At 43.1% G+C, this 72,089-nt stretch overlaps 1 protein-coding gene across 1 annotated transcript; it reads right to left on the reverse strand.

The window, feature by feature from the left end:
• Positions 1 to 1,528: 1,528 nt before the first annotated feature.
• Positions 1,529 to 19,594, reverse strand: LOC125518891. Its single transcript, XM_048683783.1, has 6 exons — positions 19,411 to 19,594; positions 19,156 to 19,322; positions 6,100 to 6,522; positions 5,665 to 5,736; positions 4,405 to 4,536; positions 1,529 to 4,285 (listed from the first exon to the last, which is right to left on the reverse strand). The coding sequence occupies exons 1-6, from the start codon at positions 19,592 to 19,594 to the stop codon at positions 4,178 to 4,180; spliced, it is 1,086 nt and encodes a 361-aa protein (XP_048539740.1). The 3' UTR covers positions 1,529 to 4,177.
• Positions 19,595 to 72,089: the final 52,495 nt, after the last annotated feature.

Genomic DNA, 72,089 nt, shown 5'->3' on the forward strand with positions numbered 1-72,089 from the left:
ATTAGTTGGCATCGTGGAGATCAACGAGGTGGCCAGCATGTCCGCGGCCGCCGCCGACATCAAGGAAAAGTAGATCATGGGAGGCTGCCGCCGCTTGGGTCCCACGAAGGGCCTGTCGGCGTGTCTTGCCCTCTTCGCAGGTCACTGTCCTCACCCACCCCAAAAACCACCCTGATCCATGCTTCACGAAAGTGGAGGCCACTCCGATGAGTGGTTGCAAGACATAGGGAAGGTACGGGAGAAGCGGGGGCATTCTTTCCCTCTAGCTGAATCCCTCGAGGGCATCCGGCAGTCCGACGAGTGGGCTGTCGGACATGGGGAAGACATGTCAGCGGAGGGGCTGCGGTAGGTTGTGAAGGGGACGAGGCTTCATTTTTCGGGGCTCATGGCCGGCCGGAGATGGGAAACGGGCGCTGGCGGTCATTTTAGTCTAGGTTTAGAGTCCGGTCTAGTAGAAAAATGTCTAGATGTAAAGAATTTGCTCCATTTTGATGAAAAGCATACTTTTTATGTTAAAAATGCCAGGCTTGTTTAGGTTTGAATCAAATTTGTTCATTTTTATTGAATTTCATTTGAAATGTTTAGGTTTGAATCAAATTTGTTCATTTTTACTGAATTTCATTTGAAATGTAACTGGTCATATGCGGATAACTTTAGATGGCCGGCTCTCGTATCTATGTCCGCGGACTAGTGCCCTTGTCCGCAGATGGATGCGGGAACAAATTTATAGATTAACAGGAAAAATACACCTCCTAGCTCCTAGGTATGTATCATCATTGTGGCACATCAGATTAGATCAACCGATCTACCAGCCTACGTCCCTCTGGATTCCCAACGAAGAACTCGGCAAAGACAAGAATTGTAATTAAGAGAAGACAGAGTACAACAACTTCGCATATAGCTGCCCCGACGAGCACGGCGATTGTTATCCATCCCGTCGTTGAGTGGGATTCATAGACCTGGATCAGGGCCATGAAGAAACCCATAAACATCACACTGGCACACGCCAGAAGGCACATGAAGATACACCTGCTGTGCTGTTGGGGCTCGGCCTCCAAGGCTTCGAGATCAGTGGCAACGCCGCCGCCGCCGCCGTCGGGGTATAGGTCGTCATTGTCAAAGTATAGTCTTAGCCTGTCTACCCAGGCCTCAAATCTATGCCGAGAGGGCTCCGCCGCGACGAGGTTTTCCTCCAGGTCCGGGTTCTCGAGGTCGACCATCGAGGATCGAGGGGCGCGGGATCTTTTCTCCTCGGCAAGGATTCCGCGGTTTCTTTCGTGACGAGCAGTTCGTATACCAGGCCAAATCAGCAGAGATACCCTTATTCCTTATTATATTTACTAGTAAACATACACATGCAACACACGTTTCAATTGTCATCAAATAATTATCAATAAATAGTTGTCCAATATTTACACGTTTCAATTGTCATCAAATAATTATCAATAAATAGTTGTCCAATGTTTACATAATTTTTCATCCGCACATGTCTTTATTACTGATTTATAATGTTTTTCGGATGGAAGCAAAACTAAATGACGGACAAATAAAGAATGTGCAAATTAGTTCAAGATCAATCAATTTATGTAACTTATGTTGCTAGTACAGACACCCTAGTAGTCACTAAATGAGGGAGTACTTCTTAGCCATATCATCCCCATTCTACCCTCCTCTGTCCCATGAAAGAAATTGACACATAACACATGGCTGCAACAGTCTCAACATGATGAAGAGCCAAATCAGTTGCCTCTTCTGTCTCACACATGACCTTGTTTCCTGTCATGTCACAAAAGAAGAAAACAATCCCTTTCTCTGTAAGATTGAACAGAGTCAAGCCATATAAGAAAATGGACAAGCTGATTTTCATCATGAAATTTTGTGTTTTGAAATATGTCCTAAAGATATATGTTTAGTCCAGCAGCCAAATGATTATACCCCAGAGTTGTTTACATCATTGCTTCACTCATGGTTCAATGCAATGATGGCATAAAAGATATCTTAGAAAAAGCCGGATACATAGTAATGCCTAATTAACACATGGTCAAAGCAATTATCAAAAACATGAAGAGCAGATTAACCATTGTTACATCCCAAATCTGTGAGAATATCTGTAAACAATTATCCGTAATCTGGGGTGTTTAGAGTACACCGGCTTTGGTTGTAATGGGGTGTGGCCGAGAGTGGATGTTCGCATCCATTTCGAGGCTTCTTGTACATTGTCTTTGCTCTCTTCTATAAAAGTATGATACGCCTCTGGCATACTCTCGAGAAACTAAATTGTAGAAGAAAAAGGCGCAGCTATCAAAAGAAAACAAAGCTTTTAACCTTGATGCAGTAAAAACAAAAAGGTAACTTATCCTTACAGTCTAATAACAAAACAACACATGAATAAACAACTTGCTGTTTTCTGTAAAGGATGAATTTCATTGGCAGCATGTCTGAACTATCATAAGAAAATTAGTCATACCTCCTAAAATTTGTTACTCAAGAAACTATCTGCAGGTCCCTGAAATTTTGCTATGCATTTTTGGAAGAGAAGAGGACCATTTCAAATTCACAATACTGCATGATAGTTTGTTTCTCGAGCCTAAACAAAAGCAAAACTTCCTCTAAACACTTGCTTAATGTAAGAGCGGAATAAACTTCCATAATTTCAAAATGAAGATTTCGAAGTCATATAGATGGCAGATAATTCATACTTAAGGAGGAAATTAGTTTGCCTCCAAATCCAACAACAATCAACAAAAATACACATGGAAAATGGCATTTAATAGTACACTGTAAACAGAACACTGAATGGATAATGATACTAAAATGTGTTTACAAAGGAACCAACCTGGACATGATGATAGATACACTAAGAATTTAAATTGTGAATGAAGTGTACTACCATCTTCATCAAGATCCGGTATTTCTTGTATATATCAGCAGTTGAGCACATCAAGTGCTTCTGAGATTGAACAGCATGTTAAATTAAACCAACATTCCTTTCATCCAAGAAATGGAATGGTAAGTAGTGGGCAGATCAAGAGTAAGCTTGAATCACCACGGTATATCAGAGATGCAGGTCCTGAATTAGTTGGACTTGAGGGCGAGGAATTTCTTCCACCTGAGTGCAAGGAGATGTACCCCTAAATTCATGACACCACCATAGACCTGCACGTGTGTAACATCATGGCAGCAAATTACAGTTTTCTAAAATATTGGCAATGTAACATCATGGCTGCAAATTTAGCTGAAAGGTCTATGCTAACAATATAAGCATTAATTTAGATAATAGCCGAATGGCCATGCGTTGTAGCAGTTTAAAAAGCATATTACTATAGCATGTCGACCTGCACACGCTGCCCAACTTGATATACTTGGTCCATGACATGCCCTTGGCTCTGCTGCGTAACAAACTGAGCTTTACCTCAACACCACAAACAGACATGCTCATGTTCAGCCTACAACAATTAAATTTTGGAATTAAGAAATGTGACAGTTTAGGGCAAAAATATCATAGCCTACCAAACATAAACTACAATGTAGCATATCAACATCATATGCCTCCCAGAAGCATTTAAAAGCAACTCAAATTGAATTTGGGTGTTGGATCTGATTACCTGAGATCATCTGCAACGACACGGTACGTAATCAAGAAAGATGGCAATGTAAAATAAATTATTATCGAATCTGACTTGAGATAGTAGACTAACTTGGTGGCATTTCATCAAGGACTATCATTATCACAAAAAAAGAAGAGGGCCAATTGTCTATTAGAATGCACATGGGAGAATATATTGAGGTAGAAATAGAATATATGGCTGCATGTCTCAGTACAAAATATAATGTTGAAACAATATATAAACTATGAACTTATCATAATGTAGAAAATATGGAACATAGCATTACATGAGGTATTTTCATGGAGAAAATGGGTACCCATGTGATAATTCTAACTGACACGATACTTTGAAATTTCTAGCATATACTTGTTCGCATGAGCGTGGGAATCAGAGCATGTAAATGTGGTGAACCACAAATGATAGGTTGTCTATGTGAAATGGTAAAAATTCAGATTGTATGACCAAAAAAGTTTATATGCCGAAACCGGAAGCACGGCTTCCGGTTTATATGCTGTAGACACTGAACTTTGTATCTACTACCCCTGACAAAGTTGCATCCTTTCTATGATTCAGAAAAAATAGCTTCCTTTTTTAGTAGAAAAAAAGCATAAATTCTTCCAATTCCATGAGCCAGGGCAGCTGCACTCTTCCAATTTGTCTCTACAAAACTGTTCCAGCTGGAGCGGGCCACCATATCAAAAATGGATTTAGAAGAGTTATAACAATGGCAATACAATCAGTGCAGAGCAGAACAACACACAAGTCAAGATTTGGTGGAGAGGGGAAGGGACCGTACCATGAAAACCAGAGGGAGGCCGAGGTCCGGCGTCTCGTCGAGGCCTAGGTCCAGCAGCTCGTCAAGGCGGAGGTCCTGCTGCTCGGCCACGACGTCCCAGTACAAATTGCCTTCGTCTCCGCCGCCGACGTCCTGGGCGGCGCGACCATTGGATCTAGGAAAATTCATGTGATAGTTCATATGCTAGAAAATTCTAAAAAATAGAAGACATGATTATGGAGAAACACCGAACAACAATATGAAATTGTAAAGCACACCACCAACTAAAATTGCCTCTTCAAGTTTCCTGTTACAAGCCTAAAATTATCACAGGAAGATAATAATGGTGAGTGTGTGCATCTTTTTCTGCTTTCAAGCTTGGTGGTGTTTTTCTAAGCCTGCTTCCAATTTCTGCATGCTAAACAGTCCGGTCAAGTAACTGAATTGTCCTAATTCCTTAGCATAATGGGCCAGTTTGCTTAGATGGTCAGACAACACATCCTGGATACCAATAAAGATCTTAAGTGCCTTTTGTTTATTCAGTTGATCTATGGATGCAGCGAGGTTACTGTAGATGATATCCAACTCTGAAGGAAGGTCGGCTCTAAAAGGGTTCACCACCGGCCTATATGCAACACCTAGCTTTATCTCCTGCTATTTCTGAATACAGTGTAGTATTATCACGGCTACAGTTTACCAATTCTGGGCACAGAGCACAAGCTAGGTGTGTAAATAATGCATTGAGATATTGTTCGAACTAACAGAAAGTGCTACTGTGGGGATGGAAAATGAGGTAAAAAACTGAACCTTCTTTTAACTGCTGGTCAATAATGAACTCTTTCTCCTTCAGGTTATAGCACAAACTTTAAAGCCTGGAACAAATGGCCTACTTTCTAGAAACAGAGAAACACAATAAGGGGATATAGAAGTGATAAAAGGTAAACACCCAACACCAGCGAACATTTTGTACAAACTCGTTGTATAATCAGTACCACTGATAGCTCATCCTTAGATCCAAAACCTTCTCGAAAAAAACTCAAATTCCAGAGAAGAATGTTGTATCTGGGTAAATATTTATGGTGGAATTCCTATTAAATGTTGCTCTGCTCCAGTAAAGCTAATGGTAGCTACACCAGAACATCATGCACTAAAATGACCTCTCTGAGGTATAAACTATACGGTGCCACGGAAAGAAATGAATGCAGCAGCTAGCTAGAAAGAAAGTGAGCAAAACTCTACATGCACTAAAAGGACTTTATGTGAGGGAGAACATTACTTAACTGTGTATGTGAGATTCAAGAATGCAACACCGATGCTTGTGATCCCTGCCAGCTCACCTAAAATTGAAGTAGCCTGCTCAAAAGAAAAGTTGGAAAGTCAACATACATATAATCAAGACCATAGTTGTCCTGCCCAAGTGAGACTTTCCAAAAATCCCAACCAATTCATGAAACCAGGAGAAGATCTTTACATATACACCGATTTTGCAATCACAAGCATGAACTTCTCTTGTGTGCAAGCATCATATCTCAGGCAATAGCATCAATTTCGAAAATTATTGAACTATTTTGCCCTCTTTGGAGTGGAGTCTGGACACAACCACATCTTTCTCCCTCGTGCTTCATCGGTCCATCCAATTGACGGTTCATCAGACTCTAAGGTCGGTTAGTTTGCAGATTAGGAATGGTTGAGCTTCAGAGCGCAAGGCAAACTTACTTGCTTGAGGACCGGGGACGGCGGGGCGGAGGCCAAGCTGAGTGGGGGCGCGACGGGCGGCTCCGGCGGCGACCAGCGGCGAGCGAATCCAGGGGCGGGGCGGCTCCGGCGGCGACCAACGGCGAGCGGATCCAGGGGAGGGGCGGCTCCGGCGGCGACCCGCGGCGAAGGGCGACACGCGGCGGCTCCCGCTGCTTCTCCCGTGGCGGCTGCAGCGGCGAGCGGCTCCCGCAGCTGCTCCCGCGGAGGCTTCCGCGGGCGACGGCTCCAGCGGCGAAGGGCGGCTAACGGAGTTTGCGGGGTGGCGAACGACGCGGGAGGAGGAGGAGGGGGAGGTCGTGCGCGCAGGGGCGAGAGTCGTGCGACCGGTTTTGTCTTTTTTTTACGGCGGTGCTGGGTTATCGATCGATGGCTTGTTAGTGGCTTAATGCGTAGTTTGCAGTGTTAAACACTGAAGAATTAAGGATCATTGAATTTTGCTGATGAATGGGTTAGATTGTTTGGATCTGCTCTTCTCTTCCTCCTTTTACAGTGGTAATAGATTAGAGGGAGACCGACCGGGCCTGAGTAGGAAACGGGCCCTGAAGCTGCTACGCGAATCACACGGCTTTGCGTAGGGAGCTCCTAAGCAGCGCTTTTGGCGCTGCTAACAGGTACTGGCGCCCGCGCGCTGCCCACCTGGGCCTGACCTAACAAAGTCGATGCGCCCGGTTGCCATAATCTGAACGAGCGAAAAAGCGCAAAAAAAGTCACCCTGTCCAGGATTCGAGCTCGAGACGTTAACTTCACGTACTAGCGCACATAACCAGTAGACCTACTTGACTCTAGTTGATGAGGAAAGTATCAATAATATAAGGACATGCGGCCATGCTATTTAATGCACTTAGTTTTTTGAATTATTTAAAATAACCGTGAACTTGAATAAGTTCATCACTTTAGAAAAAGTAAACATTTTTGAAGAAAAGTTCACAAATCTAGAAAAGGTTCATCGATTTGTAAAAAAGTTCATCGGATTTGAAAAGAAAAATCACAGATTTTGAAAAAAATCATTCAATTAGAAAAAGAGTTCACAGATTTTCAAAAAGGGTTCATAAAATCGAAAGAAGTTCAATTTTTTTGAAAGAAAAGTTCACCAATTGTGAAAAAAGTTCATCAAGATTGAAAAAAAGTTCATCGATTTGAAAAAGAGTTAACGGGTTTTCAAAAAAGGGTTCATGAATTCAAAAAAAGTTCAATTTTTTGAAAAAAAGTTCATAAAGTTGGAAAAGGTTCATTGATTTTGAAAAAAAGGTCATCGATTTGAAAAAGAGTTCACGGATTTTCAAAAAGGGTTCACGAATTCGAAAAAAGTTTACCAATCATGAAAAAAGTTCATCAAAAAATGGAAAAAGGTTCATCGATTTTGGAAAAAAGTTCACGAATATCTTTTTGTAACTTAAAAAACAGTTCATCGAAGTTTTTTAAAAAGTTCATCAAGTTTGAAAAAAAGTTCACTAATTTTGAGAAATGTTCACCAAATTTGAAAAATGTCTGAATTCGAAAAAATTGCATCGAATTTGGAAAATTCATATAATTTGAAAAAAAGACATTGAATTTGAAAAAGTTCATCAAATTCAAAAAACATTCATTGAATTTGAAAAAGTTCATCAGATTCGAAAAAAGTTCACGAATGTTAAAAAATGTATTTTAAAAAAGTTTAGCAAAAAAAAACGAAAAAGGAAATAAAATAGAAAAATAAAAATACCCAAACGAAAGCATTCCAGGAAAAAAAGAAAAATAACGAAGAGTATAAAAAGGAAAAAGCTTTGAGTAAACAAGTCAATGAGGGTGGCTTGTTGGTTGTGACAACGAACACTATGCCAGAAGATTGGGAGTTCGAGTCACGTTGCACACACTCTCTTTTTGCGCCTCTAAGACAGAAAAGGAGTAACGTGGGCCAGCCCAGGGCGATGCGTGGGGTGTGCGCCCTGTATGGTTAAGCCTATAACGGACGCTACGGGCGCCGTTTAGGAAATGCCCTTTGCGTAACATTTTTGGTCAGGCCGTGCCGCCAGCCAGAAAAAACCGGCCTGCCAATCACAAAGTTCACGCAAATCTTGGTTCAGACAAAAAAGTTCACGCAAATCTTCTTCCACCGAAGCTGGATGAATCATCGTGGGTTTCCATCTCTGGCAGGAGGCCGTCTCGGCGGCTCGCATCGATCCATGCGGCATCTCCTTTTTTCGATTGCTTCAGTACACTACTTTAAATTCTAGATCTGTTTTATGTCACATCTAAGCAGATTTTTACTTTGTTTGTAGTTTATTTTTTTATCCTAGTTTTTCTTGTTTCTGGTTGCTGCATTATATATTTATGGGAGCTTAGAGCAACTCCAACGGGCTGACCCAAACGAACGGTGATTCCGTCTGTTTTTTGTCCGTTTGGGTCGGCCGTCCGCTCGGCGTCCGTCTTCTTTTAGATTTGGGTTGCAATGTGCCCAACACGCCGACCCATATGTGCCGGCTTGGCCGGCTGGCCGCTCAATATTACATTAATTTGCATTCAAACATATTGTTAAATAACATAGTTTACCGAATAAAATATTATAGTTTTACAAGACGGATACAAATAAAAATGTTTCACATAGTTTTACAAACGAATAAAAGAAGATACATCTATTGGTTGCCAACATGGGCCCATATATACTCAACCAAATCATTTTGCAGCTGCACATGAGTATCCCAATCACGCATGTCTTCATGAAATTAGGTGAACTGTTCAAATGTTGCCGCTACTCCATGCTCAGGCACAACATTCTCACCCGAAAACTGAAACCCTTGATCGTACAGACGTTCCGGGCGCTCGTCTTCTATGATTATATTGTGCATGATCACACAAGTAGTCATCACCTCCCATAATTTCTGTGTGCTCCAGGTATTAGCAGGATACCGAACGATGACCCATCGAGATTGCAAAACATCAAAGGCACGCTCGACATAATTCCTAGCACTCTCTTGCTCTTGGGCAAATCTTTTCCTCTTCTCTCCGACATGGTTGGGTATTTTCTTGACAATAGTAGTCCACTGAGGATAGATACCGTCACCCAGATAGTATCCTTTGTCGTAGTTGTGTCCGTTGATAGTAAAGTTCACCGGTGGGTTGTTGCCTTCGGCAAGCCTAGCAAACACCGGCGAGCGTTGAAGTGATACGTCTCCGTCGCATCTACTTTTCCAAACACTTTTGCCCTTGTTTTGGACTCTAACTTGTATGATTTGAATGGAACTAACCTGGAATGATGCTATTTTCAGCAGAATTACCATGGTGTTGTTTTATGTGCAGAAAACAAATATTCTCGGAATGACCTGAAACTCCACGGAACATCTTAGAAAAAATAATAAAAAATCCTCGCCAAAGATGAAGACCAGGGGGCCCACACCCTTCTCACGAGGGTGGGGGGTGCGCCCCCCTAGGGCGCGCCCCCCTACCTCATGGGCCCCCTGTTGCGTCTCTGACTCTAACTTCACCTCCATATATTGAGTTTCGATGAGAAAAAAACCGGGAAGAAGAAATCATCGCGTTTTAATACGGAGCCGCCACCAAGCCCTAAAACCTCTTGGGAGGGCTGATCTAGAGTCCGTTCGGGGCTCCGGAGAGGGGGATTCGTTGCCGTCGTCATCATCAACCATCCTCCATCACCAATTTCATGATGCTCACCGCCGTGCGTGAGTAATTGCATCGTAGGCTTGCTGGACGGTGATGGGTTGGATGAGATTTATCATATAATCGAGTTAGTTTTATTAGGGTTTGATCCCTAGTATCCATTATGTTCTGAGATTGATGTTGCTATGACTTTGCTATGCTTAATGCTTGTCACTAGGCCCCGAGTGCCATGATTTCAGATCTGAAACTATTAAGTTTTCATGAATATATGTGAGTTCTTGATCCTATCTTGCAAGTCTATAGTCACCTACTATGTGTTATGATCCAGCAACCCCGAAGTGACAATAATCGGGACCACTCCCGGTGATGACCATAGTTTGAGGAGTTCATGTATTCACTATGTGCTAATGCTTTGTTCCGGTTCTCTATTAAAAGGAGGCATTAATATCCCTTAGTTTCCAATAAGACCCCGCTGCCACGGGAGGGTAGGACAAAAGATGTCATGCAAGTTCTTTTCCATAAGCACATATGACTATATACGGAATACGTGCCTACATTACATTGATGAATTGGAGCAAGTTCTGTGTCACCCTATGTTATGACTGTTACATGATGAACCGCATCCGGCATAATTATCCACCATTGATCCGATGCCTATGAGTTTTCCATATACTGGTTTACGCTTATTTACTTTCCCGCTGCTACTGTTACAATCACTACAAAATACCAAAAACATTACTTTTGCTGTCTTTACTTTTGTTGCTGCTACCACCACTATCATATTACTGTGCTACTAAACACTTTGCTGCAGATACTAAGTTTCCAGGTGTGGTTGAATTGACAACTCAACTGCAAATACTTGAGAATATTCTTTGGCTCCCCTTGTGTCGAATCAATAAATTTGGGTTGAATACTCTACCCTCGAAAGCTGTTGCGATCCCCTATACTTGTGGGTTATCAAGACCTTTTTCTGGCGCCGTTGCTGGGGAGCATAGCTCTATTCTTTGAGTCACTTGGGATTTATATCTGCTGGACACTATGAAGAACTTGAGAGATCCAAAAACCAAGATCTATCCCTCAACTACGAGGGGAGGTAAGGAACTGCCATCTAGCTCTGCACTTGATTCACCTTATGTTATGAGTAAGTTTGCGACACCTACATCTACTTCTGCTATTCGTTCTGATATGTCGCATGTTATTGATGATGCCACTTCTGATATGCATGATACTTCTGATGAAACTGCTTCTATGCCAGATACTACTATGCCCCTTAGTGAATTTCTTGATGAACAAATTGCTAGGGCTAGAGAAAAAGAAATTATTGAATCTGAATACGATGATGATAGTGATGATGAAAATATGCCTGTTATTTCTGAAGGTTATCTTTTTGATATGGAATCTTCTGCCGCTATTTTTGCTTGCAAAGATAGATATGAGCTTAGGTTATTAATTAAATGGAACAAAGAATCACTTAGAGATAAAATGAGACCTGACCCTGCTTTTGCTACTTCACCTATATGTGTTCCTGATAAGGATTATGAATTCTCTGTTGATCCTGATATAATTACTTTGGTTGAATCTGATCCGTTTTATGGCTATGAATCTGAAACTGTTGTGGCACATCTTACTAAGTTAAATGATATAGCTGCCCTGTTCACTAATGATGAGAGATCGCGTTACCTCTATATACTCAAAATATTTCCGTTCTCATTAAGGGGTGATGCTAAGATATGGTTTAATTCTCTTGACCCTGGTTGTGTGCGTAGTCCCCAGGATATGATTTATTACTTCTCTGCTAAATATTTCCCTGCTCATAAGAAACAAGCTGCTTTGAGGGAAATATACAACTTTGTGCAAATTAAAGAAGAGAGTCTCCCACAAGCTTGGGGGAGGCTTCTCAAGTTACTTAATGCTCTGCCTGATCATCCTCTTAAGAAACCTTGAAATACTTGATATCTTTTATAATGGACTAATCGATGCTTTCAGAGATTACCTGGATAGTTGTGGTGGTTCTCTTTTCAGGGAAAGAACACCGGATGAAGCTGAAATTCTATTGAATAATATGTTGACAAATGAAAATAATTGGGCACCTCCTGAGCCTATTCCTAAACCAACTCCGAAGAAGAGAGGTGTTTTATTTATCAGTCCCGAAGATATGCAAGAGGCAAAGAAATCTATGAAAGAAAAAGGTATTAAAGCTGAAGACGTTAAGAATTTACCTCCTACTGAAGAAATATATGGTCTTAATTCATCGCGTGTTGAAGAAACTTATGATCCCAATTATTTATTTGTTGAAGAACCTCCTGATCCCGATATCCCAACACAGGTAGTAAAGATAAATTCTCTCTATAGATATGATAAAGCTGAAGTCCCTCCTACTAAAATTGCTAGTCAATGCTTGGATGAGTTTGATAACTTTATGTATAAGCAAGATGACTTCAATGCTTATTTTGGTAGACAATTAAAAGAAAATGCTTATATGATTAGACGCTTGGGTGATTATATGGCTAATATTAAAGGTGAACTTAAACTTGTTAGCAAACATGCTTCTATGGTTACCACTCAAGTAGAACAAGTACTTAAAACTCAAAAAGAAGTGCTTGATGAAATGAATAGAAAGAAAAATGATTATGCTGTTAGAGTGGCTACTAGAATTGGTAGAATGACTCAGGAACCTTTGTATCCTGAAGGCCATCCTAAGAGAATCAAGCAAGATTCTCAAAGAAAAAATATTGATGTTCCTAGTTCTTCTAAAAAGAAGAAGAAGAAAAATGATAAAACTGTGGAAACTTCTAGTGAACCTATTGCTGAACCACCTGATAATCCAAATGATATTTCTATGTCTGATGCTGAAACACAATCTGGTAATGAATATGAACTTAGTAAAAATATTAATGATGATGTTCATGATGATGCTCAACCTAGTAATGATAATGATGTAGAAATTGAACCTGCTGTTGATCTTGATAACCCACAATCAAAGAATCAACATTATGATAAAAGAGACTTTGTTGCTAGGAAACATGGTAAAGAAAGGGAACCTTGGGTCCAGAAACCCATGTCTTTTCCTCCAAAACCATCCAAGAAAAAGGATGACGAGAATTTTGAGCGCTTTGCTGAAATGATTAGGCCTATCTTTTTGCGTATGAGATTAACTGATGTGCTCAAAACGAATCCTTATGCTAAATATATGAAGGATATCATTACTAATAAAAGAAAGATACCAGAAGCTGAAGTTTCCACCATGCTTGCTAATTATACTTTTAAGGGTGGAATACCAAAGAAACTTGGAGACCCCGGAGTACCTATTATACCTTGCTCCATTAAAAGAAATTATATTAAAACTGCTTTATGTGATCTTGGAGCTGGTGTTAGTGTCATGCCTCTCTCTTTATATCGTAGACTTGACTTGAATAAGCTGACATCTATTGAAATATCTTTGCAAATGGCTGATAAATCAACTGCTATACCTGTCGGCATCTGTGAGGATGTGCCTGTTGTGGTTGCAAACGTTACTATTTTAACGGATTTTGTTATACTTGATATTCCCGAGGATGATAGTATGTCTATTATTCTTGGAAGACCTTTTCTTAATACTGCAGGGGCTGTTATTGATTGCAACAAAGGCAATGTCACTTTTCATGTTAATGGTAATGAGCATACGGTACACTTTCCGAGGAAACAACCTCAACTTCATAGTATCAACTCTATTGGAAAAATTCCATCGATTATATTTGGAGGTTTTGAATTTCCTCTTCCTACTGTCAAGAAGAAATATGATATTCTTATTATTGGGGATGTGCATATCCCCGTTGAGGTAACTTAATGTTATTCGAAATTTCTTTGGTTTCATGATTATCGGAATGAGTTTGTTAACAAGACTTGATCAACCTTGTTAGTGGATTCTTTTTGATGAGCATGAGATGGATGAAACTAGAAGCACAAACTTCTGTACCCTCTCTATATTTTCTGTTATTTATATTAAATAAAGTAAAAATAGTATTTTCTGTCTGTTTCCTGACTTATCTGTGCAATATAAAAATATCCCGAAAATAAAAGTCCTCAGAATGCCATGCCAATTTAATATGATTTTTTCGGGAATATTTGAGAATTTACTGTGCAAAAATTACCGCGGGAGGAGCTGTCACCTGGCCACGAGGGTGGTGGGCGCGCCCCCCCTATAGAGCGCGCCCCCTGCCTCGTGGGCCCACGGTGGCCCTCCTCCACTTATCCCAACACCCATCTTCTTCCACTATCTCACACAAACCCGAAAAACCAACTCAAGAACGAGTTCCAGCCACTTTTGCTGCGATTTTCGATCTCCTTGCTCAAAGCACCTCTCTCAAAACTGCTTGGGGAGATTGTTCCTTGGTATGTGACTCCTCCATTGGTCCAATTAGTTTTTGTTCTAGTGCTTTATTCTTTGCAAATTTGTGCTGCATAGGTGATCATGTTCTTGAGCTTGCATGTCAAATTTATATGGTTCCAAGTAGTTCTAATGCTTGATATAGGCTCTAGGCACTTGTAGGAGTAGTTGCTATCAGTTTTATTGAATTTGGTTTACTTTTATTTTTAAGTTACTAAAAATTTTAGAATTTTTCAAAGAAAAACAATATGTTTAGAAAGATGTTCCAAGGTGGTTCCTCTAAGAAGCAAGGACCCAGAATTGCTATGCGCGATGCTGACAAGGATCCACCAAGAGACACTCCAGTACGGCCTTGCGAATGGCCGTCGGAAAATTTTATGGACCGTGCAGGAATTAAAGAAGAATTCAAATCATATTTGCGCAATGCCGGTCTTGAGGATTTTGAGGCTAACAAATGCCCCTAGTATCATGATCTCACAAGTTCATTTGTGGGGAGGTTTGAGTATTCATCTTCGCGTAATTCTCCTTCAGTCATGTTTGATCTTTATGACAAATCTTATACCATGGACCTAGAGGATTTCACTTCTGCTTGCGAACTTCCATCATGGGGCAGTATTAGGGATCCCCCTAAATCTGAATTTAGAAACTTTCTTGCTAGTATAACTGTGGGGGAATCCATAGATATAACGCAAGCTACCATAGGGAGCATTCACTTTCCCGCTATACATTATTTTGCTCTTTTCATGAGTAGATGCATAAATGCTAAGGATGAAGCATGTCACATGTGTGTCCCTGATCTCAGCATTCTTAGGAGTGCTGTGTTAGGAGACCAATCTTATCATATGGGAGCCATTGTAGCTCGTAGGTTGCATCATAATAGACATAATGGAGATTTCTTTGGAGGAATTTATGCAACCCGCTTAGCTCATTTTCTTGAAATAGACATTCGTGAGGGTAATATGGAGTTGCCTCCTGCATATTTAGATTATAACTCTATGGCTTCACACCAGTTTGTCGAGAGGCCTGAATCACCTCTCCTATATCGCTTAATTTTTGATAAACGACGTGTTTTCTGTATTACTCTCCCTACTCCTGCCTTCTTTGATTCACAGACAAAAAGAAGATATGTTATTACCAGAGAGGAGGCAGAAGAGTACGAGAGGAGAGCGGAGGCAGCCCGACTCCACGCTGCAGCACATCAGTATGATCCCAACTATCATTCCTCATCGCAGTACGACCCCAACAACTATTATTATGGATATCCGCCAGGCCAGCCGTGGCCATATACCAACTTAGGCCAAAAGCCTAAGCTTGGGGGAGTACGTATTTCTCACCGACATTGCATTTATGTTCACACACACTCATTGCTAGATGTCGGTGCTCATACTTTTTCACTGTAATATCCATGCTAGTTCATTTTCCTTTTGCTGCTTTCTTCTTGTGTGTTTGTTAGACCTTAAGAAAAACCAAAAAATTAGGAGTAGTTTTTTTTTCTGCTGTAGTAGTAATAATTAAAAAGAAAACCCAAAAATATTTCCCGTTCTTCTTTTGCTTGTTGGGAGCTTTCCCGTGTAAATAGTTTTATTTCTTTTCTTCTATTTAGGGGTCAGTAGGAGAAGACCATAATTAAATTGTTGAAGTGGCTCTTATATGCATTATTGTTGATTTAACCAAGAGTCCATATTGCCTTGTCTTCTCCTGTTTATTGAATGCTCGCAGATTCCAGCTTAGTCCAATGCACGTGCACTCTTATTATTATTCACACCGTTCGGTCGTGCAAGTGAAAGGCAATAATGATGATATATGATGGACTGAATGAGATGAGAAAAGCTGGTATGAACTCGACCTCTTTTGTTTTTGTAAATATGATGAGTCCCGCGTTCTTGATTCAGCTTATTATGAATAAACATGTTTGCAATGACAATTAGAGATCAGAGTTGCTTATGCCATGCTTGATTAGCTATGAGTTATAATGATTTACCTTGTGTGCCAACATGCTATTAAGATGGTTATGATGTGGTATGATGGGGTGGTATCCTCCTTTGAATGATTTAAGTGACTTGACTTGGCACATGTTCACGCATGTAGTTGAAACAAATCAACATAGCCTTCACAATATTTATGTTCATGGTGGATTATATCCTACTCATGCTTGCATCCAATGTTTATTAATTTTAATGCATGTACATGGCCGTTGTCGCTCTCTAGTTGGTCGCTTCCCAGTCTTTTGCTAGCCTTCACTTGTACTAAGCGGGAATACTACTTGTGCATCCAATCCCTTAAACCCCAAAGTTATTCCAGATGAGTCCACCATACCTTCCTATATGCGGTATCTACCTGCCGTTCCAAGTAAATTTGTATGTGCCAAACTCTAAACCTTCAAATAAACATTCTGTTTTGTATGCTCGAATAGCTCATGTATCAACAAAGGTTGTCCTTATCTTCCGTGTTAGGTGGGTTATTCTCAAGAGGAGTGGACTCCGCTCCTCACTCACGAGAAAATGGCTGGGCACCGGGATGCCCAGTCCCATGCTTTATGCAAACTAAATCAAAATTAATTGCAAACAAAACTCCCCCTGGGACCTGATGTATGTTGGAGGCACTCGTTGTTTCAAGCAAGCCATGGATTGATGCTTGTTGGTGGAGGGGGAGTATAAACTTTACCATTCTGTTTGGGAACCACCTATAATGTGTTTAGCATGGAAGATATCGCCATCTCTTAGTTGTTACGTTGACAATGAAAGTATACCGCTCAAAATACAATTTATCTCTATTTCAAAACCGAGCTCTGGCACCTCTACAAATCCCTGCTTCCCTCTACGAAGGGCCTATCCATTTACTTTTATGTTGAGTCATCACCCTCTTATTAAAAAGCACTAGCTGGAGAGCACATCCGTTATTTGCATTCATTACTGTTAATTTATATTGGGTATGACTATGATTGAATCTCTTTTACCATGAATTACAATGTCAAGTCGGTCCTTGATCTTTAAAGGTGCTCTGCATTTATGTTTTGCGGTCTCAGAAAGGGCTAGCGAGATACCATCTTGTTATATCATATTATGATTGTTTTGAGAAAGTGTTGTCATCCGAGATTTATTATTATGACTTGCTAGTTGATTATGCTATTGATATGAGTAATGATGAGACCTGAGAATTATTGCAAGTGTGGTTAGTTATGATCTATGCTGAAAACTTGAATGCTGGCTTGACATAGTTACAGCAACAAGAGCAAACGGAGTTTGTAAAAGTTTTTCTTTCTTTCTTTCAGTTTGTCAACTGAATTGCTTGAGGACAAGCAAGGGTTTAAGCTTGGGGGAGTTGATACATCTCCGTTGTATCTACTTTCCCAAACACTTTTGCCCTTGTTTTGGACTCTAACTTGTATGATTTGAATGGAACTAACCCGGACTGACGCTGTTTTCAGCAGAATTACCATGGTGTTGTTTTATGTGCAGAAAACAAATATTCTCAGAATGACCTGAAACTCCACGGAACATCTTAGAAAAAATAAAAAAACCTCGCCAAAGATGAAGACCAGGGGGCCCACACCCTTCTCAGGAGGGTGGGGGACGCGCCCCCTACCTCGTGGGCCCCCTGTTGTGTCTCCGACTCCAACTCCACCTCCATATATTGAGTTTCGATGAGAAAAAAATCGGGAAGAAGAAATCATCGCGTTTTACGATACGGAGCCGCCGCCAAGCCCTAAAACCTCTCGGGAGGGCTGATCTAGAGTCCGTTCGGGGCTCCAGAGAGGGGGATTCATCGCCGTCGTCATCATCAACCATCCTCCATCACCAATTTCATGATTCGCACCGTCGTGCGTGAGTAATTGCATCGTAGGCTTGCTGGACGGTGATGGGTTGGATGAGATTTATCATGTAATCAAGTTAGTTTTGTTAGGGTTTGATCCCTAGTATCCATTATGCTCTGAGATTGATGTTGCTATGACTTTGCTATGCTTAATGCTTGTCACTAGGGCCCGAGTGCCATGATTTTAGATCTGAACCTATTATGTTTTCATGAATATATGTGAGTTCTTGATCCTATCTTGCAAGTCTATAGTCACCTACTATGTGTTATGATCCGGCAACCCCGAAGTGACAATAATCGGGACCACTCCCGGTGATGACCATAGTTTGAGGAGTTCATGTATTCACTATGTGCTAATGCTTTGTTCCGGTTCTCTATTAAAGGGAGACCTTAATATCCCTTAGCTTCCAATAGGACCCCGCTGCCACGGGAGGGTAGGACAAAAGATGTCATGCAAGTTCTTTTCCATAAGCACGTATGACTATATACGGAATACATGCCTACATTACATTGATGAATTGGAGCAAGTTCTGTGTCACCCTATGTTATGACTGTTACATGATGAACCGCATCCGGCATAATTATCCACCACTGATCCGGTGCCTACGAGTTTTCCATATACTGGTTTACGCTTATTTACTTTCCCGCTGCTATTGTTACAATCACTACAAAATACCAAAAACATTACTTTTGCTATCTTTACTTTTGTTGCTGCTACCACCACTATCATATTACTGTGCTACTAAACACTTTGCTGCAGATACTAAGTTTCCAGGTGTGGTTGAATTGACAACTCAGCTACTAATACTTGAGAATATTCTTTGGCCCCCCTTGTGTCGAATCAATATATTTGGGTTGAATACTCTACCCTCGAAAGCTGTTGCGATCCCCTATACTTGTGGGTTATCATGAAGCACGTTGATATCATTGTGTGATCCAGCCATGCCAAAGAAAAAGTGCTAGATCCAGAGATCTTGAGACGCCACAGCCTCTAATATGACAGTGCAAGCCCTGACATGTCCCTTATACTGCCCTTGCCAAGCAGAAGGACAGTTCTTCCACTCCCAGTGCATGCAGTCTATGCTGCCAAGCATCCCTGGGAAGCCCCTTCTAGCATTCATCACCAACAAACGGGTTGTATCTTCAGCTGTCGGCTCTCTCAAGTACTCAGGGTCAAACACAACAATAACAGCCTTGTAGAACTTATACAGGGACTCTAGGCATGTAGACTCACTCACACGGACGTACTCGTCAATGAGATCACCGGGCACTCCGTATGCAAGCATTCGGATGGCGGCAGTGCATTTCTGAGAAGAGGAGAAACCGATCTTGCCGATGGCATCCTCTTTGTACTCGAAATAGTCATCATAGCTGACCACCCCCTCACTAATACAGTTGAAAAGGCCTACTCATACGGAAACGGCGGTGGAATTTTTGATGTTTGAACAACGGGTTTGTTGTATCAAAGTAGTCCTTCCAAAGAAGGAAATGACCGCTCTCTCGGTTGCGATTCAACCCCAGAAGGTGGCCCGGAATGGAGCCACTGAACAACGGCCGCTGGTTGTTGAGGTGGTGATGGACCAACACGGCAGCTAATATATCCTCCTCGTCGTCGGACGACGAATCATCGGAGTCGCAAAGGAAATTGTGGAAAAAGAACTCATCGGCGGAGTCCATTTCCGTACCTTGGCAAACTGTCGAACAGCTTGCGGGCGTCGAAAAAGTAGACAGCCGGCGAGGGGAGTCGTGGTGCGCACGGACCAGCTAGCTGCCTTGCCGGTGTCCGACGAGTGGGCCGACGTCCGACGAGCATGCCGGTGAGGATTTGGCCGGGGCGGCGAAGAAGCCTATTGGTCGCGGGCGGCTGTGCTGTGGGGGAGCGGCGGTGGGAGGCAGTTTGCTCCCTGGCGGCAAGACGACGGTGGCGGGCGACGAGGGGACTGAGCGGCGTTGCTGGGTGGATGTGGAGGCGGCGACAGCTGGCAGAGTCGTCGGCAAAAAAGGGCGGCGGCGTCGGTGACAAAGGAGGTGGGCAAGGGTTGCTGTTGGCTGGAGGGTGAGAGAGGAGGCCAATGAACCACCGACCAGCGAGTGTTGAGGCATATCTCTCTCGATGTGGTTTTGGTGATTGATGACAACGTGTTTGCGGACTAATCGTGTGCTTTGAGCGTTTCAGAGATTCATCCTTGGCACGAGATGATTTCCTCCTGTCGGAGTGTCATTCAAGACGGTGTAGCTCTTTCGTTTCTCCTCCGGTGGTCTAGTTGCGTAGATGGCACCGTACTATTAAGAGGGGGTCCGCTGTGGTATTGCTTGGGTGGAATCAACACGTACACTTCCGCTTCTCACCCTTAGAGCTCTTCCGCTTCGATGGAGAGATCTTTTCTCTCTTGTGTGTCTTGTCTGGGTCCCAGTGGTAGTACCGTGCTACTCAGCGGTAGTACCGCTGAGGGGTCACAAGCGGTAGTACCGCCAGTGACTCCGCAGCTGTACTACCGCTGGCTTGTCTGGCTCCTACCGCCTTGACTCAAGGGCTCTTTTTCTCTTGTCGGGTTTTGCGGCACTAGTTGCGGTAGTAGAGGCGGTAGTACCGCTTCTCAGCGGTAGTACCGCTCTGGGTCCAGGTCCCTGCTTCTCTCCTCTGCGCGGCAGTACCGCTAGTTGGAGCGGCAGTACCGCTGGCTCAGCGGTAGTACCCCCCCTAAGCGGTACTAGCACCCTCTGCGGGGCTGTTTAGTGGGGCAATGGTTGGATTGTTGCCCCCACTATAAAAGGGGGTCCCCTTCTTCCCCGTTGACTTACCTCTTCCCTCTCAAGCTCCATTAATGCTCCAAGCTCCATTTTCGCCTGATCTATCTCTCTAGCCAATCAAACTTGTTGATTTGCTCGGGAGTGGTTGAGAAGGCCCCGATCTACACTTCCACCAAGAGATTTTCGATTCCCCCACCTATCCCTAGCGGATCTTGTTACTCTTGGGTGTTTGAGCACCCTAGACGGTTGAGGTCACCACGGAGCCATAATCCATTGCGGTGAAACTTCGTGGTATTGTTGGGAGCCTCTGATTAAGTTGTGGAGATTGCCCCAACCTTGTTTGTAAAGGTCCGGTCGCCGCCTTCAAGGGCACCAATAGTGGAATCACGACATCTCGCATTGTGTGAGGGCGTGAGGAGAATACGGTGGCCCTAGTGGCTTCTTGGGGAGCATTGTGCCTCCACACCGCTCTAACGGAGACATATTTCCCCTCAAAAGGAAGGAACTTCGTTAACACATCATCGTCTTCGCCGGATCCACTCTTGGTTATTTCTTACCTTTACTTGTGCAAGCTCTTTAGTGTTACTTCTCTTGCTTGCTTGTTTTTTTGTTGTTATTGCATCATATAGGTTTCTCACCTAGTTGCACATCTATACAACCTTCTTTGATGCAAAGTTTAATTTGGTAAAGAAAAGTTAAAAATTTTTAGTTTCCTATTCACCCCCCTCTAGTCAACCATATCGATCCTTTCAATTGGTGTCAGAGCCTCGTCTCTTTATTAAGAACTTTACCGTCCGAAGAGTATGGTTGATACTATAGACGGTGTGGAGGAACACTCCGGTGTGAATTCGATCTCATCTATGGGCGATGGGGGAACCTCGGTCTCTCGTGAGGAGTTCAATGTGTCCTTGGAGACATTGAAAACCTCCATGACGACCGAGGTTGAAAGCATGTTTACTAAATTCCTTGAAGGGCTTAAACTATCCACTGCACCGTTGAAAGTGGGTAATCCCACCGACAAGGTGACGGATGCTACCTCCGATAAGGGGGAAGCTAGTAGCGAAAAGGCTCCTTCTTCTAGCAGTAAGAATGGCACCGACATCTTTGCTCATGTGGAACCACCACTTGTTTATGGTGGACCGGTTCCTTCCACTCATTTGAATCATGCCGGTCCTCCCCCTAAGATTGTGAAAAATGAGGACTTTGATTCTTGAGTTTACCACTTTAAACGTCATTTAAATCATGTGAACACTAATCTTTGGAGAATCATTGAAGAAGGTTTCTATCCGCATGATCCAAGCAACTTCACTCCTCGAGAAGCCGCGGATAATCAATTCAATGAGAATGCCCTCTTCATCATTCAAGATGCAATTCCACCCGAAGATCTACCTCATCTTCGGCCCTTCGCCTTGGCCAAAGACGCATGGCTTTGTGTTGTCTCACTCTACCGGGGAAGCGCAAGCATTCAACGCTCCAACTATGAAGTGGTGCAAGATGAGGCCGATGAGTTTGCAATGAAAGAAGATGAAGAACCTCGTGAGCTTTATCGGAGAGTAACCAAACTCGCGGTCTCACTCCGAGATCACGGGAGCAAGGAAACAGATGACAATTGGATCAAGCGCAAATTCCTCAAGGCAATGATGCCCTACCACAAGGCCATGTACTCCATCATTCGTCAAAGGCCGGACTTCCACACTTTGACCTCAAGCGAAGTGTTGGATGAGTTTGTGGCCATGAACATTTTGGACAAGACCGCCGACAATGCGGTGCTTCATTCTCAAAGGGCAAAGAAGCCCAACCTTGCATTGAAGGCCAAGCTCTGCGTTGAAGAAGAAGAAGAGGAAGAAGAAGAGGAGAGCAACCCCGAAGATACAAAGTATGCATATCATGAACACATGGCACTTGCTTCAAGGCAATTTTGGAGCAAGAAAAACTCAAGGCCAAACTTTAACAAAAACAACTCAAGTGGCACGAAGAGCAAGCAACGTGTAAGGACTTGCTACAATTGTGGCAATGTGAGTCATTTTGGTGCGGAGTGCCCGTATGAGAAGAGGGAAGACAATGGTGGCAAGCTCATCCGAAAGGACAAGGCCAAGTCGTTCCCCAACAAGAACAACTTCATCAAGAAGACTCCCCCCAAGGCATTGGTGGTACAAGAAGAGTACAATGAGGATGATGATGATGATGAAGATGGTGAGTCGGTTGCCATGGCCTCTGTTGCCATTGCGACGACTCCACGGGTGTCTCTCTTCGACTCACCCAATGAGAGCATCACCGCCAAGTGCCTCATGGCTAAAGCCACCAACCAGGTAACCTCCAACATCAAAACTAGCATCATTAATCATCCTTCTTCGACGGATAGCATTGATGAACATGAGGGAGCTAATGTGGAGGTGAATGAGTTTGATGCCTTTATGGGCAAACTTAAGGGTAAATCCAAGAAGCACTTTGTCGCTCTCTTGGAACAACTTGGTGAAGCCAATGACATGATCGATGCTCACGAAGATACCATCTCTAAGATGGAAGGGCATAGTCGTGACTATGCCGATGAGATATCGGATCTTTCCAATGCTCTTGAGGAAGAGCATGGTCTTCGTTTGGCTCTTGAGGAGTCACACAACGTTGATCATGCTAAGTTAAAGAAAGATTTTGATCATGCTCTCATTGTGTCTCGTGTGATAAAATCCGAGAAGGCCGAACTTGAGGTTGATCTTGCTAGACTCAAAGAGAGCTTGATCTACTTGACAAGGCTCACAAGGTCTTGAAGGGTGCTCATGCTAGCCTCAAAGAGTCTCATGATCAACTTCAAGTAAAGCTAACCAAGGAAAAAGCCACTTTTCCTCGTATGATGTTAATTGATAATGCAAATGCTACTAACCCGTGTTGTGAGCATGTGCATCTTGTTGAGGAGAACGCTAAGCTAAAGGTGCAACTTGAGAAAGGTCTTGCGTCTTGCATACAAGGCAAGAAGAGCCTCAACAACCTCTTGACCAACCAAAAGGGAGTTGTGGCCAAGGAAGGGATTGGGTACGTGCCCGAGTCCAAGAACAAGAAGAAGAATGACAAGACGAAACGACCTCCTCCTCTCATGCAAACCTTTGTGAAGGAGGGAGAGAGTGCTTCCAAGGAGAATAAGAACAATGCGAAGGGTGGCTGTGTCAAAAAGGCCAATGCCACTCCTCCCATCAAAGCCGGCGACTTTAATCCTTCTTATGTGTTATGTCGGGCTAGTGATGGGCATGTCTATGCCAAATTTGTTGGTTCCCCTCATGAGTACATTGAATGGTCTATTTGGGTTCCAAAGACCCTTGTTACTAACATCAAAGGACCCATTACAAAATGGGTACCTAAAACCAAGCATTGATCTCTTGTAGGTGTTTGCTTCCGGTGGGGGATCATGGTTGCTCGATAGCGGAGCCACGAATCATATGACCGGAAGCAAGGACTTGGTGGTGGACGTGCACAAGATTCCATCTATGCCCACCAATGTCGAGTGGGGTGATGCCTCATCTTCTAAGGTATTGGGACTTGGCAAGGTAGTCATTTCTCATGATCTCACGATCGAGAAGGTCATGCTTGTTGAGTCCCTTGCATACAATTTACTTTCCGTTTGTCAACTTGCAATAATGGGCTTTGCCACTTTCTTTGATATTGATACTGTGGCCCTCTTGTGGAGCAAGACTCTTAAAGTAGCCTTTGTTGGGCATGTCGAGAACGGTCTATATGTGATTAACTTTTCTAAGCGACCCACTAAGACCGCGACATGCCTAATGGCTAAAGTTGATGTGGGATGGCTTTGGCATCGCCGTTTAGCCCATGTCAATATGAGATCTTTGCAAAGTCTTCTCAAGGGGGACCATGTCCGTGGACTAACGAATGTTAGTTTTGCTAAAGATCGTGCTTGCAGTGCTTGTATCGAAGGAAAGCTACATGAGAAGGCTCACCCTCCCACGACTATCATTTACTCAAAGAGGCCTTTGGAGCTCCTTCACTTGGATCTCTTTGGGCCTCCATCCTTCGATAGTCTTGGGGGTAGGAAGTATTGCTTGGTGATTGTGGATGACTACTCAAGATACACCTGGGTGTATTTCTTCAAGAGGAAGAGCGAGACCCAACAAACTGTCATTGACTTTGCAAATGAAGCACAACGTCAACACAATGCAAAGATCTTGACAATAAGAAGTGACAACGGCACCGAGTTCAAGAACTACACCTTGGATGAGTTTCTTAGTGATGAGGGGATCAAGAATTAATATTCCGCACCTTACACCCCTCAACAAAACGGTGTTGTGGAGAGGAAGAACCGGACGTTGATGGATGCGGCAAGGACCATGATGGCGAAGTTCAAGTCTCCATACAACTTTTGGGCCAAAGCCATCAACACCGTGTGTCATGCATCCAATCGGCTCTACCTCCTCAAGGGCTTGAACAAGACTCCATATGAGATACTCACCAGTAACAAGCCCAACCTCAAGTACTTTTGGGTGTTCGGGTGTAAGTGTTTCATTCTCAAGAAAGGTGTTCAATTGTCTAAATTTGAAGCTAGAGCTTATGAGGGCATATTTGTTGGTTATGCTACAAACTCTCATGCTTACCGTGTCCTCAATAAATCTACGGGACTTATTGAGGAGACATGTAACATGGAGTTTGATGAAAATAACGGCTCCCAAGTTGAGCAAAGTGGCAATTGTGATGTAGGTGATGAAATTCCTCCTCAAGCCACAAGAAGAATGGGTGTTGGCTTTATCCTACCCATTGAGAAACCCCTTGTGGCCGAAGGAGAAGGACAATGCTCCACTCAAGTGGAGCCATCACCAACCCAAGGCCCACACGCTTCCGAAGAACAACATGAAGGCCCTCATCCTCAAGAACAAGACCAAGGGCAAGATCATGCTCAAGACGGTGTTGACACACCAAGTGATGCCCAAGGTCAAGTTTTCTCCTCCGATCAAGTTCAAGAACAAGAACAAGCTCAAGACGACGCTTAAGATGATCAAGTGACCACTTCTCGTCTCACCCCCGAGGAGGAATTGGAGCGTCGTGCCGCCAAGGTTGCTTCCAAGCTCTCCACCAAGGATCATCTCATGACGAATGTGCTTGAAAGCTTAAGAAAGGGGGTAAGCACTCGTAGACAATTAGCAAACTATTGTGAGCATCACACGTTTGTCTCTTGTGTCGAACCCCACAAGGTCTATGAGGCGCTCGAAGATCCGGATTGGCTCAATGCCATGCATGAAGAACTCAACAACTTCGAGCGCAACTAAGTATGGAGATTGGTGCCAAGACCGACGGGGAACCACAATGTCATTGGAACCAAGTGGATATTTAAGAACAAGCAAGATGCCCATGGGATTATCATTCGCAACAAGGCTCGTTTGGTAGCACAAGGCTACTCCCAAGTCGAGGGTATCGACTACGGTGAAACCTTTGCTCCCGTTGCTCGTCTTGAATCCATTCGCATGTTGATTGCATATGCTTCTCATCATAACTTTAAGTTACAACAAATGGATGTGAAGAGTGCTTTTCTTAATGGTCCTATTAATGAATTGGTTTATGTCAAGCAACCCCTGGGTTCGAGGATCCCTACTTTCCCGATCATGTGTATCAACTCGATAAGGCACTCTATGGCCTTAAACAAGCCCCACATGCGTGGTATGACCACCTTACCGAGTTGTTACAAGACCGTGGTTTTGAAGTTGGGCTAATCGACCCCACTCTTTTTACTAAGAAGGTCAAAGGGGAGTTGTTTGTGTGCCAATTATATGTTGATGATATTATCTTTGGTTCCCCTAACAAAGCTTTCAATGAGGAATTTGCCGCTCTCATGACCTCAAAGTTTGAGATGTCTTCCATGGGAGAGTTGAAGTTTTTTCTAGGGTTTGAAGTGAAGCAAAGAAGAGAAGGAACCTTCATCAACCAAGCCAAATACACTCAAGACATGCTCAAGAGATTCAAGCTAAGTGACGTCAAGCCGGCTTCCACTCCAATGCCCAGCAAGTGCCAACTTGACATAGATCCCAATGGTAAAGTGGTGGATCAAAAGGTATATCGCTCTATGATTGGATCCATGCTTTACCTTTGTGCATCTAGACTGGATATCATGTTGAGTGTGGGAATTTGTGCACGGTTTCAAGCGCACCTAAGGAAAGTCACTATGTGGCGGTTAAACGAATCTTTCGATATTTGGCTCATACCCCAAACTTTGGCTTATGGTACCCAAGAGGATCAAACTTCAAGCTTGTAGGGTATTCGGATTCCGATTGGGCGGGAGAAAAAGTGGATAGGAAGTCCACTTCTGGAGGGTGCCAATTCCTTGGTTGCTCTTTGGTAAGTTGGTCTTCCAAAAAGCAAAGTTGTGTGTCTCTCTCGTCCACCGAAGCGGAGTATGTAGCGACCGGTAGTTGTTGTGCACAACTTCTATGGATGAGGCAAACTTTAAAGGATTACGGTGTCACTTGTGACAAAGTGCCTCTTTGGTGTGACAATGAAAGTGCCATCAAGATCTCTCTCAACCCGGTGCAACAGTTCAAGACGAAGCATATTGAGATTCGGTATCACTTCATCCGGGATCACATTAGGCGAGGAGAGATCGAGATCAACTATGTCAACACTCATGATAACCTTGCAGATATTTTCACGAATCCCTTGGATGAAGCAAGATTTCGCGAGTTAAGGCATGAGCTAAATATCATTGATTCGAGCAATGTGACTTGAACCCTTGCACACCCCACCATGCTCAATTTGTTGTCTAGTTTAGATGTAGGCATGGACATAGGGGGAGTGTTGTTCTCTCAATGAACCCTCCCTCCCCCCATTATGCATAAATTGATCAAGTCTTTCACATTAGCCATTGTCGATGGTACTTGTGTTTCAAAGACGAGTTTTGGTCATGGGCCCAAGGTTAAAATCTTCGCGGCGCCATATCTCTTGACTCAAACATAGGTGGCCTCGGCCACCGCCCTCTCTTGAAGAGGTGTGTCTTGGCCTTTTGCTGGTGTGCTCTCTCTTCTTCTTGCCTTTTTGTTTTTCTTTCAAGCTTAGCCGTGTTGTTTAGTTGCCGTGGCGTGCTGGGCGGTACTACCGCTGGTGGTGCGCGGTACTACCGCTTATAAGCGGTACTATCGCCCCCCAGCGCGGTACTACCGCTGAGGGACGGGACCAGGGGGTTATATCGGGGCAGGGGGAGGTTTCTTCTCCCCCATACCCATTCGCTTCACCCCCTCATTCCTCTTCCTCTATCCAGCCTCGCCTCGCCGCGGGAGGGCTCCGGCGGATCTTCGTCTCCGGGGCGTCCCTCTCCATTTCCTTCGGTGGAGTCGTTCCCCACCTTGTTCTCTTGCCAGATGCCGGTATTGCCCTCGTTCCTTCTCTCCTTTTGTCTCGTTTTCAGATCTTGCGTCTTAGGGGCAATGGTGGTTGCATCTCTAGATTTTTGGCTAAATCTAGGCTTGAGTAGGTTGGAGAAGGCAACTAGACTATCTAGATTAGAGTTTGGTAGGAATATTTTTGAATTTGGCAGGCCAGTAGTGCCGGATCTGACCACGGTAGTAGGGAACTGCTGTTTCCCCGCCTCGAGCGGTACTACCGCTCTCTTTGGAGCGGTACTACCGCTTGGGCGGTACTACCGCATGCATGTCGCGGTACTACCGCTGCCTGCCAAGTTCCATCATGTTCCTGCCATACCTTGATCCTTTTGTTGAGTTTGTTGGCTTATGCTCGTTCTTTCTAGTTGTTTTGCGTGTTCTTGTGTTTGCTTCCAGGTGATGAACATCCTGAGCATCAAGCTCGCCGTGTCAACCCCGGGCGTGCAATGTCAAAGCGCTACCGCAGCTCTGAGCCAGCAGTGGTTCCTCTAGCACTCAACCGCCACCAGCAGGCACATCCGCAAGTGCTCTTCCACCACCTCAACAGTCGAAGAGATCCACCAACAAGCCAAAGGGAAAGACTGTGACTGAGATGACTGCCAAGGAGTTTTGAGAAAAGCGTCGCCGCAACCCCTATGAGGCGGACCAAGATCCCACTTTGGTCAACCACCCGTTATGGAACCGCTTTCAGTTTGCCATCTATTTTGATGTGATCAAGGCCAATAAGAATCTCTATGTTGATGTTCGCTCCATCGACACTGATGCCATGGAGAAGGACTCTGAGTACTTTGGCGAAGCCCTCCGAATGTGTAATCAGCTGAACATTCTCAGGATCATGCAGTTCAACAAGGATTTCGATGCAGACTTGGTGGCCCAATTCTTTGCTACCGTTCGTCTTGGAACTGATGCCGACAGGACTCTGACTTGGATGACCAATGGCAAGTTGCTTTCCGTCAAGTGGAAGGACTTAATGGAGTTACTTGATGTGGAAGATAACGGGCTTGAGACTCTAGTAGGCTTCCGCCCTCACCGCAATGCTACATCCACTCACAAGCAAGCCCTTTGGCCCTACTGCACTGTGAAGGTTCACCCAGTGACCAAGAAGGAAACCTATGAGCTGTCTACGTATCTGGACGTTCTTCATCGTATCTTCCGTGAGACTCTCTTCCCTCGCATCAGGAATCTGGATCAGGTCCACTCCTATCTCGTGGACATGCTTCTTTTCTACCAGCATGAGAAGGAAGCAAACACTAGAGAGAGCCTGGACATTTCTCATGTTATGTGGTCTGAACTTCTCTCTGCCGTTTCTGAGCGCAAGTGCCCGATATATGGTCCATTCATCATGAGGCTCATTGAGAAGGCCTGGGCTCGTGTCTATCCCAGAGTGTTGCTGGAAACTGGAGACTTGGTTTCTCATGAGATCAAGCGTCTGAGGAAGAAGGACAATTGGGGCACTCCAGCGCCTAAACCCGGGGGTCCATCTACTGCTGCTGCTGCCATGGAGGCTGAGGGTGAGGCTGCAACTAATGATCACAAGGAGGGCTTTGGACCCGCTAGTGCAGAACCTTCTTGGGCAAAGATGCTCAAACGCAAGATGAAGAAGCTTTTCTGCATGGAGTCTCATGGTCAGTACATGACTCATGTGGCTGAGAAGTAGGCTAGGGTGCGCCACAAGGAGCTCATGCGTCACCTGGGTGCAACCATTGTTAGTGGTTCTGAGGGACAGATCACTGAAGAGGAAGAATGGATTCACTAGCATTGCCCTTGGACTGATTCAGACGCGGGCAGTTTCCGACCAACGACGGTGATGCAGATGATCACGCTGAGATGTGATGTTCGAGATCCTCAGCTTGCCATCACCTGGAGCCGTAGCATCGCTCTTTGCCCTTTTGGTGTCTCGATGCCAAAGGGGAGAGAGTTTAGGGATTTGGGTTGTTGCTGTGTTGCGAGTGTGTCTTTATGTCTTGTGTTTTCTCGTGTGTTTGTCTTTGCTTGGTTTGGTTTGGTGCCAGTGAGTCCTAAGTTCTAGTCATATGGTGTGAGACATATGCTCCCTATCGCTACCTTATTACTTATGTCTATTCAGTACTGTAGTATCTTATGAGTTGCATGCTTATCCTATATTTTACCCTTCTCTCTTATATCATGTGCTTAGAATTGTTGGACTATAAAATATAGGGGAGTGTTGATCCGGATGTGTGTGTCTCGCATTCCAAAGGCTCCACTAACTAGGTGCACACATTCAAGGGGAGCCCGTCTATATTTTGTAGTTCTAAGTATTCTTACTTTTATATTTTTTTTCTTGTGCAAATCCCTACTTGTCATCAATCCACCAAAAAGGGGGAGATTGTTGAGGCATATCTCTCTCGATGTGGTTTTGGTGATTGATGACAACGTGTTTGCGGACCAATCATGTGCTTTGAGCGTTTCAAAGATTCATCCTTGGCAGGAGACGATTTCCTCCCCTCGGAGTGTCATTCAAGACGGTGTAGCTTTTTCGTTTCTCCTTCGGTGGTCTAGTTGCGTAGATGGCACCGTACTATCAAGAGGGGGTCCGTTGTGGTATTGCTTGGGTAGAATCAACACGTACACTTCCACTTCTCACCCTCAGAGCTCTTCCGCTTCGATGGAGAGATCTTTTCTCTCTTGTGTGTCTTGTCTGGGTCCCAGCGGTAGTACCGTGCTACTCAGTGGTAGTACCGCTGAGGGGTCACAAGCGACAGTACCGCTCCGCAGCGGTAGTACCGCCAGTGACTCCACAGTTGTACTACCGCTGGCCTGTCTGGCTCCTACCGCCTCGACTCGAGGGCTCTTTTTCTCGTGTCGGGTTTTGCGGCACTAGTTGCGGCAGTAGAGGCGGTAGTACCGCTTCTCAGTGGTAGTACCGCTCTGGGTCCAGGTCCCTACTTCTCTCCTCTACGCGGCAGTACCGCTAGTTGGAGCGGTAGTACCGCTGGCTCAACAGTAGTACCGCCCCCCCAAGCGGTACTACCGCCCTCTGCGGGGCTGTTTAGTGGGGCAACGGTTGGATTGTTGCCCCCACTATAAAAGGGGGTCCCCTTCTTCCCCGTTGACTTACCTCTTCCCTCTCAAGCTCCATTAATGCTCCAAGCTCCATTTTCGCCCGATCTATCTCTCTAGCTAATCAAACTTGTTTATTTGCTCTGGAGTGGTTGAGAAGGCCCCGATCTACACTTCCACCAAGAGATTTTCGATTCCCCCACCTATCCCTAGCGGATCTTGTTACTCTTGGGTGTTTCAGCACCCTAGACGGTTGAGGTCACCACGGAGCCATAGTCCATTGTGGTGAAGCTTCATGGTATTGTTGGGAGCCTCCGATTAAGTTGTGGAGATTGCCCCAACCTTGTTTGTAAAGGTCCGGACGCCGTCTTCAAGGGCACCAATAGTGGAATCACGGCATCTCGCATTGTGTGAGGGCGTGAGGAGAATACGGTGGCCCTAGTGGCTTCTTGGGGAACATTGTGCCTCCACACCGCTCTAACGGAGACGTACTTCCCCTCAAAAGGAAGGAACTTCGGTAACACATCCTCGTCTTCACCGGATCCACTCTTGGTTATTTCTTACCTTTACTTGTGCAAGCTCTTTAGTGTTACTTCTCTTGCTTGCTTGTTTGTTTGTTGTTATTGCATCATATAGGTTGCTCACCTAGTTGCACATCTATACAACCTTCTTTGATGCAAAGTTTAATTTGGTAAAGAAAAGTTAAAAATTGTTAGTTGCCTATTCACCCCCCTCTAGTCAACCATATCGATCCTTTCAGCGAGCCCGGGGAAAGAAGAAGGCGAGCGTGCGCGCGTTCGTCGCGTGTCCGCACCGACGCAAATCCGGTTCAAAAATGAGCCGGGAATGGGTCACCCGCGGACGAAAAGCGGACGCATCTCCATTTAGTTCGGCATGTTGGGCCAACTTTTGTGTCCGCGCCGACTCAAACGGATGACGATGGACGAAATGGGTCACCCCATTGAAGTTACTCTTAGATGTGACATCCCTAAAAACATCTAAATGCGAATTAAACAAACTGTTATTTTTTTTATGCAAATCACGATGGAGATTACAATCTACCTTCTCAACCAAAAGAGCAGTTTTGTCTATCTTCAAATCTACTACCTTTGTCCTAAAATAAAAAACTAAAAACACCTCTTATATTTGAGGTGGAGGTAGTAGTAAGAAACAGTATTAATTACTAAGGGCAGTGACCCCACTGATCTAGTAATTGAATGCAAACATAAGGGGCGACCCTTTAAACTCACGCATGTGTCCGGATCGCGCTGTCGGCATCACAAAACCATCCAACTCGGTCCCGTATCGATCTGCGACGTAATTCAGATGTGTTTTCTCCCGCAAATCAAACACAAACGTGGGTGAGGTTTGCAGGAATCCGGACCGTTGTCACGCCTGCTTCTGATCGCCCTGGCCCACCAAAAACCCCTTCCCCGCTCGCGCGCGCTTCCCGCACGTCGTCTAGCTACCCGCATTCATGCCGCTGTAGAGTGTGCCACTCCACATTGAAGGCAGCTTAGGGCGGACGCGACTCTCACTGCCTCCGCCAGTGAAGCGGCATGCCGGCCGAGGGCGCCGCCTGTTGCACACCCGGCTGAACACCCCTCATCGCCGCATTCAAACGTCTCCTTTAAACCCGTGTGGAAGCTGAGAAACCTACTCCGGCCACATGTCCGTTCACGAGCGGGTCGGCATTAAACGCAACGCCGGGCAAACTTCTCCCGTCCACCCTCTATTTAAACGAGGCCAGACACCAGGCAAGAATCGCACCACTCTGCCACTTTCCATCTCCTCCTTCCACCATTTTCTCCAATCTTTTGATGGCATCCGATGAGCCGGAAGAGCAGTTCTCCAGCATAAAAGCTAGTTAGGTGGCCTGCCAAGCCCGCCGGATACGAGCGAGGCAGCTCACTGCTCCACCTCCATCACCTAGCCCGACGGAACCAATTGCCGCCCCAAGCCGGTGCGTGGTTTAGTAACTCGCCGCTTGAAGCCAGCTCACGGAGGAGTGGCGAGTTGCTCCATCCTGGCATGTCGGGGAGCACAGAGGCATGGGCATCGCCGCCTCCAGTGCCTGCGACCACGCCATCCGCCGTCGACGTGCGCATAGCCGCACCATGCACGCGGAGAAAGAAGCTGACTGCACAGATATCGATGTGGTGGCGACGAGCACATCCGCGCCCGCCGCCATCATCGAGGAAAAGTAGAACATAAGAGGCCGCCACCGCTTGTATCCCATGGAGGCCACCGTCGGCGCGTCGCCGGCTTGTACAGCTGGTGACCTGTCCGGTCTTTATCTCACGCCATCCTGGGCACAACCGCGTGGACTCCACAGAAGCACCTTCCCCTTCGGCCGAAGCACCCTCTTTTGCCACTCTGATGAGCTATGTAGCCAGACATATAGAAGATACATGTGAATAATATGCCTCTGGAACTCCCGACAGTTCAGTTAGCGGGTTGCCAGACATGGGGAAGGCAAAGGGATCATCCGCGGCCGGCCGTAGACTAGCGTAATGTATCTGTGTCGTGGGAGTGGAGCTCCACGCGACTTTACCTGCACATAGTTTTACATTTTTAGTTAAAATATGTCCAAAATATAACTATTTTTGTCTGGTTGGTATGAAATCCATCATGTTTGTATGAAAATCGGCCGAATTTGCATGAATTTCATCTGATTTTTTGAAAAATAGTTTGAATTGTATGCGGCTAGCATTGGATGGTGGCTTCCCGCATCTGTGTCCGCGAACTGGTCCCCCTTATTTGTGGATGGTTGCGGGAGAAAATTTACGGATTACCATTAGAGATGCCCTAGTACTCCAACTCCCCTTGCACTCTAACCTGTTCGATGATTTTGTGGCATGGCATCACTTCAAGTTGTGACTTTTCACAGTCCAATCGACTTATCATTGTGAATGCAACGGCTGGAATGTTCCTGTGTCGATGGTTCAAAGCACTTCGCAGAAGAGCCTATATGGAAAATTCTTCGGAATTTGAACTGCTCGCCAAAATTAAAATTTCAAATACATGATTTTTTTCAAACACATTTTTTCTATTTTTTGAATACGTGTTAAACATTGTCCTAATAAAAGCTAAAACATTTTTTTAATGACATCCACTTTTTTAAAACTAACCTGGCGAAAAGGCTTATCTTCGAGTTACACCAATGAAGGGTGCTCACCGCTTCGGGATCAAGGGCAAGCTAGCTCCTCGCTATATTGGCCCATTCACTATTCTCGAAAGGCGTGGAAAAGTGGCATATCAACTGGAGCTTCCGCCGAACCTTTCCCAGGTTCACGATGTGTTCCATGTGTCACAACTCCGCCGTTGCTTCAAGGATCCAATCCGAGCAGTGGATCATGAAGTGCTCGAATTGCAACATGACCTCTCCTATAAAGAGCATCCGGTCCGCATTCTTGACCAAGCTGAACGCCGCACACGTCAGAAGGCGACCAAGTTCCTCAAAGTCCAGTGGTCGAATCACTCTGAAGATGAAGCCACTTGGGAACGCGAGGACCGCCTGCGTGATGAATACCCCACACTGTTTCCTTCTACCTCCTAAATCTCGGGACGAGATTTCTTGTAGTGGAGGAGTTTTGTAACGCCCGGGTAATCAAGCTACAGTAATTCCACGCTAATGGTGCCACGTCACCATGGTTACTGTTGCTAATCTACCGTTAGTTCGAAACCGAGTCAAAACCGAGTCAAATTCAAACTCAAATTAATGTCAACAAGAAAAGTTTCAAAAGTTGAAACAAAAATGTTCGGTGGGTGCCGAATATTACAAGGGTAATGATAATAAAGCAAACACATTTTTATAAAATGCCTAAATGATTTAAAATGAAATAAAGCAGAAAAGAAAATAAATAGAAGAAAGGAAATACAAAAGAGAAAACAAACTAACAAAAAAAGAAAGAGGAAAAAGCCCCCCCCCCCCGCTGGGCCTTTTGGCCCAGCTGGCCATCCACGCGGACCCCCAGCCGCCCGAATGCCGACCCACCCCGCGCCCCCACTCCCTTATCCCCTCACTCCACCGGACCCCCCACCGACACCCCCCACACTTCCCCCCTCTCACAAAATATCTTCCCTCCCCCGATCCAGATTTGGATCGAGGGAACGAGCCCTCCCGATGCCGTGCCCTTCGCCGGCGCCGCCCGAAGACCACACCGACGCCGTGCCGCCTCCCCGCCGACCTGCGTCCTCAACGCCATGTCGTATCCGTCAATCTCTCCACGCCTCGCTGCCATTTTCCCTACAGGACCGTGGTGAGGACCCCGGCCTCCTCTCGCTCCCTCGCTGCACATCGCTCGCGGGCGCGCGCGCGCACCGCGCCACTCTGTCCCCCCTCCCGCACATGCCCCGCTCGCCCCTGCTGGTCCCAGCCACCGCCGTGACCAGCGCGTCGGGGCCGTGCCCTGGCCGTCTGGCTCAGCCACGGCCACTCCCCGTTCGGGCCTCGACCACTCTCCCGCTACGCTCTTTGGGCGGTGCCCAGCGCCCAGCGACCGTGCTACCTGCCGCGCGCCGCGCTCCGTCCCTCGCCTCCTCCTCCTGCTGCTGCTGCAGCCTCGCGCCGCCGTCGCCCTACCGCGTCGCGTCGCCGACGCCCGACCATGCCGCCCGCCTCCGCCCGAGCTCCGGCTCGACCCTGCTGCTCCCCTGCCGCCGAGCGCCGCGCCCTTCTCCCCTACTTGCTGCTCCCCTGCCGCTGTGGGCCCTGCGTCGTCTCCTCTAGCTGGTCGTGCCGGGCTGCGTCCATCTCCGTCGGCGGCGGCCGCTGGCCGCACCGAGGCCAGCACCCGGGCTCGTCCCGGCGGGCGCTCGTGGCCGCGCCCGCGTGCCCGCATGCCCATGCGCCCGCTAGGCTCCCCCCCAGCCTATGACAAAGGGGCCTCGCCCCCAGAACGTTTCTAAAAAAAGAAAAAAAGTAGTAGTAATAATAATAAAATAATAGTAAATAAAAATAATAATAAACAAAACTAATAATTAATTAATTAAAGAATTGATTAACTTAATTAATCTTGATTAATTAAACTAAACAATTAATTAAAGTAATTAATCATAATTAGATTAACCAAATAACTAATTAAACTAACTACTGTTAGTTAATTAAGTAGTCAATGACAGTGGGGCCCACCCCTAATTAATCATGTTTAGGTTAATTAAAACTGGATAATTAAATGTGTCACTGACAGGTGGGACCCACACGCCAGGTTGACCAGTCAACACCTCTGTTGACTGCTGACGTCATGCTGATGTCATGATGATGTCAGCAAACACTATTCTGGATAATGTTGAATTAAATAAATTAAATAAATTCTAAAAATGATTTAAATCTTTTAAAATCAATATAAAATAAATCGTAGCTCAGGTGAAAAAACCTTGTACATGAAAGTTGCTCAGAACAATGAGACGAATCCGGATACGCAGCCCGTTCGTCCGCCACGCATCCCTAGCATAGTAAACATGCAACTTCCCCCCTACGATTCATCTGTCCGAAAACGCAAAACACCGGGAATACATTCCTGGTCGGCGTTCGCGGTTATTTCAAGATAACACGTTTAACGAGATCTTGGTATTTGATCTGAGTCTAGCCACTGGCCTATACACACTAACCATCTACGCGGGGACAGTTATGGGCACTCGACGTTGTGGTATCAGCCGAAGCCTTCGTGACGTCAGCGACTGAGCGACATGCACTGGGTTGGACCGCATAATGCAACTTCCTTTGTAATGGAGGTTGCTAGGTCTGCTCTCCGGCCGCGTTCGCAACATGCAGGTGTGCAAAGGGCGATGGGCCTAGACCCCTGCGCCATAGGATTTAGACCGGCGTGCTGACCTCTCTGTTGTGCCTAGGTAGGGCTGCGACATGTTGACCTTCCGAGACCGGGCATGACCCAGGAAAGTGTGTCCGGCCAAATGGGATCGAGCGTGTTGGGTTATGTGGTGCACCCCTGCAGGGAAGTTGATCTATTTGAATAGCCGTGTCCCTCGGTAAAAGGACGACCCGGAGTTGTACCTTGACCTTATGACAACTAGAACCGGATACTTAATAAAACACACCCTTCCAAGTGCCAGATACAACCGGTGGTCGCTCTCTCACGGGGCGATGAGGAGAGGATCATCGGTTAGGATTATGCTATGCGATGTTACTTGGTGAACTTACCATCTACTCTCTTCTCCTGCCGCAAGATGGAGGTTACCAGAAGCGTAGTCTTCGATAGGACTAGCTATCCCCCTCTTATTCTGGCATTCTGCAGTTTAGTCCACATATGATACCCTTATTCCATTTGATACCAATGCATACATATGTAGTGTAGCTCCTTGCTTGCGAGTACTTTGGATGAGTACTCACGGTTGCTTTGGTCCCTCTTTTCCCCCTTTCTACACTTGATTGCTGCGACCAGACGTTGGAGCCCAGGAGCCAGACGCCACCGTCGACGATGACTACTACTACTCGGGAGGTGCCTACTACTACGTGCAGCCCACTGACGACGACCAGGAGTAGTTTAGGAGGATCCTAGGCAGGAGGCCTGCGCCTCTTTCGATCTGTATCCCAGTTTGTGCTAGCCTTATTAAGGCAAACTTGTTTAACTTATGTCTGTACTCAGATCTTGTTGCTTCCGCTGACTCGTCTATGATCGAGCTCTTGTATTCGAGCCCTCGAGGCCCCTGGCTTGTAATATGATGCTTGTATGACTTATTTTATTTGTAGAGTTGTGTTGTGATATCTTTCCGTGAGTCCCTGATCTTGATCGTACACGTTTGTGTGTATGATTAGTGTACCGATTGAATCGGGGGCGTCACACTACACTAAAATTTTTTACGCTGCATTGACATCTTTTAATACATGATTATTTTTCAAACATAAGATTTTGGTGCCTACTTTTTCATAAACGTGTATATTTTCCGTAGACATCAGAAAGTTTTTTAATATATGATTATCATTGTTTCAAATACAATGATTAACAATTTTATCAAACACATGTTTTGGTGTGCACTTTTTTCATACACGTTGTAAAATTTTATATATCTAGAACATTTATTTTCAATATGTTTGAGATTTTGCAAATACAACCTCGACAACTTAATGTAAAACATTTCTGTAGTTTAAATTAAACTACAAAAACAGCTTACATTAAGTTACACAGGGAGTATATGATTAACATTTCTTCAAACACATGTTTTGACTTGTTTTTGAATACATGTTAAACATTTTTCAAATATGCGTTGAAACATTCTTTCAAATGATATGAACATTTTTTTAACTTGCATCAACATTTCTACCAATGCAAATGTATTTGTTTTCAAAATTTAAGTATTTTTTTCGAAATATATGTATTTAGAAATTTTTGAAAATATAAAGAAAGTAAAAGGAAAAAAACGAAATAGAGTGACCGAACGATAACAATGAACGAACAGAAAATGAAACAAATGAATGACGCTATTGGGCAGGCACATTACGAAAACCAAATGATCCCAAAACACATAGGGGCCCTGCACTAACTTCAACCTCGTTCCTTATTTCCTATCACAAACGAAATAATCAACCAATAAGAGATGTGTGACGTGTATACTTTTAATGACTTGAGACAACCTAACACAACATGTAGTAGTCAGTTCATTGCATGCAATAATATTGATTAGCAAATAAACATTAAGTTCTCTCATTTTTTTTTCCTTCGCCTTGATCGCGGTGCACAATCTAAAATACTGAATACAACGGTACGGAGGGAGTACCACGTCGCTTCAGACGTGGCGACTGTCTATCTCGCTAGAAGCAAGACGTAGCCTCGCCCCAATGAATCTGACATGGGGGCGTCACGGTCGCTCGCATCGATCCTAGGGCGATCTCCTTTTTTTCTTCTACTTCCTGACCTCGCATTTGCATCAGTGCTCTGCTTTAAAAGTTTACAACTTTTGATGTAAATTACGTAGTCACAATCATAATTTTGGTCAAACTTTAACCACATATTTTACTAGCAAAATATTAATACATGTCACAAAACTTATATTGTTGGATTCACATTTAAATGTATTTTTTAATGATATCATTTTTTTCTACATGTAACTTATATTTTATTAATTAAAATCATGGCCAAAATATGACCCAAAATAGTGTGCGGGGCTAATAAACCAGCACGGTACCTCCTCAACCAAAAGAGCAGTTTTGTCCATCTTCACATCTAAGAAAAGAAGTCTTACTTACTAGGGTCACTAATCTAGTAAAACTTGGGATGAAGGACTTATTCGTTAGTTCGCTCTCATGTGGATACAAATAGAATACTTCAACTCCCCTTGCACTATAACTCTTTAATGATTTTGTGGCATGGCATGAATTCAAGTGGGGACTTTCACAGTCCCATCGCCTTATCATTGTGAATGGCGACATCAATACAGACATAATGCTTCCCAGTCGACGATTCAAAGCCCTTTGCAGCAAAACCCTGTATGGAAAATAATTTTGGAATTTGAACTTGCCCGCCAAAAATACAATATTATTTGGATATATTTGCACGATATTCTTTCTCTGACAATATACTCGTGAATTACCTTATAGACAATGATAGGCAATGTCCCATATGCATTGAAGTGATAGATCTTCATCTATCTGTCTATCTCAATAGACCAACCATGCGACATTGGCTGTGGGGGAGAAGAGTTTGTTGAAAATATGCCCTAGAGGTAATAATATGGTACTATATATTTTCATGTTTATAATTAAGAGTTTATATTCTATTTTCTCTAGAATTACTGGCGCACTTCTAGTTGTTTCTTCTATCTTCTCCTTTACTCATTTTCATGTTCTCACTTGACTTCGTCCATATATAGCCCATTTCATGTGGAGACACAAATAAAGAGAGGATTTTGAAATCTATGCATTCATGAGTCATTAGTGGCAATATCGAAGCAAGTATCTTGGTTTTAATGAAATATATCTATTTAAACTGAGGGTAGAGGAGTGTAAACATATCACTTATCAAGATGTCATGGATGATGAGACTCGCGTCCTTTGATCCAAAAGGCTAGAATCCTATTGCGGTATTCCAAGAAACCAGAACTTCAAAACGTTTGGGATAGTCTTGTGATATTCTTGGAACTGAAAATTGTTTTCAGGAACAAACAAAGCCTAAAAGGCATGTGATATGTAAAGAAGTGTTTGTTTGCAAGTTCTAGTGAAGCGTTCAACTATGTGTAGTACTGAAATGTGTAGGATCCGCAAGAACACCAGACATGTGTTGATGGTGATAACTTAAAGAGAAAGAACAATTTTGAAGGATGTAGTGAGACTTACATGCCTAGGAAAGTTCGGGGCTCACACCACTCTTAAAAGTTGGATGCTTCTTCTATGAGTAGGAGAAATATTGGAAGTAGAACTATAAAAGGTAAAAAGGCAGAAAGAGAGAAGACTCAAATGTCCAACTCAGGTATGAATGCCATACAAGTTATTGATGAGAGAATGTTGGTCGAGAAAAGTAATTCTAGGGAACTATGATTAAATTTGTTAATCATTAATTTTTCGGTTGATCACTAGGGATACCAACTCGATTGCATGTTATTGTGAATCGATGTAAGAACTACTACGGCCTAAATGACCAATAAATAATGATGTTAAAATATGTGATGGAAACTTCCTAAAAGTTACAATACTCCCCATCAGTGTATTATCTATATGTTCATTTTCATAATTAATTTTAGAGGTTTGTATACTCGAACCTATTGCATAATGATTATTGCAAAAGGGGTTGATTATAAAAGAATAATCATTTGTTCTTTATTATGAATGACTAAAAGGCCATACTCCTATTGTGAATAGGATGTGTGTTACGAATATTAATAATAAAATTAACCATATATAACACTCACGCTAAATGTCACAACACTAAAATAATATCACATATGTGTGGCAGTGCATTTAGTCACATTGGAGAAACCCACATAGAGAAATTCCATGGCAGTGGATTTTTAAGTCATCTAATTGTGAATCAACTTATACTTGCAACTTTCGTCCAAATAGTGAGGTAAAATAAAATATCACAGGCCATGAGGAAGAGGAACAAAATAATTGAAAACAAACATATTGATGTCTGTAGTCCAATAAGTGTTGTTGTAAGCAATTGATTTATCTTCAAGGATGACTCGAGTAAATATTCATATTACATAATGAGACATAAATTTGGATCCTTTGAAAATGTTTCAAAAGGTTTTTAGAATGAATTAGAAATTATTGTAACAAGAAAATTATGTTTCTGCAATTAGATTGTAGAAAGAAATATTTTAGTTACAAGTTTAGCGTATGTTTGATGAGCTATGAAAAGTATTTTATAGCTTGGACCTCCGAGAACACTTCTAAGAGTTTAGTGTTTTGAGTAGATGTAATCGATCTATGTATGACATGGTTAGATCAAAGATGACATTAATCAATTTGCCAATATACTTTTTAATGTGATGTTTTAAAGGCTGTGGCTTTTAACACTAAAAAGAGCGTCATTGATTCTATTGAAGTGACACCATATAAGATATCGTATGGTGTGCCAAACAATTTGGTCTTTTCTTGACATTTGGGAATATGAGAGATAAGTGAAATGTTTAGGAATTGATATCCCAAGTCAGATAAGTAGTACTCGCTCCATCCCAAAATAAGTGACTCAACTTTGTACTAACTTTGTATCACTTATTTTGGGAGGAGGGAGTACTATGTAGGTTATCACAAATAGTTGGGTATTCCTCTTTCACTATGATGAGGCAAATGTTTTGCTACAAAATAAGGTAAACTTTGAAGAAAATGTTTTCTGCAAAAGTGTAAGTGGGAGGACAATGCAACTCGAGGAGATTACAGAATCCTCGTAACAAGTTCAAAGGGAAGAAACACTCGAAGTACTTCTAGAATTTCCTACAGAGACTGATACGGACGCCTCTACATGAGATATAGAGATTTCGGTTGAACTTGTAGCTGAACTATATAGGATGGGAAATCTCATGCAAACCTTCATGGTATGCAGACGAGATATTGATGAACAAACAATGAACCTATAATACACAAAGAAGCATTGATGGGCCATGACTCCGGAATTAGCTATATGCCAAAGTAATCTGAGATAGTATCCATATACATAATTCAAATTTAGAACTTGATGTACCCTCCGAAAGACTTAGAGTCTAACATACAGTGATGGATCTATGAACCGATGAATACAAAAATGTTTTACTTGTTGCAAATAGTTTATGATAGGATCAAGAAGTTGACTATAACGAGATTGTCTCATCATAGCAATGTTCAAGAAATTGTTAACTGGTAGTTGTTCGGTTAGTTTAGGGGTAACAGTTAATCAGAGAATCGGTCTATTAACTAGATTAATCGGTCGAACATTAATCAGTAGATTGAATAGGAACTTGCCAACATATATCTTCATTTTATGTATTCTACATGTTAGGACCGAGAGTATATCGACCAGAGGGGCTGGGGGTGAATGGGAGATTCAAAAATTCTTGCGAATGTTATGAACTGATCCCAAACACAGCAGCGGAAATAAGGTTCGGTAGAAATGAACTTAACCAAGCACGTTATTGAGAAACATATCTATCGAATTAGGAAGCAATAATGGTTCGAGCATAGGATATCACAGGTTTGACAATAATAATGGTAATGCAACATGTGAACAAATGCAGTAGCATGAGAGAAAACAAGGTATGAATTATGAAGCAAAAGCACGAGGAAGAACAATGACGAGGTGAATGAAAGCGACACAGGGAAATCACACCAGTCTTAATAAGATAAGTGCGAAGTGAAATTAATACAACTGGGATGACTAAACTGAATGATGAGAATACAAATTGGTGAGCAACAAGCTTTAGCAGATGGGAACGATAAAGATGATAGAAACGAATGATATGCAACAGTCAATTGATTTATCAGATAAACCATCGTCACAGAGCACGAAAGTAAACTGTTTAAGGTAATGTAGTAAAGTAAAATGAACCAGTGGTGCTCGATGGCGATAGATGGATTTGGTAGACCGGTTCGCCCTTTTGCCAAAGGACTACGTCTGGTTGGAGGGGTTGCGATTTAACAAAGAAGATTAACTCTCTTCACCCTATTCTCCTTCAACTCGGAGCTAATCAGACTCCAGTTGATTTCACTCATGGTAGATACTTGTCGGTGATCTCCAAACCTTCGACAGACCTCTTCGCGAACCACAATGACTCTTGTTTGCTGAAGATCTAGCTCGGTGAAGACAATAACACTTCAACACTCGAGCCGACACCTATTCGTCTAGAGAGTGTGCAGCTCTCAAGAGTAATAGGTACAAGAACTCTTAACTCAGAACTACTGGGATGCTCAACCACTGTCTAAGTTTCGGCTCTTGATTTCTCTCTTCGTGGATCTTAAACACAAATCACTCGGAAAGGGGATGCTCAACCAATCTTCTGAGAAATCTTAAGCGGAGCAGCCAATGGGCAACGTTGTAGCGGGGTGGCTATTTATAGCTGCAACCTTCCCTGAAGGGAAAAGACCAATTTGGACATGTGGAGCAGCCAATGGCCTTATGACACGAGTCCAACGGTCAGAAATTTAGCAAAACGATAACATTCCTTGCGTAGCAAATAATGCTAACTCCTCAGTTCGAAAGATATCTCCTGCAGCACGAAGAACAACGTCTACTGCTAGTAGGTAATCATTCGAAACATAAAGAGATTTCTCTCAGTCTTGCATATCTTTTGGGCTAAGCATCACATCGGATCTAAGCTTCGAGAACCTATACCCCTCTTAATAGTAGGGAGGTCCTATGACTCAAATAAATGAAAGAAGAAGAACGAAATGAATACTACGTCTTCACTTTGTGTTCGACTTCCATTTGCTGTAGTCAATTTTCTTCAGACAGAATCTCCGAACCAATTGCTTCACATCAGCAATAAATTTTCAAGGGGTTAACTCCTTCACATCAATCTTCTCGCCTACATGTTTTCAACAGATGTAGCTCATTCTTCTCTGCAACACAGATATTCTTCGGTGAAGTTTCTCGAACTTGACACCGGAGACAGCATTCTCTTCGGTTCTACATGGACTATTTCTCTTCTGTGTGCACTAGCAAATAAATCAGTACATTCATGTTTCTGTCAACAATCTTCAAAACACAAGAGAGCAAATATTGCACCAACAACCTGTTGGAAATATGCCCTAGAGGCAATAATAAAGTGGTTATTATTATATTTCCTTAATCATGATAAAGGTTCATTATTCATGCTATAATTGTATTGATCAAAAACTTAAATACACGTCTGAATACATAAACAAATACCAAGTCCCTAGTAAGGCTCTACTAGACTACACTACTGTAGGTTGGTCCAAAGGCAACAGTCCAATTAAAGACCCTTCAACGAAACTGTCTGCGATGCATTAATCACAAACGGTGCTGTAATAAAACCGTCAAAAAAGATGCAAAACATTTGTGATGGCGGTGACATCAAACACGATTCATATTAGAGTTTTGTGTGCGATGCGTGACAAACAGTTAATCCAGAAGAACTGTTTGTGATAAGGTAGAACAACAGAAAGGGGCAGCCAAATGAGGGTGTGTGCGATATACGGCATACAGTTCACTAGAATTAACTGTGTGTGATTAGGCAACACAATAGAAACGGTCAGCCAGATCAAGGTGTCTGCGATGGAGAGCATACAGTTCACTCGGATGAACTATTTGCGATTAGCCAACACAATAGAAATAGTTCAACTGAACAAGATGTGTGTGATACACGACAAACATGTCGGTAATCAGAAATGTGTGCGAGAACCAATAATAACACATATGATTGCTGCTAATAAGCCGTGTGATTTGCTCTATCTACAGAAGAATAACATATGTGTATATATGTATGTGTATATATATATAGAGAGAGAGAGACATAGGAAAAATCCATCGTACCACCCAGTGGTAGTTACCTCACATGTCTCATGTACTACCATATGGTACTATATAGTACTTTATCATTATAAGTATTTTCATATATTATATATAACATATTCCAAAGTGAGTTACATGAAAAAATTGCAAGTTGGTTCATGCTTTTAATTATATTTGTGAAATACATATATATTTGTACGTAAAAAAGAGCATACTCAAAATACGATGTATACTACCTAAAAAGTAGTATATATACTACTTAAACATTCTTATATACTACATATGACGTGTACATACTATCCGATTTGATATATACTACATACAACATACAAAACTGAAGTTGTGGTAACTACCACGGTGGTAGATAAAATTTGTCCTATATATATAACTGAAATAAACAACCAATTACATAAGTGACTATACAGATCATTCGCACACACCTCAATAAACAATTGCATGCATTCTAAACTAGGAGAAACGATCGTCTAGTCATCTACTTCTTGTGACGCTCGCGCCACTGCTCTGTGGCTCGATCCCTCATCTGAGGCAGGAAGAAGACACTCCCTCATGTCAACAATCCGCATGAACATCTCATAGCTTGTGTACGCATCCTTGGTCGTGCACTTGACGTGTTGTTCATCCAGTCTCTCATGCCAGACACTGTGCCAGGCGTTCTTGTCCTTCTTGTCCTCATCCTTCATCTTCATGTAGTAGGGGTTGATGATGGCGGAGGTGAGGTCAACCAGGGAGTTCTGTTTGTTGTTGTCGCTGCCCTAGACCTTGTAGTGGTCCTGGATGTTGACAAGATTCTGGCATTTCGGGCCTGAAACCTAGAGTGATTTCAGATCATTGGTGTTGTCCATCGTCGCGAAACTGTAGTCGGAGCTATTGATAAACCTAGAGAAACTCTCACAAGGCCTTGTGGCCAGGTGGTAGTGGTAGACGAGGACGCCATGTCGCATGCACAACTGGGCAACGGCAACCTCTAATCGTGCCCGGCACGAACGATGGTGTACTCGAGGTCAAAGCCGACCACTTGGTACTTGTCCTCAGCAAGCAACTGCTCCATAGTTTGGATGGAGCTCTCCACCGAGACCGGATCATTCGTGTACACCACCGAGAGGGCCTTCCCGCTCACGTGGGTATCCACTACGTGATGCGTGGTGAATTGCCCGCCGTTGTCGTCATCGGCCAGTGGGAGCGCCATTTGGAGCCATGGGGAGCGCCATTGGAACCGCTGGATGTCCTCTCTGTATGTGTCGTCTTGGGTGTGCTTATTATGTCGTGTGGCGCGAGAGATGAAGGTAAATGGCCGCAGGAATAAATGGGGGCCGGGCGGCCTGGATTCTCGGTGCATCCACATGGCTGTTTTTGCAGCGGGTAACAACATCGTGGCACCGCGCCCGGCGCAGCCGCATGCACAAGAACGTACATGATCATGCGCCGGGCCCAAACACTGGCCGCGTGCATGGAGGGACGAGGGCAGAGCACCTGGAGGGACGCGAGAGCAGAGCGCGCGCGGCGGGACGCGAGCAGATCACGCCACGACCGCCTCAACTACGAGCAACCACACACATAGATTAGTTAAACACGCTGGGAATGGTCGTCTACAAGCCGGCCGGCAGTTGCGTCGCTGCATAAAGAGCGGTCGTGTGCTACTACCTCCCTCTTGGTCTATTAGTCCCCTTTATATTCTGTGCCATATTTTGACCTTAAATTTAACCAACAAAATATTAATGCATGTTATAAAAATTATATAATTGGAAACTATGTTCAAATACGAATCCAACAATATAATCTCTAGCGACATGCATTCATATTTTATTAGTTAAATCTCTAGTCAAAATTTGGCACAAAAATACATAGACGACTTATAAACCAGTATGGGTGTAGTAGGTAATTTCATTGCAAATGTTTTTTTATTAATCGTATCTGTACGTGTCCTTTCGTCCTCCTCTCGCACGTCTTATCACTCCGCTGTCGCGGACGACTTAGAGTGTAAGCTTGGGCAGCTCACAGGGGCATTCTTTTGGCCAAATGGTGGTGAGCCCGTTCTTGCGCAACCGCGCAGGTTCCTGCGCAAGCTTCCCACCTGACTCGGTGAAATCCCCCAAAATCCCAATGCTTATCGGCCTGCTATATAAACCCTCTTACGCGGCGAATCCTGCGTGGCATTTTCCCCTCCCTCCCTGTAGCTTATCTCGTCTGCTTCTCCCACAATCGCCAATGGCACCGGTCCATCGTTGTCGCTCAGCCACTCCGCCGTCATCAGAGGACAGCTCCAGCTGGGAGGCTACACCGTGGCGGCGATGTAGTCCCCGGCGTAGTGTGCGCGTGTCGTCCGTGTTGGGTGTGCACGGAACACCCACCACATGCTCCGCCGCCGCTCCCCATCGGCAGCTATTGCTGGCTGCCGTTGTCGTCACCCGACCATTTGTCGCTGTGGCTGCCACACCACCGTCGAAAGCCAGGGCCATCAACCAGTCCGCTGCCGCGGCATGAAGGCGGGAGGTGGCCGTCGTGGCCGCTACCCTACTGCCGGCCACTGTGGCCATCACCTGCTCCGCCACCATGACCCGAAGGCGGGAGGTGGTGGTCGTGGCCGCCACCCCATCGTTGGCCGCCGTGGCCTGCCAGCCCACCTTCGACCATCGAGGTCACCACCCACTCCGCCACCGCCGCCCGAAGGCGGGAGGCGGAGGTGGAGGCCCGCACGTGCGTCAGCGACCTTGCACGCTACATTGAGTTCTTGCGGGAGGAGGAGGAGCGCCTCGTCGAGCATGCAAAGAGCCTTACCACCGCCGTGGCCGGAACACACGCCGCCGCAGAGGCGAGGAATCAGGAGATCTACGAGGAGAACCACCACTTTGAGAAGGGTCGTCTGGAGTGGCAGAGGCCGTTCGAGGTGAGCATCGCTGAAGGTGGAGCAGCGGCAGGCACCGTATTGTAGTTTTCCAGCTCATCGGTAGGCTCCTCCTCCTCTGGCTTTTACTGAGTGCGCTCGGTAGAGGAGAGGCTACTGGAAGTAGTACAAAGTCCCTCCGTAGTTGTAGTATTTAGGGCTATTTTGTTCAGTTCATCTGACTATATATGTGGTGGAACTATACAACGTACTTAAAATTAGCTATTATATATAGTTGAACTACCTATTTCAGTACGTGGTTGGCAACAATTGGGGAAAAATTTGGTCGGTTCAGCTGTCGAGTTGAACTGTTTGTATAAAAAACGACTGCTTAATATATGGATGAAATATATGCTTAATTACTGAATTTTAGTTGCAAAAATTAGATAGTGCTAGTGATTTTTAGCTGCATATTTTGACAAATGACAGTGTTACAAGGTTGACAAATGGCAACTTTACTAGATCACAAATGTCAATCTTTCCAATTTGACAAATGGCAATGTATCCAATATGACAAATGCAAATCTTACCAAATTATATGTACATGTTTGCAAACGGGTCATCCAAAACAACTGTTTGTGTAGGATCGAAAGTATGTCTAGAGGGGGGTTATTAGACTACTTGACCAATTAAAAATCTATCCTTTTCCCAATTTTAGTCTTTGGCATATTTTAGCTATCTTAGCACAAGTCAAGCAATCTTAACACAATTCAAGCAAGCATGCAAAGAGTCTATGAGCAGCGGAAAGTAAAGCATGCAACTTGCAAGAATGTAAAGGGAAGGGTTTGGAGAATTCAAACGCAATTGGAGACACGGATGTTTTTGTCGTGGTACCGATAGGTGGTGCTATCGTACATCCACGTTGATGGAGACTTCAACCCACGAAGGGTAACGGTTGCACGAGTCCATGGAGGGCTCCACCCACGAAGGGTCCACGAAGAAGCAACCTTGTCTATCCCACCATGGCCATCGCCCACGAAGGACTTGCCTCACTAGCGGTAGATCTTCATGAAGTAGGCGATCTCCTTGCCCTTAAAAACTCGTTGGTTCAACTCCACAATCTTGTCGGAGGCTCCCAAGTGACACCTAGCCAATCTAGGAGACACCACTCTCCGAGAAGTAACAAATGGTGTGTTGATGATGAACTCCTTGCTCTTGTGCTTCAAATGATAGTCTCCCCAACACTCAACTCTCTCTCACAGGATATGGATTTGGTGGAAAGAAGATTTGAGTGGAAAGAAACTTGGGGAAGGCTAGAGATCAAGATTCATATGGTGAGAATGGAATATCTTGGCCTCAACACATGAGTAGGTGGTTCTCTCTCAGAAAATGTGTATTGGAAGTGTAGGTATGTTCTGATGGCTCTCTCAACAAATAAAGAGTGGGTGGAGGGGTATATATAGCCTCCACACAAAGAATAACCGTCACACACAATTTACCAATCTTGGTGAGACCGAATTGAGAAACTCGGTCGGACCGATTTAGCAAACCTAGTGACTGTTAGGATTTTTGGTGGGACTGAGATGCAACTCGGTGGGACCGATATGGTTAGGGTTAGGGCATAATGTAATCTCGGTGTGACCGATTACACAAACTCGGTGGGACCGATTTTGGTAATAAGCTAACCAGAGAGTTGGTCAGGTAAAATCGGTCGGACCGATTTGCTCATTTCGGTGGGATCGAAATGTTACAAAAGGGAAACAGAGAGTTTACATTGCAATCTCGGTGGGACCAATCGCTCATCTTGGTAGGACCGAAACTTTACGAAGGGAAATAGAGAGATTACAACCCCATCTTGGTGTGACCGAGATCCCTATCAGTGAGACCGATTTGCCTAGGGTTTGTGGCAGTGTCTATGACATCTGAACTCGGTGGCGCCGGATAGAAAGAATCGGTGGGGCCGAGTTTGACTTTTGGTTTAGGTCATATGAGGATGTGGGAAGGTAGTTGAGGGTTTTGGAGCATATCACTAAGCACTATGAAGCAAGAACCTCATTAAGCAACACCTCATCCCTCCTTGATAGTATTGGCTTTTCTTATAGACTCAATGTGATCTTGGATCACTAAAATATAAAATGTAGAGTCTTGAGCTTTGAACTTGAGCCAATCTTTTTGTCCTTAGTATTTTGAGGGGTCCACTTTCCTCATCCATGCCATGCCATTCATTGAGATTTTCCTGAAATATTAATCTTGGAATAGCATTAGCTCAATGAGCTATATGTTGTTAGGAATTACCAAAACCACCTAGGGATAGTTGCACTTTCAATCTCCCCCTTTTTGGTAATTGATGACAACATATAGATCAAAGCTTCGACGAATGATAATAAGAGTGAAAACATTGTTGCTTTGAGAAGTATGTGAAAAGCAAGAGCTCCCCCCTAAATTTTTGCATAGTTTATGATTTGCTTTGGACTGCAAATGCACAGAGAGTTAGGCTCATGGGTTACTCTTCCATGTCACATACATCTTGGTGGAGCGCTCAAAATGATAATAATTAAATACATGCACTCATCACCAAGCAAAGTGAATGATCATATAGGGATAAAATGATAATGTCATCCAACAAGCATTAAGGTAGCATATGATCAAACACACATGATCATCCAAGTATCACACAGACAGAAAGTATCTCAATCAAGCAAATAAAGTTCAACACCAAAGCAAGAGAGAATAAAAAGCAACACTCTATCTTGAAGCCTATGGTCTATACATTTTTCTCCCCATTTGGCAACAAGTTACCAAAAAGTTCCTAGAAAATGCATAGCACTAAATCGTCTCTCAGGCTTGGTCTTGAGGTGGTGGTGTCCGGATAACTCCAAGAACGAAGGCTTCAGTCGATGTAGATGGAGCTGACGGAGTAGGTGCTGGAGCTGGTGGCACTGAAGCTGTAGCTGGTGCAGATGAAGTTGCTCTGGTGTCTGGAACAGGCGCTGCAGCAGATCTCTGAGCTCTAGGCACTCTGGCAAATGCATCAGTGGTTGTCTTGCCCTTCCTCTCCTGCATATCATCCTAAAGTTGCTCCACAATAGACTGGATCTCAGTTACCTTCACATCCATGTCATAGAACTTCTGCTCCATGATCCTTTCCAAGCTCTCCTGGTTTTGAGTTAGGGTGGCCAGCTGATACGTCTCCATCGTATCTACTTTTCCAAACACTTTTGCCCTTGTTTTGGACTCTAACTTGTATGATTTGAATGGAACTAACACGGACTGACGCTGTTTTCAGCAGAATTGCCATGGTGTTGTTTTATGTGCAGAAAACAAATATTCTCGGAATGACCTAAAACTCCACGGAACATCTTAGAAAAAATAATAAAAAATCCTCGCCAAAGATGAAGACCAGGGGCCCACCCTTCTCACGAGGGTGGGGGGCGCGCCCCCCAACCTCGTCGGCCCCCTGTTGCGTCTCCGACACCAACTCCACCTCCATATATTGAGTTTCGATGAAAAAAAATTAGGGAGAAGAAATCATCGCGTTTTACGACACGGAGCCGCCGCCAAGGGCGCGCCCCCTCCTCGTGGGCCCCGTTGCTCTCCGACTCCAACTCCAACTCCATATATTGTTCGAGAAAAAAAGCAGAGAAGAAATCATGCGTTTTATGATACGGAGCCGCCGCCAACCCTAAAACCTCTCGGGAGGGCTGATCTGTCCGTTCGGGGCTCCGGAGAGGGGATTCATCGCCATCGTCATCATCAACCATCCTCCATCACCAATTTCATGATGCTCACCGTGCTGTGAGTAATTCCATCGTAGGCTTGCTGGACGGTGATGGGTTGGATGAGATTTATCATGTAATCAGAGTTAGTTTTGTTAGGGTTTGATCCCTAGTATCCACTATGTTCTGAGATTGATGTTGCTATGACTTTGCTATGCTTAATGCTTGTCACTAGGGCCCGAGTGCCATGATTTCAGATCTGAACCTATTATGTTTTCATGAATATATGTGAGTTCTTGATCCTATCTTGCAAGTCTATAGTCACCTACTATGTGTTATTATCCAGCAACCCCGAAGTGACAATAATCGGGACCACTCCCGGTGATGACCATAGTTTGAGGAGTTCATGTATTCACTATGTGCTAATGCTTTGTTCCGGTTCTCTATTAAAAGGAGGCCTTAATATCCCTTAGTTTCCAATAGGACCCCTGCCACGGGAGGGTAGGACAAAAGATGTCATGCAAGTTCTTTTCCATAAGCACGTATGACTATATACGGAATACATGCCTACATTACATTGATGAATTGGAGCTAGTTCTGTGTCACCCTATGTTATGACTGTTACATGATGAACCGCATCCGGCATAATTATCCATCACTGATCCGGTGCCTACGAGTTTTCCATATACTGGTTCTCGCTTTATTTACTTTCCGCTGCTACTGTTACAATCACTACAAAATACCAAAAACATTACTTTTGTCTTTACTTTTGTTGCCGCTACCACCACTATCATATTACTTTGCTACTAAACACTTTGCTGCAGATACTAAGTTTCCAGGTGTGGTTGAATTGACAACTCAGCTGCTAATACTTGAGAATATTCTTTGGCTCCCCTTGTGTCGAATCAATAAATTTGGGTTGAATACTCTACCCTCGAAAGCTGTTGCGATCCCCTATACTTGTGGGTTATCAAGACTAATTTCTGGCGCCGTTGCCGGGGAGCATAGCTCTATTCTTTGAGTCACTTGGGATTTATATCTGCTGGACACTATGAAGAACTTGAGAGATCCAAAAACCAAGATCTATCCCTCAACTACGAGGGGAGGTAAGGAACTGCCATCTAGCTCTGCACTTGATTCACCTTCTGTTATGAGTAAGTTTGCGACACCTACACCTGCTTCTGCTATTCGTTCTGATATGTCGCATGTTATTGATGATGCCACTTCTGCTATGCATGATACTTATGATGAAAGCTTCTATGCCTGATACTACTTGTGCCCCTTAGTGAATTTCTTGATGAACAAATTGCTAGGGCTAGAGAAAAAGAAATTATTGAATCTGAATACGATGATGATAGTGATGATGAAAATATGCCTGTTATTCCTGAGGGTTATCTTTTTGATATGGAATCTTCTGCCGCTATTTTAGCTTGCAAAGATAGATATGAGCTTAAGAGGTTATTAATTAAATGGAACAAAGAATCACTTAGAGATAAAATGAACCCGACCTGCTTTTGCTACTTCACCTATATGTGTTCCTGATAAAGATTATGAATTCTCTGTTGATCCTGATATAATTACTTTGGTTGAATCTGATCCTTTTATGGCTATGAATCTGAAACTGTTGTGGCACATCTTACTAAATTAAATGATATAGCCCTGTTCACTAATGATGAGAGATCGTCTAATTATATCAAAATTGTTTCCTCGTTAAAGGGTGATGCTAAGTTATGGTTTAATTCTCTTGCTCCCAGTTGTGTGCGTAGTCCCCAGGATATGATTTACTACTTCTCTGAAAAATAGTTCCCCTCTCATAAGAAACAAAGCTACCCTAAGGGAAATATAAACTTTGTGCAAATTGAAGAAGAGAGTCTCCCACAAGCTTGGGGGAGGCTTCTCAATTACTTAATGCTTTGCCTGATCATCCTCTTAAGAAACCTGAAATACTTGATATCTTTTATAATGGACTAACCGATGCTTCCAGAGATTACCTGGATAGTTGTGCTGGTTCTCTTTTCAGGGAAAGAACACCGGATGAAGCTGAAATTCTATTGAATAATATGTTGACAAATGAAAATAATTGGGCACCTCTGAGCCACCTCCTGAGCCAGCTCCTGCTCCAATTATGAGTCTATTCCTAAACCAACTCCGAAGAAGAGAGGTGTTCTATTCCTCAGTCCCGAAGATATGCAAGAGGCAAAGAAATCTATGAAAGAAAAAGGTATTAAAGCTGAAGTTAAGAATTTACCTCCTATTGAAGAAATACATGGTCTTAATATACCGCCTGTTGAAGAAACATATGATCTTAATTCTTTATTTAACTGAAGAACCTCCTGATCCCGATATCCCGACACAGTAAAGGTAAATTCTCTCTATAGATATGATAAAGCTGAAGTCCTCCTACTAAAATTGCTAGTCAGTGCTTGGATGAGTTTGATAACTTTATGTATAAGCAAGATGACTTCAATGCTTATTTTGGTAGACAATTAAAAGAAAATGCTTATATGATTAGACGCTTGGGTGATTATATGGCTATATTAAAGGTGAACTTAAACTTGTTAGGCAAACATGCTTCTATGGTTACCACTCAAGTAGAACAAGTACTTAAGGCTCAAAAAGAAGTGCTTAATGAAATGAATAGTAAGAAAAATGATTATGCTGTTAGAGTGGCTACTAGAACTGGTAGAATGACTCAGGAACCTTTGTATCCTGAAGGCCACCCTAAGAGAATCGAGCAAGATTCTCAAAGAAATAATATTGATGTTCCTAGTTCTTCTAAAAAAGAAGAAGAAAAATGATAGAACTGTGCAAACTTCTAGTGAACCTATTGCTGAACCACCTGATAATCCAAATGATATTCTATGTCTGATGCTGAAACACAATCTGGTAATGAACATGAACCTAAAAATATGTATAATGTTCATGATGATGCTCAACCTAGTAATGATAATGATGTAGAAATTGAACCTGCTGTTGATCTTGATAACCCACAATCAAAGAATCAACGTTATGATAAAAAGACTTTGTTGCTAGGAAACATGGTAAAGAAAGGAACCTTGGGTTCAGAAACCCATGCCTTTTCCCAACCATCCAAGAAAAAGGATGATGAGGATTTTGAGCGCTTTGCTGAAATGATTAGCCTATCTTTTTGCGTATGCGATTAACTGAGTGCTAAAACAAATCCTTATGCTAAATATATGAAGGATATCATTACTAATAAAAGAAAGATACCGGAAGCTGAGATTTCCACCATGCTTGCTAATTATACTTTTAAGGGTGGAATACCAAAGAAACTTGGAGACCCCGGAGTACCTACTATACCTTGCTCCATTAAAAGAAATTATATTAAAACTGCTTTATGTGATCTTGGAGCCGGTGTTAGTGTTATGCCTCTCTCTTTATATCGTAGACTTGACTTGAATAAGCTGACACCTACTGAAATATCTTTGCAAATGGCTGATAAATCAACTGCTATACCTGTCGGTATTTGTGAGGATGTGCCTGTTGTGGTTGCAAACGTTACTATTTTAACGGACTTTGTTATCTTGATATTCCCGAGGATGATAGTATGTCTATTATTCTTGGAAGACCTTTTCTTAATACTGTAGGGGCTGTTATTGATTGCAACAAAGGCAATGTCACTTTTCATGTTAATGGTAATGAGCATACGGTACACTTTCCGAGGAAACAACCTCAAGTTCATAGTATCAATCTATCGGAAAAATTCCATCGATTATATTTGGAGGTTTTGAATTTCCTCTTCCTACTGTCAAGAAGAAATATGATATACTTATTATTGGGATGTGCATATCCCCGTTGAGGTAACCTAGTGTTATTCGAAATTTCTCCGGTTTCATGTTAATCGGAATGAGTTTGTTAACAAGACTTGATCAACCTTGTTAGTGGATTCCTTTTGATGAGCATGAGATGGATGAAACTAGAAGCACAACCTTCTGTACCCTTTCTATACTTTCTGTTATTTATATTAAATAAAGTAAAAATAGTATTTTTCTGTCTGTTTCCTGATTATCCGTGCAATATAAAAATATCCCGAAAATAAAAGTCCTCAGAATGCCATGCCAATTTAATATGATTTTTTCGGGAATATTTGAGGATTTACTGTGCAAAAATTACCGCGGGAGGAGCTGCCACCTGGCCACGAGGGTGGTGGGCGCCTAGGCGCGCCCCTGCCTCATGGGCCCACAGTGCCCTCCTCCACTTATCCCAGCACCCATCTTCTTCCTCTATCTCACACAAACCCGAAAAACCAACTCAAGCACGAGTTCCAGCCACTTTTGCTGTGATTTTCGATCTCCTTTCTCAAAGCACCTCTCGCAAAACTGCTTGGGGAGATTGTTCCTTTGTATGTGACTCCTCCATTGGTCCAATTAGTTTTTGTTCTAGTGCTTTATTCATTGCAAATTGATGCTGCATAGTGACCATGTTCTTGAGCTTGCATGTCAAATTTATATGGTTCCAAGTAGTTCTTGCATGATATAGGCTCTAGGCACTTGTAGGAATAGTTGCTATCAGTTTTATTGAGTTACTTTTATTTTGAAGTTACTAAAAATTTCAGAATTTTTCAGAAAATGATGAGGAGATTATTGAGGGGCTCATCAGCCCAAAGCTCGAAAAGGCACCTAAGCTAAGTATAAATTTGTCCAGGCACCGCGGAATTCAGGGACTGTGAAGGCTTCTTGATGACTTCTTGAGACACCCAATACATGAATTTTTCATGACTTGCTCACATACAGGCATCACCGCCTATCCTCCCCGACCAATGCGTAGTATCTCTTACTCACAATACTTTGTGCAACTTTCATTTCATCTAGAAACTCACCACTCTCATGATATTATATATGATGAGATGAGAATTCACTTTCATGATTCCTTTCGATTGTTTAGTCTCCTTTTAGGCAAAAGAACCACATCATATGACTTGCTGTTTATATAATATCACTAGAAACCATAGGAAGTTTCCGATCACGAATCACTAGCATACATTTTCCCGTTTTATGTTACTTTGCATTATTTGCTAGTCGTTGTTTAATTGGACGCGGAAACTGTGGAAACCTTAGTATCCCTGATATAATTATTCTGTCCCAACGGTTTATACAGTGATAACACTTTTAGTATGGGCGGTATTATTGCTAGACGGTTAAGTATGAACCGTACTAAGGGCCCATCTTTGGAGGCATCTATGCTACACGCCTAGCCGCACATTTTAACATACCTATTAGGCATGCTGAGAAGAAAAGGTGCCCCGTGTTTATCTAGATCATAAAAGTATGGTGGCACATGATTTTATTGTTAAAAATAGGGCAGGGAGCTTAAATATCAATTGTTCTTTAATAAACATCATCCTGAGACTATTACCTTGCCTGCTCCTTCTTTGTTTGATTTGACTGCAGGCACGTACCTTGTTCCGTTGACGGCTATTCACGCCTACCGGAACCTGCACCAGTCGAGGAGCCAGAACAGGAACCACAAGATGAGCCTCCACGACAATCTGTTTATTCTTGGGATCCAGAGATGACTGTCAGCCAGTGGCAGTCAGAGTCTTCTTCTTCATCACAATATGATCCCAACTATCCTCCTTCATCACAGTACGACCCCAACAACTATTATTATGGATATCCGCAGCCAGCCGTGGCCATAGACCAACTTAGGCCAAAAGCCTAAGCTTGGGGGAGTAGATATGTTCACACACACTCATTGCTAGATGTCGGTGCTCATACTTTTTCACTGTAATATCCATGCTAGTTTATTTTCTTTTTCCTGCTTTCTTCTTGTGTGTTTGTTAAACCTTAAGAAAAACCAAAAAAATTAGTAGTAGTTTATTTTTCTGCTGTAGTAGTAATAATTAAAAAGAAAACCCAAAAATATTTCCCGTTCTTCTTTTGCTTGTTGGGAGCTTTCCCGTGTAAATAGTTTTATTTCTTTTCTTTTCTTTGGGGGTCAGTAGGAGAAGACCATAATTAAATTGTTGAAGTGGCTCTTATATGCATTATTGTTGAATTAACCCAAAGAGCCCATATTGCCTTGTCTTCTCCTGTTTATTGAATGCTCGCAGATTCCAGCTTAGTCCAATGCACGTGCACTCTTATTATTATTCACACCGTTCGGTCGTGCAAGTGAAAGGCAATTATGATGATATATGATGGACTGACTGAGATGAGAAAAGCTGGTATGAACTCGACCTCTTTTGTTTTTGTAAATATGATGAGTCCCTCGTTCTTGATTCAGCTTATTATGAATAAACATGTTTGCAATGACAATTAGAGATCATAGTTGCTTGTGCCATGCTTGATTAGCTATGAGTTATAATGGTTTACCTTGTGTGCCAACATGCTATTGAGATATTATGATGCGCGATGCTGACAAGGATCCACCAAGAGACACTCCAGTACGGCCTTGCGAATGGCCGTCGGAAAATTTTATGGACCGTGCAGGAATTAAAGAAGAATTCAAATCATATTTGCGCAATGCCGGTCTTGAGGATTTTGAGGCTAACAAATGCCCCTAGTATCATGATCTCACAAGTTCATTTGTGGGGAGGTTTGAGTATTCATCTTCGCGTAATTCTCCTTCAGTCATGTTTGATCTTTATGACAAATCTTATACCATGGACCTAGAGGATTTCACTTCTGCTTGCGAACTTCCATCATGGGGCAGTATTAGGGATCCCCCTAAATCTGAATTTAGAAACTTTCTTGCTAGTATAACTGTGGGGGAATCCATAGATATAACGCAAGCTACCATAGGGAGCATTCACTTTCCCGCTATACATTATTTTGCTCTTTTCATGAGTAGATGCATAAATGCTAAGGATGAAGCATGTCACATGTGTGTCCCTGATCTCAGCATTCTTAGGAGTGCTGTGTTAGGAGACCAATCTTATCATATGGGAGCCATTGTAGCTCGTAGGTTGCATCATAATAGACATAATGGAGATTTCTTTGGAGGAATTTATGCAACCCGCTTAGCTCATTTTCTTGAAATAGACATTCGTGAGGGTAATATGGAGTTGCCTCCTGCATATTTAGATTATAACTCTATGGCTTCACACCAGTTTGTCGAGAGGCCTGAATCACCTCTCCTATATCGCTTAATTTTTGATAAACGACGTGTTTTCTGTATTACTCTCCCTACTCCTGCCTTCTTTGATTCACAGACAAAAAGAAGATATGTTATTACCAGAGAGGAGGCAGAAGAGTACGAGAGGAGAGCGGAGGCAGCCCGACTCCACGCTGCAGCACATCAGTATGATCCCAACTATCATTCCTCATCGCAGTACGACCCCAACAACTATTATTATGGATATCCGCCAGGCCAGCCGTGGCCATATACCAACTTAGGCCAAAAGCCTAAGCTTGGGGGAGTACGTATTTCTCACCGACATTGCATTTATGTTCACACACACTCATTGCTAGATGTCGGTGCTCATACTTTTTCACTGTAATATCCATGCTAGTTCATTTTCCTTTTGCTGCTTTCTTCTTGTGTGTTTGTTAGACCTTAAGAAAAACCAAAAAATTAGGAGTAGTTTTTTTTTCTGCTGTAGTAGTAATAATTAAAAAGAAAACCCAAAAATATTTCCCGTTCTTCTTTTGCTTGTTGGGAGCTTTCCCGTGTAAATAGTTTTATTTCTTTTCTTTTATTTGGGGGTCAGTAGGAGAAGACCATAATTAAATTGTTGAAGTGGCTCTTTTATGCATTATTATTGATTTAACCCAGAGCCCATATTGCCTTGTCTTCTCCTGTTTATTGAACGCTCGCAGATTCCATCTTAGTCCAATGCACATGCACTCTTATTATTATTCACACCGTTCGGTCATGCAAGTGAAAGGCAATTATGATGATATATGATGGGCTGACCGAGATGAGAAAAGCTGGTATGAACTCGACCTCTTTTGTTTTTGTAAATATGATGAGTCCCTCGTTCTTGATTCAGCCTATTATGAATGAACATGTCTGCAATAACAATTAGAGATCAGAGTTGCTTGTGCCATGCTTGATTAGCTATGAGTTATAATGATTTACCTTGTATGCCAACATGCTATTGAGATGATTATGATGTGGTATGATGGGGTGGTATCCTCCTTTGAATGATTTAAGTGACTTGACTTGGCACATGTTCACGCATGTAGTTGAAACAAAATCAACATAGCCTTCACGATATTTATGTTCATGGTGGATTATATCCTACTCATGCTTGCATCCGATGTTTATTAATTTTAATGCATGTACATGGCTGTTGTCGCTCTCTAGTTGGTCGCTTCCCAGTCTTTTGCTAGCCTTCACTTGTACTAAGCGAGAATACTGCTTGTGCATCCAATCCCTTAAACCCCAAAGTTATTCCAGATGAGTCCACCATACCTTCCTATATGCAGTATCTACCTGCCGTTCCAAGTAAATTTGTATGTGCCAAACTCTAAACCTTCAAATAAACATTCTGTTTTGTATGCTCGAATAGCTCATGTATCAACAAAGGCTGTCCTTATCTTCCGTGTTAGGCGGGTTATTTTCAAGAGGAGTGGACTCCACCCCTCACTCATGAGAAAATGGCTGGTCACCGGGATGCCCAGTCCCATGCTTTATGCGAACTAAATCAAAATTAATTGCAAACAAAACTCCCCCTGGGACCTGATGTGTGTTGGAGGCACTCGTTGTTTCGAGCAAGCCATGGATTGATGCTTGTTGGTGGAGGGGGAGTATAAACTTTACCATTCTGTTTTTGTAGGATCGAAAGTATGTCTAGAGGGGGTGATTAGACTACTTGACCAAATAAAAATCTTATCCTTTTCCCAATTTTAGTTTTGAGCAGATTTTAGCTATCTTAGCACAAGTCAAGCAATCTTAACACAATTCAAGAAAGCATGCAAAGAGTCTATGAGCAGCTGAAAGTAAAGCATGCAACTTGCAAGAATGTAAAGGGAAGGGTTTGGAGAATTCAAACGCAATTGGAGACACGGATATTTTGTCGTGGTTTCGATAGGTGGTGCTATCGTACATCCACGTTGATGGAGACTTCAACCCAGAAAGGGTAACGGTTGTGTGAGTCCACAGAGGGCTCCACCCACAAAGGGTCCACGAAGAAGCAACCTTGTCTATCCCATTATGGCCATCGCCCACGAAGGACTTGCCTCACTAGAGGTAGATCTTCACGAAGTAGGCGATCTCCTTGCCCTTACAAACTCCTTGGTTCAACTCCACAATCTTGTCGGCGGCTCCCAAGTGACACCTAGCCAATCTAGGAGATACCACTCTCCAAGAAGTAACAAATGGTGTGTTGATGATGAACTCCTTGCTCTTGTGCTTCAAATGATAGTCTCCCCAACACTCAACTCTCTCTCACAGGATATGGATTTGGGGGAAAGAAGATTTTAGAGGAAAGCAACTTGGGGAAGGCTAGAGATCAAGATTCATATGGTGGGAATGGAATATCTTGGCCTCAACACATGAGTAGGTGGTTCTCTCTCAGAAAATGTGTATTGGAAGTGTAGGTATGTTCTGATGGCTTTCTCCACGAATGAAGAGTGGGTGGAGGGGTATATATAGCCTCCACACAAAAACTAACCCTTACACATAATTTACCAATCTCAGTGATACCGAATTGAGAAACTCGGTCGGACCGATTTAGCAAACCTAGTGACCGTTAGGATATTCGGTGGGACTGAGGTGCAACTCGGTAGGACCGATATGGTTAGGGTTAGGGCATAACGTAATCTCGGTGTGACCGATTACACAAACTCGGTGGGACCGATTTTGGTAATAAGCTAACCAGAGAGTTGGTCAGGTAAACTCGGTGGGACCGATTCGCTCATTTCGGTGGGACCGAAATGTTACAAAAGGGAAACAGAGAGTTTACATTGCAATCTCGTGGGACCGATCGCTCATCTCGGTAGGACCGAAACGTTACGAAGGGAAACAGAGAGATTACAACCCCATCTCGGTGTGACCGAGATCCCTATCGGTGAGACCGATTTGCCTAGGGTTTGTGGCAGTGGCTATGACATCTGAACTCGGTGGCGCCGGATAGAAAGAATCGGTGGGGCCGAGTTTGACTTTTGGTTTAGGTCATATGTGGATGTGGGAAGGTAGTTGAGGGTTTTGGAGCATATCACTAAGCACTATGAAGCAAGAACCTCATTAAACAACACCTCATCCCTCCTTGATAGTATTGGCTTTTCCTATAGACTCAATGTGATCTTGGATCACTAAAATATAAAATGTAGAGTCTTGAGCTTTGAGCTTGAGCCAATCTTTTTGTCCTTAGTATTTTGAGGGGTCCACTTTTCCTCATCCATGCCATGCCATTCATTGAGCTTTCCTGAAAATAATCTTGGAATAGCATTAGCTCAATGAGCTATATGTTGTTATGAATTACCAAAACCACCTAGGGATAGTTGCACTTTCATTTGCGTTGAAGGGATTTACAAATCCTGCTCGGCACATTTTCTCTTGGCTTAGCGCCGAAGTCTGGCTTTGCATACCATAGTTAATCTGAACCGTTTGCGTTGAAAATATGCACAAATCGTGTGCTATGAATTTTCCCTTGGCTTACTCGGGAAGACCAGGCTCTCACTTGGCATACGGGTGTTCTATCTAAAACGTTTGCAATGAAGAGCTGCACAAATCCTGCAAGGCACATTTTCCCTTGGCTTCCTGGGGAAGTTGTTGGTTTGCATAGGGGTTCTCTAACTAAAACGTTTTGCGATGAGTGTTTTATATTTAAAAACCTTTGACGTTTTTTATACAAAATCGTTTGATAAGTGTGTACATTCAGAAAGATAAACGCAACTTTGTTCAAACCATATCTTTCATTCAGTCACACTGCAAATTTATATTCATATGATCTAGATACAATATTAAACCCCAAAAAGTAATTCTAGTGGCTGCGGAGGTGGCGTGGCGCGCCGGCGTTGTCGTTGTCGTCCTCCGGGATGCCATTGTTGAAGTCTTCAAGGCAGCACAGAATGTTCTTCACTTGGAAATCAAATATCATGTCGTCACACGATCGACGGGCAGGGCGTGGGAGGACGGCAACTTGCGGCGCTGCGAGGTAGCGGTCGACGGAGGCGTCCGATGCTGCTGAGGGGGGCGCGCGCACGGGCACGGGCATGGCGAGTGCAGGCAAACGCACGGGGACCAACACTACAGTGGGTGCAGGGGCGCACACGGGCACGGGCACATGCACTGGTATGTACACGAGCTTGCGCGGGTCCGCGGAGACCCCGCTGACGCTCGTGGCTTCCAGCTCTGCGATAGTGCTCGACGATCAGCCCGTCAATGCTATGGGGATGGTCGTGAAGGAAATATTCCCTAGAGGCAATAATAAAGTTGTTATTTTATATTTCCTTATTCATGATAAAGGTTTATTATTCATGCTAGAATTGTATTGATCGGAAACCTTAATACATGTGTGAATACATAAACAATCACTATGTCCCTAGTGAGCCTGTACTAGACTAGCTCGTTGATCAAATATGGTTAAGGTTTCCTAACCATGGACATGAGTTCTCATTTGATAACGGGATCAAATCATTAGGAGAACGATGTGATGGACAAGACGCATCCGTTAGCTTAGCATAACGATCGTTCAGTTTTATTGCTATTGCTTTCTTCATGTCAAATACACATTCCTTCGACTATGAGATTATGCAACTCCCGGATACCGGAGGAATGCCTTATGTGCTATCAAATGTCACAACATAACTGGGTGATTATAAAGATGCTCTACAGGTATCTCCGAAGGTGTTTGTTGAGCTGGCATAGATTGAGATTAGGATTTGTCACTTTGAGTATCGGAGAGGTATCTCTGGGCCCTCTCGGTAATACACATCATAAGCTTGCAAGCAAACGACTAAGGAGTTAGTCACTGATACTTCTCCGTCGTATCTACTTTTCCAAACACTTTTGCCCTTATTTTGGACTCTAACTTGCATGATTTGAATGGAACTAACCCAGACTGACGCTGTTTTCAGCAGAATTACCATGGTGTTATTTATGTGCAGAAACAAACGTTCTTGGAATGACCTAAAACTTCACAGAGCCACTTTTCAAAAAATAAGAAAAATACCTGCAAAAGTTGAAGGCTAGGGGGCCCACCACCTCTCCACGAGGGTGGGGGGCGCGCCCCCTACCTCGTGGGCCCCATGTTGCCTCTCCGACTCCAACTCCAACTCCATATATTGTGTTTCGGGGAGAAAAAATCAGGGAGAGAAAATTATCGCATTTTACGATACGCAGCCGCCACCAAGCCCTAAAACCTCTCAGGAGGGCTGATCTGGAGTCTGTTCGGGGCTCCGGAGAGGGGAATCCATTGCCACCGTCATCATCAACCATCCTCCATCACCAATTTCATGATGCTCTGCCGTGCTGAGTAATTCCATCGTAGGCTTGCTGGACGGTGATGGTTTGGATGGGATCTATCATGTAATCGAGTTAGTTTTGTTAGGGTTTGATCCCTAGTGTCCACTATGTTCTGAGATTGATGTTGCTATGACTTTGCTATGCTTAATGCTTGTCACTAGGGCCCGAGTGCCATGATTTCAGATCTGAACCTATTATGTTTTCATCAATATATGAGAGTTCTTGATCCTATCTTGCAAGTCTATAGTCACCTATTATGTGTTATGATCCGTTAACCCCGAAGTGACAATAATCGGGATACTTACCGGTGATGACCGTAGTTTGAGGAGTTCATGTATTCACTATGTGTTAATGCTTTGTTCCGGTTCTCTATTAAAAGGAGGCCTTAATATCCCTTAGTTTCCGTAAGGACCCCGCTGCCACGGGAGGGTAGGACAAAAGATGTCATGCAAGTTCTTTTCCATAAGCACGTATGACTATATTCGGAATACATGCCTACATTACATTGATGAACTGGAGCTAGTTCTGTGTCACCCTAGGTTATGACTGTTACATGATGAACCGCATCCGGCATAATTCTCTATCACCGATCCATTGCCTACGAGCTTTTCATATATTTTTCTTCACTTATTTACTTTTCCGTTGCCATTGCTACCATCACTACAAAATACCAAAAACATTACTTTTACTACTGTTACCTTTTTGCTACCGTTACCACTACTATCATATTACTTTGCTACTAAACACTTTGCTGCAGATATTAAGTTTCCAGGTGTGGTTGAATTGACAACTCAGCTACTAATACTTGAGAATATTCTTTGGCTCCCCTTGTGTCGAATCAATAAATTTGGGTTGAATACTCTACCCTCGAAAACTGTTGCGATCCCCTATACTTGTGGGTTATCAAGACTATTTTCTGGCGCCGTTGTCGGGGAGCATAGCTCTATTCTTTGAGTCACTTGGGATATATATCTGCTTATCATTATGAAGAACTTGAGAGATCCAAAAACCAAGATCTATCCCTCAACTACGAGGGGAGGTAAGGAACTGCCATCTAGCTCTACACTTGATTCACCTTCTGTTTTGAGTAAGCTTGCGACACCTACACCTGCTTCTGCTATTCGTTCTGATATGTCGCATGTTATTGATGATGCCACTTCTGCTATGCATGATACTTATGATGAAACTACCTCTATGCCTGATACTACTGTGCCACTTAGTGATTTCCTTGATGAACAATTTGCTAGGGCTAGAGAGATTGGAAATATTGAATCTGATGATACCGATGAAAGTGATGATGAAGAATCACTTGTTATTCCTAAGGGTTATGTTTTTGATCAAGAAGCTTCTTCAGCTATTTTAGCTTGCAAAAATAGAAATGAACTCAAAAGGTTATTAGCTAAATGGAGTAAGCAATCTGTAAATGCTAGAATGAAAACTGACCCTGCTTTTGCTACTTCACCTATCTTTGTTACTGATAAGGATTATGAATTCTTTGTTGATCCTGATATAATTACTTTGGTTGAATCTGATCCTTTTCATGGTTATGAATCGGAGACTGTTGTGGCACATCTTACTACATTGAATGATATAGCCACCCTGTTCACTAAAGATGAGAGAACTCGTTACTTTTATATCCTTAAAATATTTCCGTTCTCATTAAAAGGTGATGCTAAGATATGGTTTAATTCTCTTGATCCTGGTTGTGTACGTAGTCCCCGGGATATGATTTATTACTTCTCTGCTAAATATTTCCCTGCTCATAAGAAACAAGCTGCTTTAAGGGATATATATAATTTTGTGCAAATTGAAGAAGAGAGTCTCCCACAAGCTTGGGGAGGCTTCTCCAAATTACTTTAATGCTTTGCCTGATCATCCTCTTAAGAAAAATGAAAATACTATTATCTTTTATAATGGAACTAACCGATGCCTCCAGAGATTACCTGGATTAGGTTGTGCTTGGTTCTGTTTCAGGGAAAGAAACACGATGAAGGCTGAAATTCTATTGAATAATATGTTGACAAATGAAAATAATGGACACCTCCAGAGCCAAATTCTGAGCCTATTCCTAACCAACTCCGAAGAAGAGGTATCTATTTCTCATCCTGAAGATATGCAAGAGGCAAAGAAATCTATGAAAGAAAAAGTATTAAAGCTGAAGATGTTAAGAATTTACCTCCTATTGAAGAAATACATGGTCTTAATTTACCGCCTGTTGAAGAAACAATAATCCTTAATCCATTACCTATTGAAGAAACTCATGGTCTTGATAACCCGACACAGGTAGTAAAGGTAAATTCTCTTCTCTCTATAGATATGATAAAGGTGAAATCCCATTTACTAAGTTTGCTAGCCCATGCTTAGATGAGTTTGATAAATTTATGGCTAAGCAAGAAGATTTTAATGCTTATTTTGGTAGACAATTGAAATACAATTGAAATATGCTTGAAAACTTGGGTGACTATATGGCTAATGTTAAAAGTGAAATTAAACTTATTAGTAAACATGCTTCAATGGTTACCACTCAAGTAGAACAAGTACTTAAAAGCTCAAAATGATTTGCTCAATGAATTGAATAGTAAGGATAATGATAATGCTGTTAGAGTTATGACTAGAGGTGGTAGAATGACTCAGGAACCTTTGTATCCTGAAGGCCACCCTAAGAGAATTGAGCAAGATTCTCAGAGAAATAATATAGATGCACCTAGTCCTTCTAAAAGGAAGAAAAAGAAAAATGATAGGACTTTGCATGCTTCTAGTGAACCTATTGGAAACACCTGAGAATCCAAATGATATTTCTATTTCTGATGCTGAAACTCAATCTGGTAATGAACCTGAAACTAGTGATAATGTGTAATAATAATGTTCATGATGATGCTCAACCTAGTAATGATAATGATATAGAAATTGAACCTGCTGTTGATCTTGATAACCCACAATCAAAGAATCAACGTTATGATAAGAAAGACTTTGTTGCTAGGAAACATGGTAAAGAAAGAGAACCATGGGTTCAGAAACCCATGCCTTTTCCTCCCAAACCATCCAAGAAAAAGGATGATGAGGATTTTGAGCGCTTTGCTGAAATGATTAGACCTATCTTTTTGCGTATGCGATTAACTGATATGCTCAAAACCAATCCTTATGCTAAGTATATGAAAGATATATTACAAATAAAAGAAAGATACCGGAAGCTGAAATTTCCACCATGCTTGCTAATTATACTTTTAAGGGTGGAATACCAAAGAAACTTGGAGATCCAGAGTACCACTATACCATGCTCCATTAAAAGAAATTATGTTAAAACTACTTTATGTGATCTTGGAGCCGGTGTTAGTGTTATGCCTCTCTCTTTATATCGTAGACTTGATTTGAATAAGTTGACACCTACTGAAATATCTTTGCAAATGGCTGATAAATCAACTGCTATACCTGTCGGTATTTGTGAGGATGTGCCTGTTGTAGTTGCAAACGTTACTATTTTAACGGACTTTGTTATTCTTGATATTCCCGAGGACGATAGTATGTCTATTATTCTTGGAAGACCCTTTTTGAATACTGCAGGGGCTGTTATTGATTGCACTAAAGGCAATGTCACTTTTCATGTTAATGGTAATGAGCATACGTACACTTTCCGAGGAAACAACCTCAAGTTCATAGTATCAACTCTATTGGAAAAATTCCATCGATTATATTTGGAGGTTTTGAATTTCCTCTTCCTACTGTCAAGAAGAAATATGATATTCTTATTATTGGGGATGTGCATATCCCCGTTGAGGTAACATAGTGTTATTCGAAATTTCTCCGGTTCCATGTTATTCGGAATGAGTTCGTTAACAAGACTTGATCAACCTTGTTAGTGGATTCCTTTTGATGATCATGAGATGGATGAAACTAGAAGGCACAACCTTCTGTACCCCACTTTTACTTTCTGTTATTTATATTAAATAAAATAAAAAATATTTTTCTGTCTGTTATCTGATTATCCGTGCAATATAAAAATACCCTCGAAAATAAAAGTTCTCCAAATGCCCTGAAATTTAAATATGATTTTTTCTAGAATATTTGAGAATATTTGGCACTGAGAACACAGTAGGGGGGTCAACCACCTGCCCACGAGGGTGGAGGGCGCGCCCTACCCCTGGGCGCCCCTGCCTCGTGGGCCCATGGTGGCCCTCCTCCACTTATTCCTGCACCCACACACTTCATCTTCTCCCACAAACACGAATATCCAGCTCAAGCACGAGTTCTAGCTCACTTTTGCTGCCATTTTCGATCTCCTTGCTCAAAGCACCTCTCACAAAACTGCTTGGGGAGATTGTTCCTTGGTATGTGACTCCTCCATTGGTCCAATTAGTTTTTTGTTCTAGTGCTTTATTCATTGCAAATTTTTTGCTGCTTAGGTGACCCTGTTCTTGAGCTTGCATGTCAAATTTATATGGTCAAAAGTAGTTTTGATGCATGATATAGGCTCTAGGCACTTGTAGGAGTAGTTGCTATCAATATTATTGAGTTTGGTTTACTTTTATTTTGAAGTTACTAAAAATTTTCAGAATTTTTCAGAGGAAGAAAAATATGCTTAGGAAAATGTTCCAAGGTGGTTCTTCAAGGAAGCAAGGACCCAGGCTTGCAATGCGTGATGCTGATGACGAGCCACCAAGAGACGCTCCAGTGCGTCCTTGTGAATGGCCTTCTGAGAACTTTATGGATCGAGCGGGAATTAAGGAAGAATTCAACGCATATTTGCGTAACGCTGATCTTGTGAGCTTCGAGGAAGAGAAGTGCAGCCAGTATCACAACCTCACCAGTACCTTTGTGAGGAGGTTTGAATTTTCAACTTCACGTAATTCTCCAACTGTCCTGTTTGATCTTTATGATAAATCTTACACTATGGACTTAGAGGATTTTACCACTGCTTGCAAACTTCCACAATGGGGTAGTATAAGGGATCCTCGCAAATCTGAATTTAGAGATTTTCTTGCTAGCATAACTGTGGGAGAATCTAGAGATATTACACAAGCTACCATAGGGAGCATTCACTTTCCTGCTATACATTATTTTGCTCTCTTCATAGGTAGATGCATTAATGGTAAAGATGAAGCATGTCACATGTGTGTCCCTGACCTCAGTATTCTTAGGAGTGCTGTGTTAGGAGATAAATCTTATAATTTGGGAGCCATTGTTGCACGTAGGTTGCATCTTAATAGATTTAATGGAGATTTCTTTGGTGGAATTTATGCAACCCGCATAGCTAATTTTCTTGGTATAGCCATACGCGAAGATGATATTGAATTACCTCCTGCTTATCTAGATTTTAATGCTATGGTTCACCACCAGTTTGTCGAGAGGAACGAATCACCTCTCCAGTATCGACTAATCTTTGACAGACTGTGCTGTCCGTATTACTCTCCTGCTCCTGCCTTCTTTGATTATCAGGCAAGAGGAGGATATACTATTACCAGAGAGGAGGCAGATGAGTACGAGAGGAGAGAGGAGGCCGCTCGTCGCCACGCTGCAGCTCAGCAGGCGATAGCTGCTGCATCGCAGTACGACCCCAACTACTATTATGGATATCCGCCAGGCCAGCCGTGGCCATAGACCAACTTAGGCCAAAAGCCTAAGCTTGGGGAGTACGTATTTCCCACCGACATTACATTTATGCTCACACACTCATTGCTAGATGTCGATGCTCATACTTTTTCATTGTATCATCCATGCTAGTTTATTTCCTTTTTATGCTTTCTTCTTGTGTGTTTAATAAACCTTAAGAAAAACCAAAAAAATTAGTTTAGCTTTAATGCAGTTTAATTTCCATGCTTGTAGTAGTAATTAAAAAGAAAACCAAAAGATTTCCTGTTCTTCTTTTGCTTGTTGGGAGCTCTCCTGTGTAAATAGTTTATTTCTTTTTTTTCCTCGGGGGTCGATAGGAGAAGACCTTAATTAAATTGTTGAAGTGGCTCTTATATGCATTATTGTTTATCTGACAAAAGAGCCCATATTGCCTTGTCTTCTCCTGTTTATTGAATGCCTGCAGATTCCAGCTTAGTCCAATGCACATGCACTATTATTATTATTCACATCATTCGATCGTGCAAGTGAAAGGCAATTATGACGATACATGATGGACTGGCTGAGATGGGAAAAGCTGGTATGAACTCGACCTCTTTTGTTTATGTAAATATGATTAGTTCATCGTTCCCGATTCAGACTATTATGAATAAACATGTTTGCAATGACAATTAGAGATCATAGTTTCTAGGGCCATGCTTGATTAGCTATGAGTTATAATTGTTTACCTTGCGTGCCAACATGCTATTGAGATAGTTATGATGTGGTATGATATGGTAGTATCCTCCTCTGAATGATTTAAGTGACTTGACTTGGCACATGTTCACGCATGTGGTTGAAATAAAATCAACGTAGCCTTCATGATATTTATGTTCATGGTGGATTATATCCTACTCATGCTTGCATTCGGTGTTGACAAATTTTAGTGCATGTTCATGACTGTTGTCGCTCTCTAGCTGGTCGCTTCCCAGTCTTTTGCTAGCCTTCACCTATACTAAGCGGGAATACTGCTTGTGCATCCAATCCCTTAAACCCCAAAGTTATTCCACATGAGTCCACTATACCTACCTATATACGGTATCTACCTGCCGTTCGAAGTAAATTTGTATGTGCCAAACTCTAAACCTTCAAATAAATATCCTATTTTGTATGCTCGAATAGCTCATGTATCAACTAGGGCTGTCTGTATCTTCCATGTTAGGCGGGTTATTCTCAAGAGGAGTGGACTCCGCTCCTCACTCATGAGATAAATGGCTGGGCACTGAGATGCCCAGTCCCATGCTTTATGCAAACTAAATCAAAATAATTGCAAACAAAACTCCCCCTGGGACTCTTGTTAGTTGGAGGCACTCGTTGTTTCGAGCAAGCCATGGATTGATGCTTGTTGGTGGAAGGGGGAGTATAAACTTTACCATTCTGTTTGGGAACCGCCTATAATGTGTGTAGCATGGAAGATATCGCCATCTCTTGGTTGTTATGTTGACAATGAAAGTATACCGCTCAAAATATTATTCACCTCTGTTTCAAAACCGAGCTCTGGCACCTCTACAAATCCCTGCTTCCCTCTGTGAAGGGCCTATCTATTTACTTTTATGCTGAGTCATCATCCTCTAATTAAAAAGCACCAGTTGGAGAGCACCGCTGTCATTTGCATTCATTATTGTTAATTTACATTAAGTATGACTTGACTGGATCTCTTTTACCATGAATTATAATGTCTAGTCAATCCTTGGTCTTTAAAGGTGCTCTGCATTTATGTTTTGCGGTCTTAGAAAGGGCTAGTGAGATATCACCTTGTTATATCATATTATGATTGTTTTGAGAAAGTGTTGTCATCCGAGATTTATTATTATGGCTCACTAGTTGATTATGCTAGTGATATGAGTAAACTTGAGACCTATGCATTATTGCAAAATGTGGTTAGTTATAATCTTTGCTGAAAACTTGAATGCTGGCTTTACATATTTACAACAACAAGAGCAAACAAAGTTTGTAAAAGTTTTTCTTTATCACTTTCAGTTTGTCAACTGAATTGCTTGAGGACAAGCAAAGGTTTAAGCTTGGGGGAGTTGATACGTCTCCAACGTATCTACTTTTCCAAACACTTTTGCCCTTGTTTTGGACTCTAACTTGCATGATTTGAATGGAACTAACCCGGACTGACGCTGTTTTCAGCAGAATTACCATGGTGCTATTTATGTGCAGGAACAAACGTTCTCGGAATAACCTGAAACTTCATGGAGCAACTTTTCAGAAAATATGAAAAATACCTGCCAAAAGATAAAGGCCAGGGGCCCCACCTCTCCACCGAGGGTGGGGGCGCACCCCTACCCTCGGGCCCCCTGTTGCCTCTCTGACTCCAACTCCAACTCCATATATTGTATTTCGGGGAGAACAAAAATCAGAGAGAAGAAATCAATCGCATTTTACGATACGAAGCCGCCGCCAAGCCCTAAAACCTCCCGGGGGGCTGATCTGGAGTCGTTCTGGGCCTCCGAGAGGGAATTCGTCGCCATCGTCATCATCAACCATCCTCCATCACCAATTCATGATGCTCACCGCCGTGCGTGAGTATTCCATCGATAGGCTTGCTGGAGCGTGAATGGGTTGGATGAATCTATCATGTATCGAGTTAGT

This window comes from Triticum urartu, chromosome 7 (genome assembly GCF_003073215.2).
Source record: "Triticum urartu cultivar G1812 chromosome 7, Tu2.1, whole genome shotgun sequence".
NCBI lineage: Eukaryota > Viridiplantae > Streptophyta > Magnoliopsida > Poales > Poaceae > Triticum > Triticum urartu.

Excerpts from the sequence above, each read along its gene's own strand:
- LOC125518891 (XM_048683783.1), bottom strand. The coding sequence starts at position 19,594 with ATGGACTCCGCCGATGAGTTCTTTTTCCACAATTTCCTTTGCGACTCC. Across the intron at positions 19,323-19,410 it reads GAATCGCAACCGAGAGAGCG|GCCTTTTCAACTGTATTAGT; the intron begins GTCATTTCCTTC and ends CCGTATGAGTAG. Across the intron at positions 4,286-4,404 it reads GCCTCCCTCTGGTTTTCATG|CTGGAACAGTTTTGTAGAGA; the intron begins GTACGGTCCCTT and ends GGCCCGCTCCAG.